Below are 53,406 nucleotides of genomic sequence, written 5' to 3'. Positions count from 1 at the left end.
TATCACCTACAGCAGTAGTCGCAAAAGGGTTATTGCATTTCTACGGCCTATTGTGATTGGCTCATGTTCCACCCACTGCTGCCCCGTCGAATTTTATGACAGCTTCAGTAGCCTGCCACTCTTATCACCCTGCCCGTTGATTGGCTCGGTTGCTGTCACGCGCCATGTGTTTCCATAGGGACGCTTGGGGCGGGTATGTAGGCGGGTGGGGCCGTCCTATTCCCCTGATTGGTTGGGCACCTGAGCCCGAATCCCTGTGATTCGCCGTCCTGATCCTCGTGCCGCGCCCCTTTCAATGATGTTGGGGTGTCACGTGAAGAGAAAGGGTGCCAGGCTGTGGAAGCGCCGAGTGCGGAGCTATGAAGTACTATGAGGTGAGGGGGACGAGCGGAGGCCGGGAAGAGCGGCCGGGAGTGGGAAGCGGTTGCACTCCGGTGGCCGCCCTCTTGTCCCGTGGGAAATTCTGCCCCTTGCGCTCTGACCTGAGGGGAGGTTGGTGGGTACGACGCACGCGTGGGACTGTGGCTCGCGGGGGGCGCATGCGCGGGGATTTGTGCCCAGGGGCGCGCGAGTGAAGGCACGCATGTGCGTACAGCGAATGGGTGCACAGTAGGATGGGCGCGCGTTACCTATAAGGGGGGGGGGCGAGATAAGCTTTCTCATTTAATCGGCTCCAGGGTAGGGCAGCCCTTTTTTACTTTGGTGGCACGTACTTTGCACCATTTCTATGTAGGACGTGCAGCCTTAAGCCTTTCAAACTGCTGCCGTGCCTAAGGGGGAGTTCTGTGACACCTGAAAGTTTGCATAGGACGCCCGCCTCAGTTGGTCCAGTTAAAGTATATAAAGTACTGCCATTATTATTTATTATTTAGATGGTCTTTTTCGTGGGTGTTTCCTTGCATAGTGTGCTCTTGATGCTGATTGCAGTACAGTACTTAATTCTTTCACACTTTGACATAATGGCTTCCTGTCTAATTTTTCTTGTTCTCTTAAAATATGAAGTGGCTAACTGCTGCTGTTGAGATATATTCTAATCTAAGCCATTGTTTCTCTTAGGTGAGATGTGTTTCAATAACTATACTGCCATTAGAATTTTAGAAAAGTGGTGCTTTTCTGCACATATACTCTTACCATCTCAGGTGTAAAAAACAAAAACAAAAACCTGATACTGCTACTTTATTTTGCTGTTCTCTGGCACACAACGTATTTTTGATTGCTCAAGAGAACCTGATTCAATCCTATCTTATTCTCATTGTGCAAGTCTGTCTTGATGTGATAATGTTCTGGCTTGTCTACCAGTATTATGGGTTGCTAAACTTCTTCACTTTCACAAGTTTTCATTTAAATGGGTCTGGTGTACTGATGCAAGCATGGAATACTGTATAATAACTGTAACTTAATAGAAGTCTCTTGAAAATGTGAACAGTGTAATTTGGTTTGCTAAGTGAGTGAATGTGCAAAGCACTTTTCTCTACCCATCAGTATGAATGTGGATCCTCCTGGCTAGCTTTTTTCTTTTTAGACAGGTGTCTATGTGGGATTTACGAATAAGTCTGGCTTCTTTGTACTGCAGCTGTGTGATTTCTAATAATCCTATAGAGAGTGGAATGTGTATGGTGCAGTTTATGAGTTACTGTAGTCCATTGAACATCTCAGTTCAGGATTGGTCAAAGGCTTTCATGTTTCATCCTGAAAGTGGGAAGTACGGTATGTGCACCTGCAAGGTGCCTGAATAACTTGCTGCTTTTATATGTTAGGACTTACCCACACTTCCTCTTGTTCCACTGCTTTCCCCCAGGGAAAACCACTCTTTAGTGTTCAATCGAAGCAAACAGTAATTCATTTTTTTCTGGATTGATGTTTGCTTCATTTTAGAGCTAAAGAGAAGATTTTCTCTGGGAAAGGAGCATGGCAAGGGCAGAGATGCTCAGACCTGTGCAGACTGGTCAAGAGGAAAACTGCTCAGACCTATGCTTTCTAGGCACAGGACAATTGGAAGTGTGAACGAGCCCCTTAATCAACAAGTCTCTAATTTTGAAAGATAAATTGGAATATTCAGAAAGCTGTTCAAACAGAACTGGCACTTGGTAGTTAAAAATTTGTCTCAGAAAGTCCTATTTCTAACTATGCTTGATGCATGAATTTGAGGTTTCTTCCATGGTGCCAATTGTTGTCTCTTCTTGGAGATTGGCTGTTGAGCAAGTGAGACCATAGGTCTGTTTACAGCCTGGAAATTACTGTAGTTGTCAGTTTCCCAACATCCTTATCAGGAACACCTACAATTCATGCTTCAGGCACAGTGTGTGGGATACAATGAAGTTCTGCCCTTTGATCCTACATGCATCTGCACAGTGGTGTGATGTATTGAGACACCAGAAAAAAATAGTAAACTAACTTAGTTGAACTAAGAGCAGGGTTATGTTTTTTCTTTACTGCACTTAGTACTAATGGCTGAAAAGTTCTGTAGGTTCTGTTAGGAGGCCAACTAACTGTCCAGCATATAAACATATAATAATCACTTTGTGTGTCTTCACTGTTCAACAGTGTAAGCCCTCCTTGGGCATGAAATGTCCAGCCTGGAGTTGGGTAGAAAAAAACTGGCTTTGATTAGTTTTCTGTTATTCAGAGATACATCAGGCCAATCATCTATGTACTTTAATTTTGTATTAGCTAATGGTGTTATGAGTGGAGTTGAGCCAGTTCATGGAGGTAGAGGAGGGGAATCGCCAGCAGGGCTTTCTACTTGGTTTGAGGTCCCTTATTAATCTGACCTGACCTGGAAGACATTTAGTCCCATGTACTTCATTTTTTTGACTGCTAGCAATCCAGTAACTGTGTCCTAGTGGTTTTCAAATTGCGTTCTGGGAAATTCTGAGTTTCCTTGGAATCTTATGAGGTTATCAGTGAAAAGATCCATAGGCAAGATTTCCTGAAAGACAGTAACCAACCACTACTATTCTTCCCATACATCATGTAAACATGAAATAATACTGTGTTTGTAGGTTGTGCTTGTTTTGTGGTAATGGCAACACCCAACCAGCTTAGTTAGTGACCAAATGAACCAAGTGTATACCAAGTAGAACCCAAGAACGCACCTCAGAGTCCTTTGTAGTATATTGGAGTTCCATGGCCAATATGCAGGGGTCCCTTGGCAGACATATCTGTATAGAAAGGCTTCGCTGAAGGTAGAATAATTGAATACGATTAATCTAAGAGAATTAAAGTCTTGTCTGTAGAATAAGTTTGAAGTGGAGCATTTGTCATTTCGTGTTTATTGTTCTGAGACCATGATAACACATCTCAGTTCCTGCCTATGAGATATTTAGGTGCTTTCAGAATTAAAAAAACCCAAACATGATATAGAGACTTACATGATTTCTTTTTTAACCATTCTGAGGATTTGTAACTTGTAAGTAGCTGAAGCTTGTAAGGCAAGAGAGCAAATGTTCTGCTGCAATCTGGAGAATGACCTGAGCAGCTAAGTCTGTCTCTTCACCATGAGGTCAGAGCAGCCTTTGCACCTGTTCTGTAAATGGATATATGCCTAGCAGTGCAGTACTTACTAAGATTGGCTATATGTACTGCCTGCCCAACCAGCTCAGCAGTTTCTCAGATAGACTGTATGGTGAATGGTCTTGTCTGGGAAGTGAGCAGGAGAATGTTTAATCTCTTTCTAATATATTGCTGTGGAATGGAAGAACACCCCTCCCCAGAACAAACTTGGGATATGTTCCCCCCCCTCCTAAATAGTGTAGACAAATGGGCTCAGTTAGCAACATGAACAGATGTAGTTACATCAGGCAGGGGAGATAAGTTCAGCATTTGTCTCTACATTATGATTCTATTCCTGCTGTCAGTTTCAAGTTGAGCCTTTCATAATTAAAATATAAATCTGATTCAACCTGCTTTATCAAAAGGGAAGGCTTGCCTAGGGTGTTACACACCTCATTGAATAAGATATTATGTATGTTGCACATGATACCCGTTTGTTATCTTTTAAGAAAGTGGGATGGGGAAAGGATTCAAGGTCTGTTTCAGGCTGGAATATGTAGGAAGCTGTATGCTTGTCTCCTTAGACTTTGGGTCTAGGCAGTGTACTTGCGTATGCCAGGTATTAAATACATTGTCCAGTTAACAACTGCTTGCATTTCTTCTAAGCCATCTTAACTACCACTGCTTAGTCTTCAGTTACAGCTCCTTAATATTTATACAAAGCTTTTTAAAAGCTGTCAATTCAGAGACTGGAATCTTGATAAAGGATCTTTGGTGCACATGCAAAATAAATTCTGCCTACAATATTAAGGTAAAGGAGACCAAGAGCTGTTTGCATTGGAGGCAGCTTGGGACCGCCATACACAAGGTCCAGCCAAGGGCCTATCTCTTGCTTTTTTATTAGCACAGGTTGGGTGGGACATTATGAGATTTGCAGGCAAACAGAGCTGGATTATTAGGATGATGAGTGGGGATTAAGTGTCTCAGCTAACTGGAGCTACCCACATTACATGTACACTGCATAGGTCAGGATGGGGAAGCTGCCGCTCTCCAGATGTTGGATCTAACTTCCTTCAGTTGCAGGCAACTTGGCCAATGGCCAGGAATGATCAGTTATAGTGCTACAGCATCTAGAGAGTCACATGTTCCAAGTCCCTGAAACAGGATGTTTTAAGTTAGGCTGTGACTAGCATACAAATAGACCTGCTTCTCCATGATCTGCTCTTTTAAAAAGATGACAACTAACCAGCCAAACACAAATCACTAGAATTCCTATGTTAACAATTACTGTACAGCATATAACTAATCTGTGCTAAGCGATGCTGGGTATGTACTCTGGCTTAAGTCCCTTGCTGGATCATATCATTTCCTAGTACAACATTATTTACAAGATTTCCAGCAACCAGAAAGCTTTAAGTAGTTCACCAGAAATGCGTAAGCAGATCATGGTGTAACTACTGCCCATCCCTGGCCCACTGGATTTCTGTTTCTGATCCATTAGCTACCTTCCTTCCTTCCTTTCAGGATGGTCCCTTCCAACTCTATGATTCTATGTTCTTTACCAAGGACAACACATCTTTTGGATATGTCTGACCAGCTTTGAAAACTTGGGAGAGGAGTTTCTGCAAGTAACCTGTGCAACTTTTCCTTCCTTGGAGGTGGAAGGATAAGTTCTCTGAGTGGGTTGGTGAAGTTAGGAGCATACTTCGTTTGCATTTGAAAGATAACAATCCTACATCTTGCAGCAATCTGCAGATTCTTAGGATAGTGTTGGCAGCAATAATGGCATGTTAATTCTGCATTTCACTGGGCAGGTTAGCTTTTCCTCAGATTTCTGATAGTTGAGGCACACTCTTTTTCTGAACTGAAATGGGTGGAAAACATAACTCCCGCATCTGACAAGATTGGATAGAATGGGGTCAGCCCAGAATAGTGACTTGTACAGAGTTGCCACAGCTGATCTCCTTTGAAGGCAGGTAATTCTAACACACATCCCTGTATCAGGTATGATGACATAATTTAATCACTTCTGGCCCAATCAGCAGAGAGCTGCCATTGTAGGAGGCACACTGAAAAAGTGGTCAGGGCCTCATGAGAGCTTTGAATGAATTAAATTAATTGATTTCATTAGTATTTCTTTCATCTGTGATGCAACATATGGTTTGATAATGACTAGTGTAAAGATCAAACTTTTAATGTATCACACTGGTTGGAGGTACAATTTGATCCTGTACAGATCAGGGCAGAGATGTATTGTGCTTTTTCAGTGTTTAGCAGACAGCAGGAGTGGGGAACTTTCGGCCCTCCAGATGTTGGTGAACAACAACTCCCATCAGCCCCAGCAAGCATAGTCAATTGCCATGGATGATGGGAGTTGTGGTTTATCAACATCTGGAGGGCCAAAGGTTCCTCACCCCTGTCATGTAGGAAGGCTGGGAGATTTACACGCCACTTCAAATTAACAGTTTGAACTCTATTTATCAGGGCATAGCTCCCTCCCCACCATACCCGCTGCTGCTGCCACCAGCCCTGCCCACTCTGCCACTATCATGAGCCCTTCTGGGCGGCAATGATTTCAGGGAAGATTGTGCCAATTTTGGGTAAGAACTCACCAAAATGGATGCAATCTTGCCCCAAATCAGTGCTCCAGGCAGAGGTGGCAGGGCAAGTTTATTCTGCTTCTTTAAAATGTGGGCATAGGGAACTCTTTAAGACTGAAGTGTAAAGTGAACCTTCATCAAAACTTTTGGATGCTTTTGGAAGTGCCACCTGGGGGCTTCCGTGGCTGTGCTGTGCTGTTGAGCCTCAATCAATTTAGTGTGGCTTTGTTTTCTGAGCCTGAAAACAGCAACTGTTAGACATTTGAGCAGGAGTGCCCTCCTCTCAGGTGTTTGTGCAAGAGGTTTTAAGATTAATGAGCCTGGCTTTCCCTGAGTGAGATCAAGAGCTTATGGAAGCATTGTCATTTGGGAATCTGAATATGATAGTTTTGATTAAGGTTCACTTTACACTTCAGTCTTAAGAGTTCCCTATGCCTACATTTTAAAGAAGCAGAATATAATTCAGTATGCTTTGTTCCAGGTACATTGAATGGGTGTGAATCTCTGGGTCCTCGAAGGTGTGGAAGCTGGTATTGTACTTTGGAAATGGTTGGCTTGCACAAGCTGCCATTTGTGTGTATTTTGCAACCTGTTGAGTTTGTTTAGGCATGTTGCAATACACTCAGTTTAAAAGAAAATCCAGGCTTCCAATGCCTGAAGCAGTAGGATTAAATCTGGGAGGTCAGAATTGCCTCTTACCAAAGAGCTTACTGGTTAGCACACATTTACTTTCTTCATCTTCTTCTCCACTCTTCATATTTTGAGTATTTAATGCTGTTTTATTCAGTACCTCTGATGGGTTTTGAGTTTTTAGCTGAAATATTTTGTATATGATATGCTCTGCAAGGGGTGTTCTTAGTGTGATGGTAACTTAACACTAAGCCCAAGCAAGGGTGGCTTTTTACATCCACTTGAGGTCATTCCTTAGTCTATTTTAGCTGTTCAGGTTTTATGTGTACACCAGAGGGCACTCTAAGCTTAGAGTTTTGAGTAAAGTAGAGGTAAAGGGACCCCTGACCATTAGGTCCAGTCGTGTCTGACTCTGGGGTTGCAGTGCTCATCTCGTGTTACTGGCTGAGGGAGCCAGCGTACAGCTTCCAGGTCATGTGGCCAGCATGATAAAGCCGCTTCTGGCGAACCAGAGCAGTGCACAGAAATGCCGTTTACCTTCCCCCCAGAGCGGTACCTATTTATCTACTTGCACTTGGACGTGCTTTCGAACTGCTAGGTGGGCAGGAGCTGGGACAGAGCAACGGGAGCTCACCCCGTCGCGGGGATTCAAACCGCCGACCTTCTGATCAGCAAGCCCTAGGCTCTGTGGTTTAACCCACAGTGCCACCCGCGTCCCTTAGTGTTTTGAGTAGATGTGTGTTAATTTTGATCTCTTTCCAGGGTTCTCCTTTTTTTCTTCTTCAGTTGCTTAGCCTGGTATTCAGCAGCAGCAGCAGCCCCACTGCAGATGAATGCATTTACGTAAACTAAAGAGACAAGAGTCTTTAGGCTGTGGTCACTATGCATTTAAAATGTTTGTCCCACTCTGGTTAATGTAGTTGGGACCTTTGCCAAGTCAGTCAGTGCAACTTTGTTCGTTTTTTGTGTCGTCAGAAATGAAATTGTGCCAGTTTTCTGCATCTGATGACAAAGCTACAAACTGTCCGGTCTAAATGACAGCACTCAGGCCTATGAGGATGTAGAGGTCACATCCATATCATACATGAATAGCCCAGTTAGTAGAACATGAGACTTTTAATCTCAGGGTTGTGGGTTTGAGCCCCACATTGGGTGAAAGATTCCTGAATTGTAGAAGGTTGGACCAGCTAACTCTCATGGTCCCTTCCAACTCTGCAAGTCTCTGATTCTGCGATTTAAAGCATATTTAAAGCATGTGCCTTCACCAAAAAAAAAAAAAAATCCTGGGGACTGAATTTTGTTAAGTGGGCTGGGAATTGTAGCTCTGTGAGGAGTAAACTACAGTTCCCAGGATTATTTGGGGGGTGCCATGTGCTTTACATTTATGGAGCAGGTGTCAGCCTAGATGCTGTGTGAGTATCTGCTGCTTCACTATAGGAGCCGCTGCTACTTTTATTATTGTCCAAGTCTGTCCTTTTGAAATGCATGCAGAAATCTAAAACTTCACCATGAATGGGCTAGTTGGGCTGTGGCAATGCGAAAGCAGGATGCTGGACTATGGATGGTCCTTTAGTCTGATCCAATAGGGCTCTTTGTATTCTTAGGCTCTTTTCAACTTGCAGCTACTCCTGTATATTCAACTCCTACATCTGCTTCTGTAGTAATTCTAAAGCCAGAATTGTGTTGCAAATACCATCACCAGTTAAAAGTTCGATCCTCATATGAACCATACTTCTTACTTCGTCTTTGTAAATCTTTAATCATAACTCATTCTAACCAGTGTGTCAAGAGTGGCTAACCACTATATTACTAGAAGCACAGAGGGTACTGATTTCTATTTTACTTAACATACTCATAAAGCAAGTACTGTATTTTACATTAAGTCTCAAGCATTAGTTTCTCCCCTCCCTCCCATTTTCTCTCTCCTTTCCTATTTGACTTCTGTCCCAGGCCATCCTGCTGTGACTATGATACCTAAATGAATGGCAGGCACCATCTCACTGCATCTCAATGGTGCACCCATCTGAAAGCTGTTAAATATTTCCTAGATCTTCTTGGCTGTTTGCCCTGCAGCTTACAAGTCTTGAAACTGGGAGGCCACCACTAACTTATTTCCACATCTATGTCATTAGTACTTGTCTGTATTGTCACATGTTGATTGCGATGTTAAGGGAATTCCATACTTCTCCAGATCACCTTTTCCTTAAAGGTAAAGAGACCCCTGACTGTTAGGTCCAGTTGCGCGACTCTGGGGTTGCGGCGCTCATCTCGCTTTACTGGCCGAGGGAGCCAGCGTACAGTTTCCAGGTCATGTGGCCAGCATGACTAAGCCGCTTCGGAGCGGTACCTATTTATTTACTTGCACTTTGACATGCTTTTGAACTGCTAGGTTGGCAGGAGCAGGGACCGAGCAACGGGAGCTCATCCCGTCGCGGGGATTCGAACCGCTGACCTTCTGATCAGCAAGCCCTAGGCTCAGTGGTTTAACCCACAGCGGCTCCATTAATAGCAGAATTGTAGCAGTTTGGAATGCTTTCATTGTAAACTTGCCAAGCTGTCAAGACACTTAAATAGATAACTGCATAGGGGTTATTTTTGTAACTGGGTGTATTATAGGAGTAACACAATACAGTACTGACATGCCACTCAGGTGTGAAATGTGCATGTGTTGTCTTTTCATGGTGATCAGGAATTTTATGGCTGTATTTCCAGGATAAACTACCTGGGAGATCTTGTAATGAGCCTGAAATAGTATCTGCTATATATTTTGGAAAGAGGTTTGCTGTTTGTTTGTTCTCTGTATATTCAGACACCTCTTGAGAGATTATTCTCAAACATGGCACAAGGGTTTCCGAGTTTGGGGTGGCAGTCTTTGTCAGTGTTTGGATGCCAGCTGCCATTTTGAATCAATCTGCCAGACCAAAACATGCATTGACTTCACCCAGTTTTTGGTGTGACAGATCCAAACTCACAAATTACACTATCAATTTAAAAATCACAAACTATTTTGGTTCCTAAAATACCCTCTGCTAGCAACAAATAAAACAATGAAATATAACAATTCTGGGCTGTAATTTTGTGTCCTTTGGAACTGAAGTAGACCATGTGGCAAAACTGTATCAAACATTCACCTTCTCTTGCATAAATACAGTGGTACCTCGGTTTAAGAACAGCCCTGTTTACAAACTATTCGGTTTACGAACTCTGCAAAAGCGGAAGTAGTGTCCCAGTTTGCGAACTTTACCTCGGTTTAAGAACAGAAGCTGAATGGTGGAAGGGCACCGGTGGCAGCAGGCCTCATTAGGGAAAGCGCGCCTCGGGTTAAGAACGGTTTTGGTTTAAGAACAGACTTCCGGAACGGACTAAGTTCGTAAACCGATGTACCACTGTACACCCATTTCTTGTGCCTTAGGAGTCATTAGAAGGGACCAAAACAGCAAGCAAGCAAGCAGTGTGACACACATTGGAGTTGTTAATATTTTCAATCAGTGGGGATTAAGGGATGCAATTACCACATTTTTGCACTGTCTTCAGTTACACTTGAGGGTGGGAAGGGGAAAACACCTTGATTTCTCTGCTCTGATTCTCTTCTTGCTCAACTTGGGCAGCTGCGAATGCACATGTATAAGTATGACAGAGATTTCATAGTAGATAAGCTATGAGTTGACTGACTGCCAGTTGCTCAACTTCATATTGCACCACAGCAAAGTCATTGTTGCCATGTGTCCAATGAAATGCAGAGCTGGAGGTAGCTGCTGACCTTTCTGGGGTGATTTCATTTGCCATGGTGTCTCTACGCCCCTTGCCAGTGAATGTGGCAAGTAGGCTATTTTGCCATACATAGGTTCAATCCATTCCAGAGAGGGAGGTGGTAGACAATGAATGCATTAAATAGCTTTCAAGTTCCCTGTTACCTTGGGCAAACAGTGCTGCTATGTAGCCTCCAAAAGCCATCTTTTAAACCTCTCTCCCTCCTGAAACTTGAAAGTCTATTACATGGTTGTAACTATTTGGGCTCAGAGATTAAGTTTGGTGAGAGCTGTTAATATCTCAACCAGTTAATTCCTGGTGATTTTTCAGACCACCATATGCCTTTTTCTTGTGAGAATTACCCCCCCCCCGAAATACACTTTTCCTTATGCCGAACTAGAGAACTCTTTAGCCCCAAACAGCCTCCATGGACACATTTCACATAAGCTTGACAAGTTTGCACATTCAACCCGTCCATTGAAGGGATGCTTTAAATATTGTCTTACGTTTTCTGAGATACACACTGATAGGGATTAAGTACCAGCCTCTGAGCCACACACTGGGGGAATGCCCTCCCTTACATGTGTTAAACGCCTGTTCATACATTCATCTTGCTTTCCACTGCATTCTTAATCTCAAGCAATTTATAAAGAATGATCTGAGAGGAGATTTCAGCAAACTCAGTCCTTGTTTGCAAAGGCTCTTGCATAAAGCAGTAGTCTGTGGCATAAGCCAACCTGGTTTATATTAGCTGTTCTGATATTGCTTTCCATTGCCCCACCCCATCCCACCCACTCCTTAGTTACTTACCAGGGCTTATTCATGTTGGTGGGGCTGTTCTTCCTTCTTCCCTGGATTGATGGCAGCGCATACTGTCCTGGCAATCTGTTTGCTTCTCCATCGTTGGTATCTGGGGAGGTCTGCAGTCCTGCATTTGAAGTCTGCAGTGTGTTGCTTTGAAACTTTTCACCATTTCTTTGACATCCTGATTCTTCTCTGGAGCACTGCTCCTTCTGTGAATAGTCCTTCACGACAGCATGCATCCTCCCTGCGCAACTGATTGTCATTCACAACAGCTTAATATGGTCAGTGTGATCTGTGTGCTGCTTCCCCTGGAAGAAATTCTTTGTTCTAGAAGCTCTGGGGCATGAGAGTGACCATTCCAGGCTCTGATGCACAGTTCTATTAATACCTCTGTTTGGAACTGGCCCTTACTATCTGTTGAAAGTGCTGAACAGACTCCAAATTCTTGTTGTCCCACTTGAGACAGCTTCTAACTTCACAGAGGCCATGAACTTCTAAACTGAGTAGGAGACTGGAGGGGACGGCACTTTTGAATCTATCTGTGGAGAATGTAACATATGGAAAAGTCTACTGTGTTAGGTTTGTAGTCTATCTAGTCCAGAATCCGGCCACCATCAATGACCTGTTCTGGAAGTATAGAATACTACAAGGCACTACTCGTGTATTCTGGCCCCTGGTTATCACCACTTCTAGCTAGTGTTAGAAATTCCCCAGACGCCAGGCACATTTTGGATTTGGTATGGTTCCAGTTGCAGCCATGTGGAGATCTCTGGATGCCAGGTTGGCAACTGACATCTCCACCCAGCTGGCCCCTCCAGCTCTCTTAAGCAGGTAAGCAGAACAGCTTATTTATTTCATAGATATCCCACCTTTTCCTCCAAGGAGTACATGGCTCATCCCCTCCTCAGTTAATCCCTACAATGACCCTGTGAGGTAGGTTAAGAGGTTGTGACTGGCCCAAGATCACTTCATGACTGAGTGGAAATTTGAACCCTGATCTCCCAGGTCCTAGTCGGACACTAATTACTGCACCACACTGTCTTCCAATAGTACTTCTGCTATGGGGTAGTTATAGAAATTAAGTTGGTAAATAAATATGGGGGAAACAAAATTTCCCTTAGAGAAGGATCTGAAATATTTTCATTGAAGCATGGATTTGTTTTATTCTGGTTTGTTTTATTTGACGTTTTAATGATTTGTAAACCACTTTGAGATTTTTTTCTTTAAAATATAAAGCAGTATTGCAATGAAATGGAAAATAGTAATAATAGCAACAAATCTCACCAGGGAAAAATGGCGCCTAGACAATCCATTGTGGCAACCGCAACCTAGGTTTAAGGTGCCATTTGGCAATTAACTTATATCTGAGTTTCTAACACTGCTTCTAGTCTGATGAGAAGCAAGATTTTCATAACTAATTTACAAAGGGACCTGTCATGCCAGTGGGCCACAAATGTGCTTGAACCCACATAATGATACATTGGACACCAGCACACACAGGCTTTTGTGTGCCCAGTGTCTCTAGATGCTATTGCTTTGGTAGCACAAAGGCTGGTTTAACTTGACCCAGACACTTGAATCATTGGGGGGGGGGGAGGTGAAACTGCATCCTAAGGCTCAGGAGCATTTTCATCAGCTTTCAAATGATACCTTGTTGATGCAGATCAGATGAGCACTTTTAATATTTTTGTGTAAAATATAATATCTGCAGCCTGGTAACCTCCCTAAATTTTGCATGCAAGAGCAAAGTGGTGAAAACAATATGGAAAGAAATTCTTGCTGTAAGATGGGGTAGCCAATATGGTATGCTCCAGAAGTGGGGATCCAGCAACAACCCCCATCAACTCAGCCAGCATAGCCAGTGGTCAGAGACGTTGGGAGTTGTAGCTCTCCTTAAGATCTGGAGAGCATTATGTTGGCTATCCCTGCTATAAGAAAACAGTCTGTTTAATGCAAACATACAGATTAAGCCAGTTGTATTCCTGGCTCAATTTAAGGATAGACTGAAATATGTCTTCATGCAATCTGATATGGCAATTGAAGGAAACCAAAGCCTCTTAATTCACTCCTGGTTATGAAATGTATTATGACAATTCTTCCCAGAATTTAAACTAGGAGAGGATTTGCACTTATTCAATAGATACTCTCTGTGTTCTCTGATTATTGTTATGATATAACTCTGCACAGGGGCGTTCTTAGCCCCTTGGCTGCCCGGGGCGGGAAGCCAAGGGGCACCCCTGGGGGGCGGGGCATCGCGGCGCGCGCGTGCGTCATGACGTCATGACGCACACACGCGCGGCGACGGCCCGGCATCCCCGGGGGTGGGGCATCGCTGCGTGTGCGTCATGGCGCGCGCAGCGACGGCCCCGCCCCTGGGGTATGCCGGGCGGGGGCTTGGGGGCACCGGCGGACTACAAAGAGCCCCGAAGCCGCTGCCATAGCGCAAAGGGCTGCCAGGCTGCGGCTTCGGAGCTCTTTGCAGCCCACTGAAGCTCCGGAAGCGGCGGCCCGGCATCCCAGGGGGCGGGGCATCGCTGCGTGTGCATCATGACGCACGTGCGCGCAGCGACGCCCCCGCCCCTGGGGTATGCCGGGCGGGGGCTTGGGGGCACCGGCGGACTACAAAGAGCCCCGAAGCCGCTGCCATAGCGCAAAGGGCTGCCAGGCTGCGGCTTCGGAGCTCTTTGCAGCCCACTGAAGCTCCGGAAGCGGCGGCCCGGCATCCCAGGGGGCGGGGCATCGCTGCGTGTGCGTCATGACGCGCGCGCAGCGACGCCCCCACCCCTGGGGTATGCCGGGCGGGGGCTTGGGGGCATCGGCGGGCTACAAAGAGCCCCGAAGCCGCTGCCATAGCGCAAAGGGCTGCCAGGCTGCGGCTTCGGAGCTCTTTGCAGCCCACCGAAGCTCCGGAAGCGGCGGCCCGGCATCCCAGGGGGCGGGGCATTGCTGCGTGTGCGTCATGACGCGCGCGCGCGCAGCGACGCCCCCGCCCCTGGGGTATGCCGGGCCGCCACTTTGGGAGCCTCGTCCGTGCAGCGCTGCTGCTCCCGGGGTGACGGAGGGAGCGGCGGCGCATGGGAGTGGTGGGACGCGCCGCCGCTCACTCCGTCACCCCGGGAGCAGCAGCACCGCACACACCCGCCTAGGGGCGGCACGAGGGGCGGCCCGCCCCCACCGCCCCCACCCTACGACGCCCCTGACTCTGCATCCTCTTGGGCATTGCGTGCCTGACAAAGGAATCACAGAGGGCCTGCCTTGCTATCTGCTGTACTGCCATTTGTCCAAGGAGATCTGAGCATCATGGATAATATGAACCTATCACTTTTTAAAAGCCACCTAGATTAGTGTCACTCACACCCCATGGCAGGAAATTTTATAACTTAACTATGCATGTTGTAAAATGCTACTCTCTTTTGTCTGTGCCTATCAGATTTGTTGAGTGAGGCTGAATGTTTGTAATTTGACAGGAAGAAAACCCTTTCTAGCCATAGCATTTATTTCATCACAGCCATACTTCGCTGCCCATTCTCCAAACTTGAAAAATGCTCAAAACAATTTAGCCTTCATGGAAAATTTCAGAATAATGTTGTTGGAGAGGGAGCTGAAAAAGTTGAATAGTGTTGTAAACATACATGCTTTCAGACCCAGGAACCACTTACCCAAACATGCATTTGGGGACCAGTTTCTTGATATATTTGCATGATGGTAGTGCTCTTGTTGCACCCACCTTGGATCAGACCACAATCCACCAGTAGGTCTTGACCCACCGGTTGAAGACAAATGCTTCAGAGTTTTTTGTGCAATTCTATCTCCTTCCTTGGAAGTTTCTAAGCAAAACCTGGACGGCCATTTGTCATGTAAGATCTAGTTGAGATTCCTACATTGCAGGGAGTTGGAGTAGATGACCTTTGAAGTCCCTTCCAGCTCTACTATTCTATAATTCTAACAGGTGCATATGTAATAATAATTTGGGTAAACTTATTTAAAACAGGAATTGAATGATGGTTTTTTTTGGGGGGGGACCTCAGGAAATCATGCCTACTTGTATTGTATTTAGTTAGTTAGTTATTTCAATTCATGAGTCTCCTAGTAAAAAAATATTCTCTAGGTAACAGGTTTATATGCAGTCTCTTTGAAAAAAGATCTCACAAGGTGGCTTACAGGTAGTTATGGCAATTAACACAATGAACAGTGAATAATGTCAAAACTGTGAAAACTAATGAGAACAACACAGTTTAAAACAGAAGCAACAAGTCAGCATACACATAAATCAGTTGTAAAAAAAAGTCTTTTGGATTAAAAATAAGTTTTTTTAAGTCATGCTTCAAAGAATACAACCAACTTGTCCTGTTAGCACAAGGACTTCCACCTGTGCAGTGGGACTTCCTTTCCTCTCCCTGTGTGCCCTCCTAATCTCTCTTGGGGATCCCTCCAAAGCTCCGGAGCAGATTTGGAGTTGGGAGAGGAAGACTCATTGTACAGGTGGATGTCCTTGCAGAAACAGGATGACTTCGTTGGATACAACCCTTAGAATCCCAGTACTCACACCCTTTACAATACAGGGGGCCAGAATGCTTGTTATGCATTTATAGAACACGAAACGTCACAAATTCCCAAAGATGACAACTCCTGCTAATTATTCTGAGGGGCAGGGCTTATATATAAGTCTTTAAAGTCAACTTGGACATGGATCATCTCTTCATAATTATTAGTGCTATAGTGGACTCCCTGTATAAATGAGATGAACTGAGTGGTACAGTCTTTTTTGTGGGGGGGGGGAGAGAAAGAGATGTTTTCAAAAACTTCCTGGTATAAGTTGACTGGTCAGAAGGTTGCTTGTGAGGAGTTATATGCTGGACTCAGTTTTATATTTAGCTGGGAATGGTAGCAGTTCAACTCCCAACACTATCGGTTTACGCCTTGGAACGCATCCTGCTGAACAGACTAGGGAACCCATTCTAGTGTGTGCTGAGCTGGATCTTACTTGAAGGACTGAGTCTGGAACTTTAGTCTTGGCTTTTTTTAAAAAATAAAAAAATACTGGGCAATTAGCTCCTTTTGAGAAACAATTTTGTGCTGACCAGGAGAAGGTCTACATGTAGCCAGGAGAAAAACCTGTGGTGGTGATTCCAGCTCTTGATTGTCCACGCCCCTGAGGATTTCCTGCTGTGTGAAGAGGCATGGAAGGGACTTTGATTTTTGTCGAGGGGTGTCCACCCCTTCAAAGAAGTTTCAATGATAAAGGAGCCAAGCCACATAAGAAATCTAAAAAGGGTGTTCTTTTTTTTGAGGTGGAGATTCTGGATGCCAAGACCCGGGAAAAGCTGTGCTTCCTGGACAAGGTAAGGACTCTCTAATCTGCTGTCACTGAAATTTATAACTTGATAAATAACTTTTAAATGGGGAAGGCACTGGGATCTCAAATAGAGGGTAAAGCAGGAGTTGCCCACTTGTTTAATACTAAAATTTACCAAAGACCTGTATTGCCAGCTAGAGTGTAAAATATATATTAAGACAGGAAAACTAACTGGCTGTCCTGTCTTTTGGATTACTTCTGATAACTGTGAGAGAGGCAGTAGTTAGCATTGATTGGAGATGATGATCCATTGGAAGAGGCTTCATCTTTAGATATTTCTCAGAATTGATTGATTAAAATGTTTCCTCTCAACTACATATGCATTCAAAAAAGAGATAAAAGACTGCTGGCATTTCTTTCATTTGTCCACATTTCCCAGTGCATTGAAAAGTAGATGTCCTCTCTTTTCTGCTAGAAAGGATGACTAGAAGCCCCCATTTCTACCTCCCAATTTTAATATTTTACTAGCAGCAGCTAGACTGGTGACTGGGAGTAGCCGCCGAGACCATATAACACCAGTCCTGAGATATCTGCATTGGCTCCCAGTACGTTTCCGAGCACAATTCAAAATGTTGGTGCTGACTTTAAAGCCCTAAATGGCCTCGGTCCTGTATACCTCAAGGAGCCTCTCCATCCCCATCGTTCAGCCCAGACACTGAGGTCCAGCACCGAGGGCCTTCTGGCGGTTCCCTCGCTGTGAGAAGTGAGGTTACAGGGAACCAAGCAGAGGGCCTTGGTAGTGGCACCTGCCCTGTGGAATGCCCTCCCAGCAATAAGCAACCATCTTACTTTTAAAAGACATCTGAAGACATCTGAAGTTTAGGGAAGTTTCTAATGTTTGATGCTGTATTGTGTTTTTAATATTCAGTTGGAAGCTGCCCAGAGTGGCTGGGGAAACCCAGCCAGATAGGCAGGGTATAAATTTATTATTATTATTATTATTATTATTATTATTATTATTATTATTATTGTGGTATTTATCATTATTATAAATATGTGGTACTTTTGCATGACTTGTGGTCCTTTGGAGCATCCTTCCTCACCTTGAGCCCCCAGATGTTGTTGTGCTACAGCCTCCACCAAGCATGGCTAATAGTCAGGGATGATGGCAGCTGGAGCCCAGCCACTTCTTAGGACCCAAGGTTGGGGAGCACATGGAGGCCTTCAGTGTGACACTCATGGGTGCCCGCCCCATCCCCAAATGAATTTTGTTCTCCCTGCTCTGGGAGGCATGTGAGTTATGCTCTTCCCAGCTCACCCAAAAATGTGTGGTGGGGCTGGGAAGAATGCAGTGTATGTGTGGGCAGGGGATGCTGGAAGAATGGTTTCTGCAAGCCATCCTTCTATGTAAATTGCTTTCCCCTGTGCCTGCCAAACAGCTACCTGGCAGTCAGGCTGGAGGGGAGCATCATTGTTATAGGAGGACGTGAGTGAGAGGCCCAGCCACCGCCAGATCACACCTCTCCTGGCTCTGGTCACACCCACTGGCAAGTGGCCAAATTGCCCATCCATCCTTACATTTGGCCTGCTAGACAAACGGTTGCCCACATTTGCTGCAAAGCACAAGATTCTTACTCTTAGATTCATAAGAATTCCACCCTGCCCATCTGGATGAGCTGCCCCAGCCGATCTGAGCGACTTCCAACACATATAAAAACAATATTTAACAAGCTGGCTCCCAGTTTTCTCTGCAGTTGTGCGGTATAGCTAGAAAGGCTTGAGCTGGATGTGTTAAGGATCCCTTAAGCTTGATCTGTTGTCAGAGGTTTCTGTAGAGGGGTCTTAAAGAGTATTGCTAGCTGCCTGTTGCTAAATGAGCTAGAGTTTCTCAGGAGGCCAGCAAGTGTGACACACACCACTGTGCAAACGTTCACGCCTTAAAATCCTCACTGACAGCAGCTGCAGGGAGGTGGATATTCGCTGTAGCTGGGAGAGGAGGGCCTTAAGCCTTCTCTTCATATCAGGCTGTTTATTTAAATAAGTTTTCATTCTTACTGTTGACAGTTGATATGTCACTGACTTGAGTTGCTAATGTCACAGGAAGAAAGAACTTCACTAGCTTGAACAGCTTTTGTCACTGCAGCTAAATCCTCCCACTCTCACATGGGGTCAAAAACACTGAATGAGTTGGTGAAGTTAATTTATGAGATAACAGGATCAAATATGTAAGTGGGTGTACACACCCGTGCCATGTGCTAAATAAGGTGGCTGGCTAGGATGAACAAAAGTCAATGAGCTTTCTTCTATTAAAATATAACATCATAATGAAAATCATTTTCAACCAGATTAGTTTTACAAACATGTTTTGGAAAGCTGGCAGAATCAACTGTTCTTTAGCATGCATATGCATACGTTTGTCAATAAGGCAAGATCTCTCTCACATGTGGTTGCTACTCATAGATGCCTTCACTTTGCTGATAAAATCAGTTTATAGATTTGCCCCACATAAACCACAGTAGAGAGACTACGATGTGACCCCACCAATATTTCCCTCTAACTCTGCTCACTGCATGAGCCCCTGGCAGCTCACCCATGAGGGAATGTAACCCCGGGCAGGAAACAGGTTGCCCATCCGTGGTTAATGTGGCACCTAGCAGCAGCCATGAGTACCACCCTAAGTATTGCCTCATTTCCCAAACTAAGAAGTGGGGCACAACAACATGCTGTTCGGGTTGCTGGAGTTTGGGCTGCTGTTCAGGATGAAGCAGTTTGGGCTGCTTCTTGCTTTGATTGCTGAACAATAGGACTCCAGTGTTGGGTCTCCAGAAATCTCTCTGCTGCAGGATGCCTGCACCCATCTATTTGGGCCACATAATGTTCTGTAAGAATCGACAGCAGAGCGGCCTGTTATGGCCATAAAGGTAAAGGTAAAGGAACCCCTGACCATTAGGTCCAGTCGTGTCTGACTCTAGGGTTGCGGCGCTCATCTCGCATTACTGGCCGAGGGAGCCGGCGTACAGCTTCTGGGTCATGTGGCCAGCACGACAAAGCTGCTTCTGGCGAACCAAAGCAGCACACGGAAACGCCGCTTACCTTCCTGCCAGAGCGGTACCTTTTTATCTACTTGGACTTTTGAAGTGCTTTTGAATGTCATTTTATGGCCATAGAGGCCTATAAAATGACCACTGACGTGCTAAGTGTCTGTCATCTGAGAAGGATCATACTGTATTTACGATGTGGTTGCATTGCTGACTTGTAAATTTCATTAGACTGGCTCCAATTAATCCCATCCAAGCTCTTGGGTTGACTGGCTTGTAGTCAGCCACACTGGCTGTAGCCTCCTGTCCTGCCATGCTCCAAGCCAGTCTAAACAGCTACTGCTGTTAACCTTACTGGTGCTTTAACAGGTCAGTTTTCATAGCCCCTAGGGCATTTGTTAAGTTCTTGTATAGTTGCGCTGGATATGAGAATCGGCCTTGTAAGGCAGAAGAGAACCACACCTCCCCACTGGGAGTTGGACTTCAGCTGCCTTAGACACTCTACACCAGCACCTGCTTGGATTGGCTATGATGGTGGGGGGCACACCCTTCTGAAATGTCAGCATCTCCTCCTTCACCTCTCTCAATTCCTTCCATGCTAGGAGGCCTTCTGCACAAGGAAGGGAAGAGGAACACTGTGTTTGTTTTGAGCTGAGTGTGAGATTCCTCCTGGGACAGAGGGAAAGAACACAAGGAAATTGCAGGGGTCTCTGTACTGCCAACTGTAAGCTTACATGCACTTTGTTGCACACATGGGCTGGAATTTTGGGCTTATTATAAGAGCCATTCCTCGTTCATGTGTTCGGTGAATTTCAGCAACATAATTCTTACTGTGACACCTGGAGCTTTTGCATTTGGAAATACTCCCAGGACTAGGGCACTCGCTGAATCCTTGTGTCCCCTTTTGTAAAGACACAAAGTGGTAGGTTTAGGGAGCTGTAAGGCGGGAAGAAGTTTCATTCCCTGGTTTGATGCAAGCTCCACTTCTAGGTTCTGAGCCGTTGCAGAAATTCTCAATGTGATTACATCCCTCTAGCTGAAGCAGTCTCATATCAGAAATGATGTCACAGGTGCTAGCCAATAAGCTGCTATGAAAGCTGCGTAACAAAGCTAAAGAAAAGGAGGCCTGAAAGTGGCTGGAAAATGCTTACCTTCTGTGCTTCACAGAAAGATGCAAAACAAGTGACAACACAAAGAGAGAAACACGTACACTCCTGTATACATTTTATTAGACAGGATTGGCTTAGTCTCCCAGTTGGGGAGCCCCCTCCTACATCTCTCTATGTGGCCACTTCTGTTACAGTGCTATCTTCTACTGCTCTCCTCTCTGGACCTTCCTCACAAGGCAAGTGGCAGGCCACCTTACAAGTCTCTGTAGATAATTAATATTGTTGGGGCAAAAGCAAGAGGAGACGGCTCCCTAAGAAGTGACAGCCAGCAGTGAGAGCAACCTGCCACAAAGAGAGTTCAGACCGTCTGAGTCACAGCTCATGCTGCTTACTTAGACGTAACCCAAGACCTGAGCTTTGCTTCCCAAGTTGTGTTGCTTTTTGAAGCTTCTGGAGGTGCTGATCCATGCTTGGCACCTGCTCTGGAATCCTCATACATTTCTCTCGCTTTAATTTGAAAGCTGAGTTGGGTGCTCTCAAGCTCACACATCAGCTGTCTGAGGGACAGTCCAATGGCTTGCAACATCTCCATTGCTGGAAGAGAAAAGTATGTGTGTGTGTGTGCGTACACGCGCATGTAGGACAGAGACAGCTCACTTTTACTTCCATTGTCAAGGTGGATGTAAGACTTCCAGTGGCTAGAAATATCATGTGGGAAAGCAGATTTGCTGGCAAAGAGAATGCAGACCTAGTCTTTTATGGCCAGAAATGGCTGTATAATGACCAGGTTGCTGCTGTTGCTGCTTCTGTGAAGTGAGGGACTGAGATTCTGTTGAAACGGTTTTTTGAATTAAGGGTCTGGTGCTGCACGCAACACTTCTCTTGATTGACTCAGGTGTCCCTAGATGGAAAGCTTCTCTCTTTCCTAGTGTGAGGTTCAGGGTTTGAAATTGCCAGGGTGCTCCATTTGCAAGCAATTTTTTTATGCCTGGTTGACACTTGAGGATTACTGAAATGTATGTGTTTTGAAGCCTTGAAGTACTGTATTTGTATAAGACTAGGTTTCCCCCCCCTAAAAAACAGTGTCAAAAATTTGGGGGCATCTTATACACGGATAGTAAAATACATGATTTTTTCTTGAATTGGAGTCCCCCCCCCCCAAATAGGGGGCGTCTTATAGACAGAAAAATACGGTGTATGTTAAGGATAGACAATATGTTAAGGAGTTTAAAAATAAAGAGTAGCGTGTTTTGAAAACTGAAGTTTGGTACCAGTATTTTTATTGAAAACAGCAAATAAACATGTATTCACAATTTCTGTTAAAAATGTGATATTAACAATGTGTCAATTATGTGAATTGCATATTAGTTCATGCTTATCAAAATAATAACTAAAAAGTGTTGCTGACACACCCCTGGTGACTAGACATGTTTTTGGCATCCACAACTCAGGTCCCAGGAGCCACTTGGCTCCTAGCTTTTCTATCCCAGTTTCTAACTGGTGAGGTTGTACCCTGGAATCAAACCAGTGTCCTCAAGCATGTAAAACATAAGCTGTTCCACCCACTTAAGATGCAAGTATAGGACTGCTCTGCCTGAGGCTGTCTTCTCCTGGCCTTTTTCCCCGAGTAGAAGGTGCTTAGATAGATTGGCTTTGTTGTTGTTCAGTCGTGTCCGACTCTTCGTGACCTCATGGACCAGAGCACGCCAGGCACGCCTATCTTTCACTGCCTCCCGCTGTTTGGCCAAACTCATGCTAGTCGCTTCGAGAACACTGTCCAACCATCTCATCCTCTGTCGTCCCCTTCTCCTTGTGCCCTCCATCTTTCCCAACATCAGGGTCTTTTCTAGGGAGTCTTCTCTTCTCATGAGGTGGCCAAAGTACTGGAGCCTCAACTTCAGGATCTGTCCTTCCAGTGAGCACTCAGGGCTGATTTCTTTAAGGATGGATAAGTTTGATCTTTTTGCAGTCCATGGGACTCTCAAGAGTCTCCTCCAGCACCATAATTCAAAAGCATCAATTCTTCAGCAATCAGTCGAATCATATATGATGTTGTGCTCGGGTTCTCTGATTTCCTTCCTCTGCTTTCTTTTCAGGTTGAGCCCAATGCCACCGTAATAGAGATAAAGAACCTCTTCACTAAGTCCCGTATGTATGGCGCATGTATCCTTGTGTGACTCCTTCCTGAACACACGTATCAAAGCAGACCTTTTATTGGTTTTGCCCCTTGTCATTTCCTCACTCCTACAGTGGGACTGGCCCTTGGAGGGAGGGAGTGTTGAAACTGCTGAGCTGCTTGCTTCACGAGTAAAGCTTGCCTCCTGACACCCTCGTCATGCCATTTTAATTATATATCCCTAAAAAACCGGTGCTATTGTCATGCGGTTTCCCTGTAATTGAAAACAACTTCTGAAGGTTCCGATTCTGAACTTCCATTTTTATCTCTGTGGACTTTGGAGAAAAGAAGCTTTTTGCTTTTACCCATGTTGGCTTGTTTCTTGATTTGTTGTATTTCCAATGGTGCTGTAAGGTAGCTAAGCAACAGCAGCGTACAAAATACAACAAAGTAGCAGTAAAAAAATAGACTATTTTATTTTACCTGCTGCTGAAATTGGAGGAACTTTGTCCAGTCAGAAATGGGATGGTCTCCTTTCTGAAGCCCTGGGGAGGCAGGGCCAGTCAATGCACACACACAGCGCTGAGCCAGATGAAGTGCAGCTGAGTGCAGCTTTCTTCCCCCTTTTTCTCTTTGCAGATCCTCAATGGTATCCAGCCCGGCAGTCACTGCGACTGGATCCCAGTAAGTTGGTATATTACAAAGCCTTCTGATATTTTCCATGCCTCACTTTTGCAGGTAGATTGTCTTAGCTATGAAGTTATGGGGGAAAGAATTGGGGCTAGTAGACTATACTGATAGAGTTACTGAGTCTTTAACCAGAGGATGCAACAGACACGGGAATTTCTGGCCTTGGGAATTCTTATGAGGGGCATACATGAAAGGCTATATAATCCTGCAAGAAGCTGTCATTTCTTGGACATTCAGATTCACGGGTTTGGTGAGGGCATAATTAAAGCATCCATCGTCTCCCTTGGAGCCTCCCTGCCCCTCCCCAGTTATGGCTTCCTCTCTCTGAATATTAGGCAGCCAGAGCTTCTCAGACATGTGACCAATAAAGTAGCCACTGCAGTTTGGTATCCCAGCCAAGGTGCCCATGGCAGCTGCATTGTGATTTCTTCTTTCTTCCAGAGGGGAAGTCCCTAAAGGATGAAGACATCCTTCAGAACTTGCCGGTGGGCACCACAGCAACGCTGTATTTTCGAGACCTGGGAGCACAAATCAGCTGGGTGACTGTAAGTGCGCATCTTCCTTCCCCACAACAACCACACGGCCTTCCCATGCCCTTGGTTTTTCTCCCCTTCCCTCATCCTGCCTTCTTCCTTTTAGGTCTTCCTCACGGAGTATGCTGGGCCCCTGCTCATTTACTTGCTCTTCTATTTCCGGGTGCCCTTCATCTACGGCCATAAGTATGACTTCACCTCCAGCAAGTATTCTGTTGTACAGTAAGTACCTACAGGCCAAGGTAGCCATTTTGCTGTGTGTTTAGCTTGTACTGGAATACTACGCACTATTTTTGCTGGGATCCGAGCCCACACCAGGTCAGGGGGTAGAATATGTGTCCCATCCCTCCCTCCCCCACCCACCCACCCATCCGCCTCCCCCTTGCCCTGTCTCAAGAACAGGTTACATGAAGGAACTCTTGTTCCTTAAAATCTCCTAGATTCCCTGCACTATTGTCAGCATTTCTGGAAACAGGGTTTGAACTGGCAGGAAATAAAAGGATTATCTGTGGCTGTTGGGTGTTGATGAAACATTAGTGTTCCAAAGCTTCCTTATGTATTGGTTCTTCTGGCAGGATTTTAGGTTAATGTTTTTTTTTAGATCAAAGTTTTTTAGGTCAGTTGACCCAGCTCCATTAGTTTAAACCATTTGCTGCAGCAAATTTAAGGAAGACTTCCACAAAGGTCTCCAAGTAATCCTTCTGATCAAGGAAGCCCAGAATGTGGAAGCTCAAAGCAGAATGCCAGGAGGGCTTGCGAAGAACTGGTTATAACTGTGTTCACTGGTTTTGCTGTTGAAATGGAGCAGAAGGGTCTTTTGCATTTCTCTACTAGATTTCACTGCTACAATAGCCTCTTATTCTGCCTGCTCTGTTTCTCCTTTCCAGCCTGGCCTGCATCTGCCACTCTTTCCACTACGTCAAGCGCCTCATGGAGACCCTCTTTGTCCACAGGTTCTCCCATGGGACAATGCCCTTACGTAACATCTTTAAGGTGAGCAGTGCTGGGGATGAGGCTAAGGGATGAGGATCAGGAAGGGGCAAGCAATAGGACAGCTGTGGAGGGAAACCCTCGAAATTCCTTACTGTGGTTTTCAAGAAGTAAATGGTATTAGACATCTTCCTAGGAATGAGGGGATGGGGTCTGGCTTCCTCCTCTGCTTGAGCCTTTCCCAGGCTGTGAAGTTGGCATATTCAGCACATCTCCATTTTGCTACAACTTCACTGGATAACTGTTTATTAATGTGTTTATTTCTTTCTCTCCAGAACTGTACTTATTATTGGGGTTTTGCTGCCTGGATGGCATACTACATCAATCACCCGTTGTATACTCCACCAGGTGAGCCAAAAAATGAAAGGGAAGCTGGGGAGGAGATTTTGGTGGTTAGTGCTGGACAAGGATCCCTAATGGCTTTTAAAACAGATGGATATTAATGGGGTTGGTCTTTCTTGCCTTGTAATTTAGCAGAAGAATGTCTGGGAGGAAGTCTCAGGCTGTGCTCACACAAGTCACTGTCAACTCTTGGCATGGGAGATAATGTCCTGCAGACTCAGTTAGGTGCTAATTGGCCAACTTGACATATTAATAGGTGTATGATCATGACTGTATGTGACTCTTGTGTCCAGGAAATGCAAAAAGACTGGGGTGGTCCAGGTTCAAATTCCCCCCATAGCTGTTAAATTCACCAGATGACCTTGAGCCAGTCACACTCTCTGCCCTAACATTTTCTGTTTTGTCATCCCTTCAGCGTATGGACATGAACAAGTGAAACTGGCACTTATCATTTTTCTGGTAAGAACTTAAGGATGGAGTGTAATAGCCCCATGTGGAATTGAAGTAGATAAATATATATGTGTTAGAAAATGGGGCAGGAGCCATGGGGCAGGAGGCTGGAGGTGAACTTGGGGTGAAAGCTCAGTCACACAGAGGCAAGCATGTAAAGCAGAGGAGTTAATTTCTACAGAAACACAGCCGTGAAACAGTCAGGGCTTCCTATTTACGTTGTGAGACCAGGCCCTATACAGTGGGGATTTTCAGTGCTGAATAAGTGCTGGATTTTGCACAAACTGCAGTGGTTCCCCCCATGTAACAGAAAGCTTGTGTTGCATTGTGGAGCCAGGGAGGTAAAAATAGCTTTGAGGGGTGTGGGGGATCAGTAACTAGGTCAGAACTCTGCTGTATGGGCTGAGGACTAAGATTGCCAGTGGTAACTGGAAAAAATGAGGTCTTGATAACTAGTGCCTGGGCTGATGAAGATAGAGACTAGTTCCTCATTTTCCTATGGGTGCTACTGTGTTTAAAACCAAGCTACCACCTTCTGGTTGTTGATGTTAGCACCATCTACTCACGTGGCACTTACCAGAGAATGAGAGGGCAGGTTGCTTCCCCATGGGGCTTACAATCTAAAAATATCCACAAGGGGGAACAAAAAGAGGAAGGGAATGGAAATGGCGCCAGGATAAATGGGGAAGAGTTACTTCAGTTGCCCATGCTTTGGCTTAGTTACAGTAGGACAGCCTTTACCATTTGCCAACCTGGTGCCCTCCAGTTATTTTGAACTACATCCCTGGGGCTGATGGGAGGTGTAGACCAAACACCTGGAGGGCATCAGGCTAGCAGAGGCTGCAGTAGGAAATGGGTCTAGGGGGTTGTGCATCATAATCCCGACTTCCTTGATTTGAGCACTTGCTTACTGGTGCACAATTTTGGGGCTCAGCTCTGGAAAAGATGAAATGGTGGTACAAAAAAAAAAAAGGCTGTGGAGGGAGAGGATATCCTGCGCTGAGGGAGCAGGATCCCTCCAAGCCGATTCCTAAGATTTTTGCAAAAATGTGTCTGCACAGGCTTTTCATGGCATTCTTTCCATGCAGAAATGTCATTTGTGATTGGGGGGGGGGCTGTGAGAGGTCAGTGCTTGGTCTCTTCACGTGCCTATGTTGAAACTGACTCTGTTTCCTCTTGTAGTTCTGCCAGCTGGGAAACTTCTCAATTCATATTGCTCTACGGAACCTGCGCCCTGCTGGTGAGTACAGGGGAACCTTGTGGAGTGCCTCCCTAGCTAGAATAGGTGCATGGCAAGGGCCCTCTCTGGGTCTATCTTAAGGCTGTTCAACTGAAGGGACACGTACCATAAGGTACTGGCAGCCCAGAGCTGGTGAAACCCTGTGCAACTGCTCTTCAACAAAGGGAAAGTATTGCTGAGATTTGAACAGTCCTGAAAACCCTATGAACAGAGAACTTAGGGCCTGTGTGATTCATTTGTCCAACATTGGTGGGTTTTGCAGAGTCTACGCTGTGTTCTGAATAACCTTAGAGAAAAAAGAGTTGAGCAGGAAAGCAGAAGGACATTGAGTTAAAGAGGTTAGGATAGATGCAGATGGGGTGGAGGAGAGACAAAAGAAAATACTACTTCGCACAGTGCATAAGCTATGGAATTGGCTCCCACAAGAGGCAGTGGTGGCTGCCGACTTAGGTGCCTTTAGAAGAGGATGAGGCAAATTCATGGAGGATAAGGTTATCGGCGGCTGCTAACCCTGTAGGAACAGGATGCTGGACTAGATGGGCCACTGACTTGATCCTGCAGGGCTTTCCTTATGTTCCTATGCGGAACAACCAAGAGGGACAAGGAGTTATGTTGGTTAGAGCCTTGCTTCTGGGCCTTTTATTAAAGTACAGTGGTACCTCTGGTTACAAACTTAATTCGTTTTGGAGGTCCGTTCTTAACCTGAAACCGTTCCTAACCTGAGGTACCACTTTAGCTAATGGGGCCTCCCACTGCTGCACAATTTCTGTTCTCATCCTGAGGTAAAGTTCTTAACCCGAGGTACTACTTCTGTGTTAGTGGAGTCTGTAACCCGAAGTGTTTGAAACCTGAGGTACCACTGTACTCTCCTCCTCCTTTCAATCTCATTCATGCATACACTTACATACGTGCTCGCTCTCTCTTTTGCTGGGGTTGTGGAGGCCACATATGTCTTTATGTAGCATTGATACTTTTGGGTATTCTGGATTCTATGTGTCTAGGCATATACACGTAGTCCAACTGGGTTTTTGCTGCAGATCTTAGAACAGAAACACCTTGACAGATCTTGTTAAGTGACCATATTTTTGTAAGCTTATTCTGTGGGCTTCAGACAGAACATGTCTGAGAGAGGCGCCAAATGAGGTTTATTTACATGCCACTTGCCATAGGTGGGCTGTGCCAAAGCTGCTCTCAATTGAGTTGTAGTAGCTTGGTGTCCCTGGCTCAATTCTCTCTCTGGTGAAATGCATAGTTGGACGAGCAGGACCCCATGCAGGGGTTTCTGCAGATGCCGCAAGCTATGATGGAGCTGAGGATGCAGAATAATCTTGCTGTGCAAGTTGGTTCCACCAAAAAGCTCCCTGCTATACTAGAGACGAAGTGCCTTTAAGTACAGAAAACAGTACCATTTAAAAGTGTGTGTGTGTGTGTGTATTGCTATCTTTATGAAATGAAATCAAAACTCTTAATTCTCCCCCTAGGTTCTAAAGCCAGGAAGATCCCATTTCCTACCAAGAACCCCTTCACATGGCTTTTCTTGCTTGTCTCCTGCCCTAATTACACCTACGAGGTGAGAACAGGATAGAACTCTAAAGCAAATTAGAGGGTCTTGAATCTGGAAGGTGCCTCATGTGTCTTGTTCTGAACATGTTTTCACATGTATGGGCCTTTTCTGAAGTGTCTCCCCATTTGTGGAATGCTCTCCCCAGTGAGATTCGGCTAGTGCCTTCATTATACACCTTTAGGCGCCAGGCGGAAACATTCTTCATCCAGGCCGTTGGCTGATTAACATTCTATACCAGTGCTTTTTTCTGGGGGGGAAAGTGGGGGAACTCAACACAAAATTTGTTTTGTTTATTGTGGAACCAGTCGCAGGGCCACCCCCCCCAAGCCGAAAGGCTACTGGGTTGGTTTTTTAAAAATTTAGGTTGTTGTGAAGGGTCAGTTGCGCTGAAGGGTCTTCCCCGCCTTGCCTGCCACAATCCTGAGCTGGTGTTCTTCTCTTCCAGGTGGGATCCTGGATTGGCTTTGCCATTATGACTCAGTGCCTTCCAGGTAAGTCCTAGCCTGCTCTGAACAAAGCTGTCAGGTCTTAAATAACGATGTGCATGGGATAACAGTAGGGTTATGAATCAGGGTTGGTTGGTTGCCTGCAAGCCTCCCTCCAGTTCTTGATCAGGGATGTGGAAATGTTTTTGGACTCCCATCAGCCCCAGCAGTCTTGGATGATGCATGCTGTGACCCTCCAGATGTTGCAGGCCTGCATGGTCCCACATCTGTTCTAGATAATGTAGCCCAAGACAGGTATTGCTGTCTCAAAAATCCTATATTGTTGTAGAGTGGCTTGAAAGTCCAGCTTGAATGTACCTATGGGGCATGTTTTTTGCCTGTAGTTTCCCATCAGCTTGAGCAGTTACTTACACCAATGTGTGTTTACAGGTGTTTTGGGCATGGAAATTATAGAGATCTGTGTAGATTCCTAATGACATGCAACTTTCTCTTCCCTTGTCAATAGTGGCTCTGTTTTCCTTGGTTGGATTCATCCAAATGACAATCTGGGCAAAGGGGAAACACCGAAGTTACCTGAAGGAGTTCCGGGATTACCCGCCACTGCGTTCCCCCATTGTCCCTTTCCTGCTTTGAGCTGGAAGCCACTGCCTTCTTTTGTCTGGGCCGATAGTTCTGTTTTTGTTTTTTACCTTGTGAGCAGGTGTTATTGGAGTCTAAAATAAGATTTTCTCTTTCTGTGTACACTGTAATCTGAGGGAAGCTGTAGGGATTTCCTTCCTTTTGTAAGTAACTGTCCCTCCCTACATAATCTTTGACCATATCCCATTCCAAAGCCTTTCTGAGGCTGGGAGCAGCCTTCCCTACAAAGCACCCATTAAGTCAAAAGCTACAGCGAAGGGAACGATCCAGTGTTAAAGAGAACAAAGCAATGACTGAGCCCGAAGTCTACAGGAGCAGGTGCCGAAAGCTAAATCTAGGCAGCTGGAGCCTGGCCTAAACGGAATACTTTTTGCTCCACATAATGCTTAGGAGAGCACGTCTCTTCAGCTCTATGGTTCATCAATATAATTTAGGAGTTAAGTCTCCTAGCTCAGCTTTGTGCATTCTCCTTGACTAAGTGAGCCCTCAAGTGCCAAATACTGGCATAGCATAAATCTTCTGTGCTCTTTCTGGGATGCTTCCCCATTCTAAAAGCTAGTAGTACCTTTCTGAAGGGCATGGGACCGATGCAGGTGCGGCTGTCTTCATCTCTTAACACACCCTCAGGCCCTTGCTCAAAAAATAAGTGCCAGTTCCTGGAGGCTGATAAGTATGCTCTGAACAGCCAAATTAAGTGTACTCTTATTTTCCAATGCAGAGAGGATTATGTTAATTCTAGACACACAGGGCAGGTAGCAAGGTGCTATAGGGAAGTGTTTGCAGAAACTGCTGCTATAGAAGCCAAGAGGGCAGATAAGGTGTGACTGGGGAGCAGCTGTAGCACTTCAATACCATCTACAGTGCAAGCCAGCACCTCCTTCCTCACCCAGTATGCTAAGCATGAACTGTTTGGGATGGTAGGTTTCACCTTGAATAGCTGGCAGAGCCTTGAAGTGAGGGTATGAAAAACAAGGCTGCTACTTGTTTTGTTCAGTCATGCTACAATTTTTTTCTCGACTTTAGGCCCACTCCTGTTTGTTTTGTGTAAGTGGTATCAGAGCTGCTTTTGGAACCTTCAGCTGCACTGAAGTTATTTGGTGATGGGAAATACTTTTGATAGCTTGTAGCTATTTGTAGTCCCTAAAGAAGGAAGGAAAGGCTTGTAATCTTACTTTGGGGAAAATTCAACGTTAGAAATTTTGACAGCCTCCCTGAGAGGAACTTACTTCTCCTTTCCTGTTTAGTCTTAATGTCACTAAGGTTGCAATTCTACGTACACTTATTTGGAAGTGCGCCCCATTTAACTCAGTGGAACTTACTTCCAAGTAAACATGCCTAGGATCAGGTTGAAAGTTTGCAATAGTCTTAGTTTATGCTGCATGTGAGCAGTGAGATACTGGAAACCTGCTAGGTTCCATGGCAGCTGTTAAAAAAGAGCCACTGACTTGTTATGGTCTGTTTCATATGGAACTATCTTCCTTCTTGGATTTACACAAATAAAACTAATAAATCCCCTGGACTGTAGTAGGTTTTTCTTACTAGGGTGCCATGGAATTAAATGCAGAAGGAATGGAACCTTGAGTCACCCACAGGAGGGTTGTGTGCAAGGCAGCCTAGGAAAAAGGAAGAACAGAGCTTCAAATCATATTGGATTATCCTACCCCCAAAGGAGACAAGATGTTTAAAATCAGAAGCTAACCTTGAAATGGCAAATGCACTCCTACAACTTGATAAAATTCAATATAGGTTGAAGGGCTGGAATTATAAATTAACCAGTGGAATTTCTAGAAAGTGTATTCACCACTTGATCATCACAATAGTCACAGTTGGCTTGCTGGGTCAGAAAAAAAATCAGCAATGTGATTTTGGAAGCTCACAAGCTTATTGACCATCCCTGCTTTCTTGCCTCTAGCATCTGTGGCCAGCCAGTGTTCCTGGATCTTCCATGAACATATCTAATCCTATATACACACAAACAGTATATAGTTTTATTTAGTATTACTTTACTAAACATTAAACACTATTTGAGATTAAGGTGAAAATATGCAAGTATTTTCTCAAATTAGGGCAAAGTGCATTTTGTCTAGTGACACAAGGACACTAGAAACATAGGATTTTGTGGGAGAAACAACTTTTTACTCTTTAAATTCCGAGCCACTTAGAAAAGAGTGGTATTTTGAAAGCTTATTACAATTTAGAACTCCCAAAGTGTTGTTTCAGCAGCAACAACAAAAAAGTTGAGAACTTGTTCACAATTCTGTTTGCTAGATCTACACTAAGATACCAGAGGGCAAACACTTCCTACTGTAGATTCCTACACTAAGCAGGTGGCATTGGAAGTGTGGCTTTTGGGGCAGTCATCTTTCTCACTTCCCCAGCCAGGGTGAGGGTCATAAACTGCAGTTATAGAATGCCTGTGGTCCTACAGAAGTTTGTTGGACAACAGGTAGGAATTACTGGAGTCTAGTCACATTTGGAGGATTACAGATTTCCCACCTGTACTTCAGCTGAGCCAGAGGAAACACTATCCACATTTCAACCAGAACCTAATATAGCCTAAACCCTAACTTGGTGTCTTCCAGTTGCCCTGGACTACAACTCCCAGCAGACAGCATGGCAAATGACTGGGAATAGTTGTACGTAGTTCAAAACATTTGGAGTGCAGCAGCTGGCTGGGGAAGGTTGACCTAACAGAAAGTTTGATACAGTGTTGGTGCCACAAAGTCTGACTTCTCCAGGTTTGCCTGGGACCTACCAGCTCCTCCCAGGTATAGGTAAATTCACACCCTGCCCCACAGATACTGGCTCCCTTTGATCCCTGCCTACCTCCTGTCAAACTGGAGGAGCAGTAGCTCCTTATGACTGTATGTAGAACAAGACACCTAAAATAAGTCATCATTGCCAGGCAAAAATGAACAAGGTTTATGCAGTGGAGACCTACCCCCCCACAACTGCATTCAGGAAAAGAGTGACAAGTGAAAACAGCTGTGTGCACAGTCAAGACTGGCAGCTAAAACACATAACGGTTGGTATTTTGTCTGTGTTTGTCTCTCTGCGCTTTAATACAGTACTAGTTAATACTTCCAGCAACCCACAAAAGGGACACCACGACCTCTTCCTTTAAAATAGCAACTACAGAAGAGACTTAAGGGGAAGGGGTGGGGATTTTTGACCATAAGAGAGGCTTCTTGAAGGCTAAGAAGCCTTCATTAGCTCTATGTTCAACTGCTATCCATTTCATCTCAGGAACTGCACAGTGATTGTTTCAGACAGAACCACAGGATAATGTCTTTATTGTTTTCAACATAACAGACCTAGTGGATTCTGCAAGCCTCTTGTTGAAGGAGCCAGGAGGCACACCAAAGCCAGTTAGGATGCTGCCGCCGCTGCCGCTTTTGCCTTTTGTTCAATGCGCTTCTTCCGAGCCAGCAAGCGCCTCTCCCGTTCAAATTCTTTCATACGCATGACATAGCTACAGGAAAGCACACAAGTGCAAGTTAGGTCAGAGCAACCGACACTTCTCCCCAGGCCAAAGGATACTATCTGGCTTGAAACCCTCATAAAAGTTCTCTCCCTCCCCACTTGAACATTCTTATATTCTGCAGAGACATCTGTAGCGTGTATATGGATATCTACCTAGTGCACCCTTCCCCAAGTCGTCATCTGCTGATATGGGATCAGTGAGATATCCTACATTCTGCTTACCTTTCCTATCGGGAGAGAATACTGTCAAAAATATTTGCCAGTTTAGAAGTCTCTTGAACCTGGAAGGACTTGTATAAAGACTGGTGAGATGCTTTGAGTGAAGCAACTCAAAAAGCCAACTCAAAGCTCACTCAGCATTAAGGAAGAATAGTTAACAGATCAGTATATAAGATTTCACCCTACCCACACCACCAAAGGGGTTGTGACACCCCTGCCCATATGCTACCTGTTAGTCTTGCTAAATTATTATGGTAGACAGAGAAAAAGTGATACAGGAGTGTTAGCAAGAAGCTAACTTGGAAGGCTGATTTACAGGAAGAAGGGAGGCATAGCTCTGACTTACTCCAGGTGTTCACAGTAATCCCATTCATGACGCTCATGTTTGCACCCAAAGATATTTGGAAATTTGTCACGTTTGCACTTCGCAAACTTAAGGAAGTAGTGTGCACAATAGTCTCGCATGTCAAGAGGAAGCTGAGCCTCATTCATCTGCTGCTGTGTTGCTATCATCACTGCATGGGAAAATGGAAGGGGATAAAATGAACAGAAGTGAGGTCAGGATCCAGGCAGGGTCAACCTGATCAACTGTCATCAACCCGTTTGAAACCTCTGTAGTGGCTTATGGCCTTTGGAAACCTGATCTGCAAATTAGATTAGCTATTAAAGTTGATAGACCATTCCAGTATAAATCCAAGTGTTACATCCTCACAGTAATCATAACTAGTCAACACCAGTGAAAGAATTCAGAGTTCCTGCCCTGCAGTTAGAGCTGTGCCTTAAATCTTATTTAAGCATATTTTAAACAAATGCATGACCTTTCTATAGAGACAACACAGTCACTCTCAAATCAGACATCTCAAGGAGCGGGTGCAGCTCGCACACTAGCTTGAACTGTACAAATGCACTCCTGGCCATTGCAGAAACCTGGACATCCATGCTCGGGGCTGAGCCCAGGCAAAGTCCAAATTGCAAAGTTGTGACTTCAGGAGAAGTGTTACCTCGTCCAACAAAGGCTGAATCCCTATTGCCTGGTCTGCCTTCTAACTGACCAAGAGCACCTCTGCCTTGTTGGGATTAAGTTTCAATTTGTTCACTTTCATCCAATCCATTACTAATGACAGATGGTGGTTTTGAACCGAAGAAGCTTCCCTGGATTTAGCTGAAAGGAGAAATAGAGCTGAGTGTCATCAGCATGCTGCAGACACTAAACCCTGAAACTCCAGACAACCTCTCCCAGCAGTTTCATATAATTGTTAAATAGCATGGGAGACAGAACAGAACCCAAGGGGCACCACAGGCCTGCAGCTAATGCGTGGAACTGAAGTCCCCCAGCATCAACTTCTGGGTTCACCCCTCCAGGAAGGAACAGTCCCATTCCAACAAAGCGGCCCAGAAGGGTATCAGGGATCTAGCACACGTGGTAGCTCTCACATTTCTCGTGTCCACATCCTCAGGAGGCTGCACAAAATGAAAAGCATCCATTAACAGTGAAGAAGCAGGGGCCAAAGTGACACCCACCGGGCCTGTTATCAACTATAGCATCCCAAGTCAGAACGGATCTAAGCAATTTTGCAAGCAAAGCGCAGAGCAAACCTATTTTTTATTCTGGGAGGCGAAGACGCCCCCTCACTTTCATCCTCACAAACACCCTGGGATCATCCGACAAGCTTCACAGCCACCTCCGTATTATTATTATATTTTACAGTTATGCAACACCTTTCATCCCAAAGCATTTTAAAAGGTGCATGATGCCCTGTAATGGATTCCTCTGTGAAAGTGTTCTCATGCAAGAGTGAGAAAAAGAAGGATTTAAACACGGCAATGCGACAAACACCTGTTCTTAAATAACACTGCCTCCAACATGGCTCTCCGGCGATGCTGGCAGATAAGCAGAGCGAGCCCAGGGCGGGAGCACTTTCCAGCTCGGGAAGGGGGGTCTCTGTCCAGCGTCACTCAGGATCTTCTGTCGCCTCCCCTTGTCTCATGGGCCGGCCCTCGCACACCCACCCACCTCCGGGAGAGAGAACCTACCGGTACCTCGCAAGTTGGTGGCGAAGCCTGCCTGGCGGGTCAGGCTGGGCTTGAGGGCTGAGCCAGGCGAAGGCTCCGGGAAGAGGCGGAGCCAAGCGGTGGGTGACCTTCGCCTTCCCCTTCTCCTTCCCTCCCTCCCCGCTCAGCTCAGCTCGGCTCACCCCGTTCCTTGCGCTCCTCGGGGAAGCCGAAGTGGGGGTCGAAGGTGGGCATCTTGAGCGGGTCCGGCTCCACCTCCTTGTCCCATAAATACCGGCGAGCCAGATGAGCCCCCATCTTGGCCGCCTCCAACCCGCTTCCTAAGGTTGCTGTTGCTATTTCCCGCCCCGCCTTTCCACCATTCCGGAAGCGGAAGTAAACCCCCTTTAAAAAAAAGTCTTCCGGTAACAAATGCATGCCGCTGTCGCAGAGCTACGAAACGGTTAGAGAGATGCATCGTCTCTGATATGCCGTTTCCTGTTTCCGTGTGAGGCGCCATTTTAAAATATTCCTGGGCAGCTGACCTGAAAATTAAATGGAGAAAAACCACACTTTTAAAACGTGGCTGTTGCTGGGCACCAGCGTGCTGTCCCGTGAACGAATGAAATACCACGAAAGAGGGTGGTTTTATTGCTCTTTTAAACTTATTCCTTGCTAGTGTGTGGAACTTAAAAAAATTTGGTTTTCCAACATCCGCCTCGCTATTGCAAATCCCAATGCAGAAAACGCCGCATTGCAGGAATTGCAGGCTGTGGCTTGGAGAGAGTAGCCCTCCAAGTGACTATTGTAAACTGAGGGTTATGTGAAAGTCGTTTGCAACAACCGCATAATGGAGTCCTATGGTTACACTTCTACTGTAGATTGGGAATTGGGCTGAAACTAGAATTTCAAGGCATGTGGTGCTGAGGTTTTTTCTTTTTTAATATTTGTGGCAGACATAGTATGCCCCTCCCCCGTGTAAAATGGCGACCCCAAATTAAAAAAACCTGATGACTTATATATACACATGTCTATAATTTTTCTAGCTCTACAGCCATTACGATCTACATTGCAGTGGGAAGAGTGGCCAAAACGGATGCCTCTGCTTTTAACATTTTCAGCTGGGAATATGTTGTGCTGCAAAATGTGGAACTTAACACCTTAGATTTCAAAAAGTAGTTTTGGAATTGTAGTCATTTTAACATGTATCATAATTAACTCAGTGCAACTCAGCAAACACCGCAGCAATGCCATCTATTACTTTTGTCCTCACACTGCAGTAGGGCTGGGAAAGTAGTAACCAACCTTGCAAGTGTAGTTCACTGTTATATTCCCAACACAAGTTGAAGGATTTTGCTGATTAAGATTGCAGTAGCGTATAGCAGCTCTGTAATGCAGTCCAATGTTAACATTGTAGGACACAGGTGAGGTTGGAATCTAGTTTGTTTTGTAAGAGATTATTCCCTCATGGGGTACACAAGAGCCCTTGCAAAGTCCTTTGCAGGTTCTCCATTGGTAGGAGTAAAAAACAGGCCAACCAGAGAAAACTGAGAAGCAAATCCGCTAGTAAGCTTAATCTTTATTGAAGCTGTTGCAACAGCGGTGAATTTCAGGGAAAAAGACCCAGAACCAAGCAAGCATGCTCTTATAAAGACATTTCAAAATCCCCCTTGGAGTCTAGCCCACCCCCAGAAACATCAATCACGGAAGAGGTGTAACCCAAGCTCATCACCCAGATGCATCACACCTACACCACACAAAAAGGCGTTTTCTGATGCCTCTTCTCAGTAGCCTGGCCATTCCTTTGAGATGGTAATCTTCTTTAATTCCTGGAACAATTAAATCCCTCACCCCTCCTTCCTTGCAGAGACCCATTTGGTAAACATATGGTCATTTTGAGAGTCAAAATGGTGTGAGACCTGTCTGCCTCAGACATGTGGCCTGTTTGCTTGGAAAATTAATAACAATTATTATAATATATATATATATATATATATATAAGAATTGTAAATTCTTATAACATTTGGATTTGGAAGGGGGGATCCCCTGTGCCTCTCAGTTTGCAGCAAAAGTATTTTTACTTTTAACGGGGTGGGGGGGCAGACCTCCTCCCAGCAGGTCAATCACTCCATTGCATACTGATGCCTTGTGCTCCATTGACTTGCATGCAGGCTGCCTGCATTTTTAAATGTTCAAAACTTTTTTTTTTAATGCATGAAGTAAGGCCCAAGTTAGAGTAGGGGCTTATGTCTTTGATGCTAACTTTTCTTTAACCTCTCTCAGCCCCAAGCTCTGTATGCAGAAGCCCTGCTTGTATACTCTTAGTGCTACACTAGGAGTTGCCAACACAGTACCTGTATGCTCAGTGTCTACTGAGACATTTCGTGATACTCACAGGGTCCCCTCCCCCAGCTGAAACTTGACTTGAATGAATAGATTGAATCAGTAGGCTGAAGAGCTGAAAATTGATTTGAAGGAATCTGTTAGAATAGATTGTTGAGTGTGCTTGGGTGTCTTGTGTACGCATCAGTCCAAATAGGTTGGTGAGCCCTGTAAGCAGTTCTAAAAAAGACTCCAAAAACTCAGATTTTCTCCATTGTGATTTTAAATTTTGACATCAAACTCTGAACATAACGCTCCAAAGAAGTGAGAATCACTTCTAGATACAGGCTATATAGGACATAAAAGACTAAGAAAGAGTTGATACATCGCATTAGCATCACAGCTGCTTCAGACATGGTTATAATGCTGCCAGTTTATATATATCTATGCACTAGATTAAAAGGACCACTTTTACTTACATGTCCTTTGGATGACCTATTCTAAAGTGGGCTAGAACAAATTCCTGGGACTATCTCCAGGTAGGTGCTTACTTGAGTGATCAATTGGGAGGAGTGCTTCAGCGAGGCTTTGTGGGTGGTTTTGCTGTTTTTAGGAATAAGAATTTTGAGTGGAAAGTATCCCACAAATTTGCAGATTAACACAAATTGGATGGGATTTGTGGGGTACAAATTGGAAGATAAGGTTAGAGCCCAAGGGCCCAGGAATAAAGTGGGAAAGCACTCACTTAGAAAATGTACTGTTGAAAAGGTCCTGAGGATTATAAACAATGATAAGGAATTCTACATACAATGTCACTTTAACACCATGGCTTCCCCCAAAGAATCCTGGGAACTGTAGTTTGTTAAGGGTGCAGAGATTAATTAAGAGTTTCCAGCAAGTTTAACAAACTGCAGCTCCCATAATTCTCTGGGGAGTGGTAAATGAGTGCCATGGCGTGGATGTGACCACAAGAACTACAACTGCTATTATACATTTAGTAAGTCTATCCCTGGTGCTTTTACCCATATGCTAGCAAGGTAGCAGGTAGGACCCTGAAAAGAGCAATAGCTAGAACAGGGAAAGCTATCTTCTAAGGAGGGGGTGATACCAAGCAGACTGCAGTTTGTTTGTGAAAGACATAACTGCAGACTAAGCCTGTGTTCACACTCCCGTTTACGGTGCATTCACTGCATTTCCAGTGCTAAGTTATTTGTGTTCATATAACATTATCCAAGTGCTTATGTTTCCTGTACTTTCTTACTAGAGGAGGAATTCACCTAAGGGTCTTGTCAGTGGAAGCCCTGTGCAAGGACTTCCATGTGTGCAATGGGGTTTTCCCTCCTCCCCTCATGTGCCCCTCTGATATTGGCTCTGGGAGTTGGGCGAACCCTCAGAACAGCACTCCAATCACTGTGAAGCTGGTTTAGGAAACAATGCTTCAAATTGTAACAAAGTACAAGATACATATGCATTTTGGATAACATTGTGTTAAAATGGATTTAAAACCCAGCACTGGAAATGAAGTGAGTGCCGCAGAAAATGGGATGGCGAACACATCCTAATGTCAAAACAAAATAAAAAATTCCTTCCAGTAGCACCTTAGAGACCAACTACCACCACCCTTCTGAGTAATACCCCTCCCCACTCTCTCACTATATATGAGGGTCTGGTGACTTCTGTTTCAGTGTATCTGAAGAAGTGTGCATGAACACGAAAGCTCATACCAAGAACAAACTTAGTTGGTCTCTAAGGTGCTACTGGAAGGAATTTTTTTGTTTTGTTTTTTGTTTTGTTTTGACTATGGCAGACCAACACAGCTACCTACCTGTAACATCTGAATGTGTTGTTTCTTAAATCAGCTTCATCCCAGTTGGATGCTTTTAGTCACTCCTAATTCATCTGCAGCCAAGGTGGGAACACCTTTGCATAGTGTTAAGACAACCCTGCTGTGCTGATATGAAACCCACCCACTGTGAAACACACCAACTTCACTATGCTTTAATGTGGAAATGTGAGAACACCCTGAGGGCTTGCAACCACTTTCATTCAATGGGTTAGCTAAGAGTTCCATGTATTTGGACAATGGCTGGAGGTGGCTGTTGCCCAAAGACATCTAGACAACACATGCCACACTAATGATGGTCTCAAACACCCACACAGCTTTGGTCATTTAGGGAATATCCAGAGAGAGAACTCCTTGAAGTTTGTGTCAAGGATCCCATATAGGAAGATCTCCTTCGGGGTTTGTTTGTTTGTTTTAGCAATTGCAACCTGTTGGCTTCTCACAGACAAAGTGGACTTTTAAATTACAGGCAATGTCATTCCAATTACCCTCCTTATAAAGGACAGCACAATCTTCCACATTATTTTTATTGTTGGGCTCTCCTGGCCTCCAGAACCTGTAACAGAGAAGCACAGTTAGTACAGATTTGTGAAATCGCTGCAGAAGAGGCTTGCTGAATTCTGTGGGTGCCTTCTACATTTGTAGGGAACCAAAGTTGGGGACCACCTGATCACAAATCAGACCTCATTGTGCTCCAGAGAGCAAATATACTATACAAAGCTGGTCAAAAAAGGAGGTATGACATGGGACAGTGAAAAAACAGGAGGAGGAGAGGTAATGCTTCAAAGTGGCAGTGAAAGATAACCATGTACTGATTCTTACTGATTTCATTAATAGAGATATTTAGGGACAAATACCGTATTTTTCGCTCCATAGGGCGCACCGGACCATAGGGCACACCTCGTTTTTAGAGGAGGAAACAAGAAATTTTTTTCCCCTGGTTTTCCTCCTCTAAAAGCCCTGTTTTTTTGAGGATCAGCTAAAAGTTTTGCAGCTTTTTTGCAAAGGGAAAAGCCCTGGTTTTTTGAGGATCAGCTAAAGGTATTGCACCTTTTTTAGCAAAGGGGGAAAAGCAAAGAGGAAAAGTCCCATTTTTATGGGGTTCAACTCACATTTCTGCAGCTTCTAAAGGAAAGGGAGCCTTTTCTACAGTTTCCAGACAGATAATATAATCAGCCAGTCACATGTCGCTGGGGAAACAAACAACCTCCCTCTGCAGCACATTCAACAATGGAGGGCGGGGCTGAAAGGGAGCCGGGGACTCTTATCTCTCTCCCGATCTCTTGCTGTTCAGCTGCTGAGCAGGGTCCTTTCAACACCCCTTTTCTCTTTGTAAAATAAAAAGCATGATCCTCTTTTGGCCCCTGGGCAATTCAGCTCCAGGGACCACCATTCACTCCATAAGATGCACAGATATTTCCCCTTACTTTTTAGGAGGAAATAAGTGCGTCTTATGGAGTGAAAAATACGGTAATATGTCTTGCAGCTCATTCAGACTTCCTTTTGTGCCATATTTCAGCCTCACACTTGAAAGCTCTGTGTCTGAACAGGGGGGTGGGGGGTGGGGGAGGGGTGTTGGTTCCTGCAGCAACCCACGTTTTACCTCTGAAATGGGGCAAACGGCAATCTGATGAAACCCGCTTGCCGTTTGCTCCAATTCAGCGGTAAAACGTGGGTTTCCTCAGGGAAAGCGCCAGGACAAAGAACAAAGCTTGAGCAGCTCCACTAGGTCAAGCCAAGGGACTGGATCCTATAGAAGGAGCTTAACAGAAAGGAAGTTTCTGTCCCCTCTGTCCTTCCGCCTCCCAGAAAAGCTTCTCCAGAGTAATAAACAATGTGGGATGTTGCTCTGGCCAGTTTTATGCAATCCTCTTTTCCCACAACAGTCCCCTGAGCTGCATTCCACATTGTTATCCCCCCGCCCCACACCACATGACCCCCTTGAGAAGCTTTCAGGGACACAGGAGGCTGCAGGGTAAAAGAGGAATGGCTATGTGGCTCCTGGGAATTCCTGACACCGTTCTGCCCCCTGCCTTTTCCCTGTAAGGGGTCCAGAAAGAAGAGCTAGGCACCATCCACATACCTTTCCGTTGGTTTTGATCCATCAACCCACTGCCACGCTCCCTCTTTCACTGCATCACTTAAGCCAATCCAGACCGAGGTGAGCTTTATTTTTGTAACCACAAAATCCTAGGAAGAAAAACATGTAGCACCTTCATAAATGCTGTGGCACATGAAATCCATAGTTTGCCTAACTACAATATGTTGCTGTAATAACAATGCATTCAGGGGATCGGCCTGAATGATTGCTCAAGAATTCCGCCACCCCAATCCTGTGACTCGGTCATGGGTTCGAGCCCCTCGTTGGGCAAAAAGATTCCTGTATTGCAGGGGGTTGGACTTGATGATCCTCATGGTCCATTTCAATTCTATGATTCTATGCCTATACTTGCGTATTCCTGTTGTAAGGATTGTCACTGATGGCCCGAGGGTCTCCTCCACATGACCAGTTTACTGAGCATTCATCATGATTTGCTTGCACACAGCTTACAGGGAGATTAGGTTATGTCTAGTCTTTATTCAGCATTTATTCTGGTTTGTAGGGCCTACACATTCTCTTTGAGAACTACAAAAGCCTGATTTTTCTTTCACTAGGGTGGATTTGTTGCACTAGGGTGACAAAGGACTTCAATCAACCTTAACGGTGCACACCTAAATTTCTGGTGTGCACTTGAATTTCTCCCACAAAATAGGGACCATCTGGAAGCACCCTGAATGGCTGGCCTTTTGCCTCCATTTCTGCTCCCTGCAGAGGATGATGCTATCAATTTGTGCGTGGGCAGGGGAGAGAAACATCTATGTGGCCTTAGGCTACTTGGAGGGAAGGTGGAATATAAATGCAGTAAACAGACAGAATAAGTGCAAGACCTGTAAAACTTGCCCACTCAGAACTGATATATGTGTGACAATCCATTAGCTGATTTTAAAAATTAAAAATGGATTACCAGAGTGGTGATGTATTTGCTTAGGTTTCCCTATACTCTTCTCTACCCAGATATTGCCTAGGTGGAGGAAAGCAACAGCTAGGAACTGGAAGCTGCTTGAATTCTTAGGAAAATCTGGTTTGGATAGAGTTTAACTACAGGGCCAAACAAAATACAGTTTTATGAATGAACAGAGCAAATGTGCCTTATGACCAAAGGTGCTGCTCAGACCTGCTCACGCTTGCTGTTAATAATGACCAGGTGGGAACTGATAGTAATGCAGAATTTTCTGGCATCTTCCCATTGTTTTTCGTCTGCTGAGTAGTAGTAGCAGCTTCCTAGAAACGCATGCCAGGATAGAGGGTCAGTCCTCCTGGAGATTTCTGAAAGAGGGAAAAGTTTTATATGGAAACTATCAATAATAATAGTGGCAGTAAAGGAAAGATTGATTAACTGGAGTGCAAGCTGAACTGTAGCAGAACAGAAACAATTCTGATTGCAACAAACATAGGATGCCTCCCAGGGCCGTCTTAAGCACATCTCGTGCCGTGGCGCAAAAATCCCTCCGGCGCCCCCCCCTCAGTATTTAGAACTTGGGGCCATCTCGTAGCCCCAGAAGCCTCCGCCCATAGAAGCCGCCGCCAATGTGGTGGCCGCGGTGCGGCCGGCCAGACCGCCGGAACCCCATGCTCGCTTGCACCTCCTCCACTGCCTGACAGTCCGCTGCCGGTTCCCGCGCAGGCGCTGGAGGCGGAATTTTCGTCCAAAAGGAGCAGCATAAGTTGGAGCAGCACTATAAGAGCGAACGGATGTTGTGGCGGCGAGTAACACCGAGAGGGAAATTAAGAGAAAGGAAGGCTTGCAATTCCTTATTGCCTCCCCCACCCCCACATTCTCCGAGGCTAACAGCCAGGGGGTTGGCGTTGGCCCACTGAGAAGAGAAGTTAAGATTTTTGGCTGCCCCCTAGATCCGAGCCAATGTTGCTGACGGGAAAGGCACGGGAGTGATGGGGCTGAGGAGAAGGCAAAGTAGCATGCCACCTCTCCGCCCGCCTCTCTCCCGCGCTGGCCACCCCTCTCCCGCGCTGGCCACCCCTCGTCATAGGGGCTGGGTGGCGCGGTGCGCCACCCAGCCCCTATGATGAGACGGCCCTGATGCTTCCTTATACATTGCTATCTGGGATTAGAACCACTAAGATGGCAAGACACATCTCAGGGTTAGGAATTGTTATAGTGTGGTCTAAAACATGGAGGTTGGGCGTTCCCCCTCTACTATCCCTGCATGGAGCCCCAGTTTGTGAAATAGATTTGACCAGAGGTTTCCATGGATAAATTCTGTTCAGTGATACTTTTTGCTTTTCTATCAGTTGCTTACATCTTGTTCCTCTCGCACGTACCTCTTATAGTTTCCAATGCACTCATTTTTCCATCCAATTTAGATATATGTTCCTCCACTTTTCTATCAGTTGCTTCGCTCCTCTTGTCAATACGTTCTTCTAAAACTTTAAGTTCTTTCAGAAAAGTGGTCTTTAATTTGTCAGCTGTTAGAGGGACGATTGAAACATCACAGCTTTCCTGTGGGCAGCTGGTATTCAGCTTCCCGAGCTCAGAGAAGATGGCGGCATCTAGAAGGGCAAGAGATGGGCATCATTGCATGAGCACCCTAGAGCCCCACACCATTGTTGCTGCTCCTCCAGAGGCATGTCTGCAGTCAGACATTTTATGGGGAGGGAACCTAAGCAGACAGGGAAGGGATCATTACAGAACAACAGGAATGCAAAGCCAATACAGTGGTGCCCCGCTAGACGAATGCCTTGCTAGATGAAAAACTCGCTAGACGAAGGCATTCGTCTAGTGGAAGGCTGCCCCGCAAGATGAAATTGTCTATGGGGCTGCCCCGCAAGATGAATTTTTTTTCCGTCTAGCGAAAACCGCGGTTTGCATTGCCACTTCGCTAGGCGAAAAAACCGCTAGACGAAAAGATTTGCAGAATGAATTATTTTCGTCTAGCGGGGCACCACTGTATGTGCAAAGTTATTTAACATTACAGTGGTACCTCGGGTTACAAACTGAATTCGTTCCAGAGGTCCGTTCTTAACCTAAAACTGTTCTTAACCTGAGGTCCCACTTTAGCTAATGGGGCCTCCCACTGCCGCCGCGCCGCCACGCCGCCGCTGCACGATTTCTGTTCTCATCCTGGGGCAAAGTTCTTAACCCGAGGTACTACTTCCGGGTTAGCAGAGTTTGTAACCCGAAGTGTTTGTAATCTGAGGTGTTTGTAACCCAAGGTACCACTGTATTAAATAAATAAAATGAAATGAAATGTAATTTCATATTTTAGAGAGAGAGAAATATGGGTCAATTATCCCAGTGCCTTTGCACTCACAGACCAGTTTACATCTTCCCACTTCACTTCTTCCTGAACATTTAAGTACGGTAGCATACTGCATGCACGGCCTTCCTTTTAACTTTTGTAGTAAAAATACTAAATGCTTATTTTCAAATGAAAGCTAAATATTCAAAGTGGGGAGCTAGAATATATGTGAAGACCCCAGCCCTGCCTGTGCAGCTCTCCCTGACAGAATACGGGGGATTCAATCAGGAATTCCCCATTTCCATCCATTGGTAACACTCTCTGACTTGGGAGAGGGACTGTTGGGTTCTGTGAGGCACAGAGCCCCTCCAATGGTACCGTGACTGGCCTTGTGCTTTCCAAGGCTCAGCCAAAGGGATTGACCTACCCGCCCACCGCCCAACTTTCCAATGTAATTACTGAGATCTGAAACTTGCAAAGATGACAGTCTTGGGAGATGCCAGCCAAACCACAGAGAGATATCAAGCTCATTTGTTTGTACACAGCCCTTCCTATCCTTCTTTGCTCCAACACCACATTGGTTCACCATATATGTGTACATATAAATCTTCTCTCCCTTTTGAGTCTCAGTCCCTCATTGATTTTATCTCTTGAAGCTGAGGCGCTCCACAGTGTGTCTTGACACACATGGACACCTCTCCTACTGCTTGCACTCACGCTGTACGAGGAGAATGATGCCGATCAGGAGATCAACAAGAGCCAGGAGCAGAACCAGGCAGTTTCTCCAACAGCCTTTCCATTGGGCCGGAGTTAAGGTGCATTGAGCTGTGGCTGTGTGGAGAGAGAGAAAGGGGGGGGGGAGATTTGAAACAGCTCAGAATGGCAACTCCAAGAAAAAGGAGAAACCAATAGCAAGCAGGCTGCAGCTACTGCCATGGTGAGGCATTGCCAGTGCAAGGGTGCCACAAAGGCATTCAGCATAGCATGCTGGAACTGTGGAGAAGCTGGGGCAATTGTAAGGGTGATATAAGCAGGGGAGGAGGAAGGGGGGCGATGGGAGCGCACCGCCCCGGGCAGCGCGATCCCAGTGGGGTTCCATCGCAGCTGCCCCCCCACGCTGTGTGCCACGCCCCCAGAACGCATGCCCCGCCCCTTTGGGCAGCGCATCCCACCCCCGGGGCATGTGCCAGCCCTGCCCCCACCTGCTCCCCGCCTCCAGTGCCGGAGCATGAAGCTCCGCCACTGGATATAAGCTATGCTGTGGATACAAAAAGCCATGTTCTGAGTGATTGTCTGCAATATGTTAACCAGCAGGGTTGCCATACGTCCGGAATTTCCCAGACATATCTGGAATACTGCAGCCGGGAGCAGTGTCCGGGCGGAAATCGGCAAAATGTCTAGGAAAATCCGGACGTATGGCAACCCATGTCAGCAGTGTTGTCTTTTCTTTTTCTTTTGCAATTTAGAAAAATGAAGAAGAAGCTTGTGTCTGGATTTTCACTTTTTGAAATATGGCAACCCTTTTAACCATGGCTTATAAACTATGGTTAGCTATAATTAACAAGGCCACCATTACAAGGCCACAGTGTGGCAAGTCTAATGTATGCATAGCTGCCCTCCCAGTCTTCCCTTGTGCACAATAGCCAGCAGAGGGCAGCAACACCGAAGCAAGCAAGGGTCCGTTCTTCTCATACCTGGTGGTTCAGGCAGTGCCTTTGGCTCCTCCATTTCACGAGGCACCGAGATGCTGTCATAGTCGCTCTCTTTGTCAAAGTCTTCATATTCCTCTAGACAGAGGGGTGGACAGAGTTAACTTTGGGAATGTACCATTGTGGATATCAACGGGAGCTGGTACACTCCTCTTCCAAGTTGTAGCGGGTGAGCTCTGCTTCCCACCATCTTTTTGTTGTTGCTGCGCTTGAATTTGAGTCAATGGCTATTTCTTTTTCGCCCCTCCACCCATGCTTCAGAAGGTGGGCTGTCACTTCCCCCCACCCCAAAACACATTCCAAGTTTATCTAATTAACTTTTGTCTGGCCCCTTATGTTTTAAAGCAAACCTCAATTGACCATTTGCTAAGCTTGAGAAACTTCTATCTCAGAAGGCATGGGTGTGGGTGGAAGGAGTGGCTTCATAATACATAGCACCTCCCTCGCTCACCTGCTGACCACATTTTAGCAAAAAAAATAAATATACCTTCTACAATTCCAGTTTTCCTTATGGGTTGTCGGGGTAGGGGGCGGCAAGTCCCATACAGCTGGAGATCTTCTCCTCTGCTTGATACTCCTGTGTCATCATACATGGTCTACACTGAAGAAAGTGAGATGCTCACTTGAAATACAAATCTTCCTCCTGCTCTCAGGTTTCATTTCATCTATTTTCTTTGGTTTCTCTTCCTTTTAAAATGGTTTGTGGCAGATTCAATATCCTGTTATATAATGGAACATCAGCTGTGTTTGGGTTACACCTGAGCAAAATAAGTGTGAGTTAATTTTCTATTTTTATTAATAAACTTATAATTCTAGTAATATATAAATATAGAAACATAGAACATATAGACTAAGATAAGCAATAGCATTCCATAAACATTTATTTTGTTTATTTATTATAATTTTATAATATGATAAAAAAAACAACAGTGACTAAACAATGCATAGCAAAAAAAAAAAAAAATTCCTTCCAGTAGCACCTTAGAGACCAACTAAGTTTGTTCTTGGTATGAGCATTCGTGTGCATGCACACTTCTTCAGATACGAAAGCTCATACCACGAAAACTCATACCAAAGCACACGAAAGCACACGAAAGCTCATACCAAGAACAAACTTAGTTGGTCTCTAAGGTGCTACTGGAAGGAATTTTTTATTTTATTTTGTTTTGACTATGGCAGACCAACACGGCTACCTACCTGTAACTAAACAATACATAGTTCTCCATGAAGTGTAGGAGTAGAAAGCAATCTAGGCCACATTCACACCACACATTTAAAGTACTTTTATGCCACTTTAAACAGTCATTGCTCCTTTCCCCAAAGAGTTCTGGGAGTTGTTGTTTGTTAAAGGTGCTAAGGGTTGTTAGTAAATCTCTATTTGCCTTCCAGAGCTACAGTTCCCGGAGTTCCCGGCAAAGAGGCATTGGTTGTTAAGCCACTGTGAGAACTGTAGCCCTAGGAGAGGAACAGGGGTCTTTTAACAAACCAGAGCTCTCAAGAGTCTTTGGGAGAAGCCATGACTGGTTTTACTTCACCCTTGAAGGTACACTTTTCCATGGTGTCCCTAGACAGATGGGTGCCAACCAACCAAATATGTTTTAAATGTATGGTGTGAATGTCACTCAAGAGTCACATTTCATCCTGTCGCCTCCTGAACAGGAAGTTGCATAGCCAGCTTTTCAGTTCATCAAGTTCTTCCCAAACTACTTCTGAGTTCCTTGTGGTTTAAAAAAGTACAGGCCTTTATTAATAAACATGAAAAAGGGAAACCACTCTTCTACAAACATGCCATGCCTAATTATCCCCCATGATATTCTTGCAGAGAAGCTGGTAAAATGTGGACTGGACAAGGTAACTGTTAGGTGGATTTATTACTAGTTGACTGAATGAATCCAAAAAGTGCTCATTAATGGTTCCTTGTCATCATGGTAAAAAGTGAAAGGTAAGGTTCTGTAGGGTTCTGTCTTGGGCCCATTGTTGTTCAGTGTATTTATAAATGACCTGGATGAAGGAATTGAAGGGATGCTCATCAAATCTGCAGATGACATCAAACTGGGAGGACAAAATTGGGATTCAAGATGACTTTAACAGATTGGAGAACTGGTCCCATACAAGATGAATTTCAATAGGAACAAATGTAAGGTTCTGCACTTAGGCGGGAGGAACCAGCTGCACAAATATAAGATGTGGGACACCTGTGAAAAGGATCTAGGGGTCTTAGTAGACCACAGGCTTAACATGAGTCAACAGTGTGGTGCAGCAGTAAAAAAAAAGCTAATGCTGTTCCAGGCTGCATCAACAAAAGTATAGTGTCCAGATCAAGGGAAGCAATAGTACTGCTTTATTCAGCTCTGTTCAGACCACACCTGGAATACTGTGTCCAGGTCTGCCTCTGCAGCTTTGACCTTCTCTCCTGCTCCCATTGTTGCCTAAAAATTTTGGTTCATCTTGATCAGAGTTTACAAAGCTGCTCATCTTCAGGGATGGGCAGGGTTGTGCACAGGCCTCGCACTTCCCGCCCTCAGCTGGGGGCGTGTCTAGGCCCCCGCGTCACAGGGGAGTCCTGGCATGCGTCATGTCTGCAGCCGACCAATACAGCCAGCTGGGGACATGGCTTGCCACAAATAATAATAATAATAATAATAATAATAATAATAATAATAATAATAATAATAATAAATACACCGCCCATCTGGCTGGGTTTCCCCAGCCACTCTGGGCGGCTTCCAAAGGAATATTAAATGCAATAATATATTAAACAGTAAAAGCTTCCTTAAACAGGGCTGCCTTCAGATGTCTTCTAAAAGTCTGGTAGTTGTTTTTCTCTTTGACATCTGGTGGGAGGGCGTTCCACAGGGTGGGTGCCACTACCGAGAAGGCCCTCTGCCTGGTTCCCTGTAACTTGGCTTCTCGTAGCGAGGGAACCACCAGAAGGACCTTGGCACTGGACCTCAGTGTCCGGGCAGAACGATGGGGGTGGAGACGCTCCTTCAGGTATACTGGACCGAGGCCATTTAGGACTTTAAAGGTCAGCACCAACACTTTGAATTGTGCTCAGCCGGCTGGGAGCTGCTTCTTGTGCTATGGACCTTGGTTGAGCACCATTGAGGGACCTGGTAGGAATTTTTCCACTTGGCAAACTGGCACCAGCCACTTGATTTTCACCTACCTCATAGCAAATCATCACAACTTTGTAAGATTTGGTGGTTAGGCACTGGAAAAGTTTGGTTTATGAGAGGGGAGGTTGTGGCCATCACCTGCCCCTGCCCTTTAATGGTATTCCGTTAAAGGAATCCAGGGGTCGTGGTTCCTGTCTGAAGCCCTGGTGGTGGCTAGGGCTGTGGCACGACCCTTCTGGTGACCCCGGGGGAGCTCCGAGGTGATGTACATCAACAGGGCTCCCCCTACAGGTCGTTAGCCCTTGTGAGACTTCCTGCATGGCAGATATAGTCGTTTCGGGTCCAATGCCTAAAGCCAATATAAGTTGTGGCCTTTTCCGCCTATTAAACTAAAATACTGGTGTCCATGTGTTTTTATTAATCAAAGGAGGGGGTGCGGGGCTAACTTCATAGCTTCCTTCTTTCCACTCCAGGAAATCTTTACCTCAGCTATCCAGATCTCAACTGGACCTTCCATAAGCACCTTCTAGGTTTGTTGTTTGGAAGGGATCATCTCTGAGAATAGTATATCTAGTGTGGTCCAATACATGCTGCTCATTAAAAGCTCCTCACTTAATTCAGAGTCAAGGGTTTCAACTTTCTCAAACCTCACTTTACAGAGTTTAATCTTTTGTGAGAGTCCTGAGGAGGCTTCTGCAGTTGTCATTGAGGCTTCAGCACAAACATACTGGAGATGACCTAGATTTCCACACTTGCCCTCATTCATCTAATATATTTACCCACACATCTAACACCATACATACTATCATATGCTTACTCCCATTTTTACACAATATCGTTTGCATATTCATCAGCACACCACAGGTGTGAGCGTGTTATCTTGCACACCAGATCTGATGTGCTTGCACTGATGGAACAATCAGAAGATTCCAGCACTGAATTACACTAGTGGATGGGCTTTGATGGGACTTCACAACCTCCATGACAGCCATGCAGCTGTCTCAGTACATCAGCAGTTCAACACATGTAACCAGGCATACCTTTTCCTAGTCTTCACGTCAGAGTGGACTGGTAATACTCCATTGATAGGTGGATTCACTGTGAGTTCGTTCTCACAGATGAACCATTCCCTGATGAGGTTTGGGCTGGATATAGGTACTCCCCTCTGCAAGAGTAAGGAACCCTTGAGTTGGTGTGTCTTTGGAGACTGATGGAATCTGATGCTCTGGAAAATTTATCTGCTGACACAGAGTCACTGACATGATTGTCCTTGAATGTCCTTGCTGCCATTACAGAGCACACATATTGCTTTGGTATTCCAGTGCCCTGTGTGTGATAAAGGTCTCACCTCATCTTTTAAAACAGTATCTTTAAAAACAATGGCAAAAATAGGGTTGCCATAAGTCCGGAATTTCCCGGACATATAAAGAATCCAGCTGTCTCTAGCAGTGTCTGAGCAGAAATCTGGAAAAATGTCTGAGAAAATCCGGACGTATGGAAGCCCATGTCGGCAGTGGCGTTTTATTTTTATTATTGTTTATTATTTATTGAATTTATATACCGCCCTATACCCAGAGCTCTCAGGCTGGTTCACAAAACAAAATCAAAATATAAAAACCACAAGATATATAATCAAAATAAAAAAATTACCCAATAACCTCCCCCAAAGCCACAATTTAAAAGGGCATAGGAGGATGTCAATCAAGTCAACCAAAGGCCTGATTAAAAAGGAACATTTTCCCCTGGCGCCTAAAGGTGTATAATGAAGGTGTCAGACAAACTTCCCTGGGGGCATTTCTTCATAAAAATAGCTCAAAAAGGGCATATATTTTTGTGATTTTGCCCAAATAAGCTCAACAACTTCTCTCTCTGGATTTTCACTGTTTGAAATATGGCAACCCGCAAAAAGAACCATCACAAAAGGTGTGTGCATAGAGGGGATCTATGTCTCTGTTTAATTTAAGCACAAATGTTACTGCTCTGTTATTTTTAAAGTGAGCTAAATTTGCATGTGCACCAGTGAAATGGAAGGTCTCTCCCAACCCTCTTAAAAACGTTGTCTATCTCCAGCCCAGGAAACGGAGTGCTGACATGAACAGAAGAGCAAAAAGAGAAGTTGTGGTGTCGTGATTCGGGATATCACAGATGGAGTCCTGCTGTGTCATCTCCTCAGGGCTAACTAACTAAAACTAATGCTGCTTTTCTTTTGCTTTAAATAAAGCTTCCACCCTGCCCTTCCGTATCAAAAATCCTAGAGCAGCTACTAATGAAAGAATACAAACAATAAAATCAATAAAATGTACTTTGAAATAACAAGTATATGAAGAACAGAACAATGAAAATCCATACCACAGATTTAAATCACAATTTAAAAGGCCTAGACATGATCAACTGGTTGACCGTGATCAACAGGCAGATCGCTGGGGTACTCCAGGTCAATCACAGGATTAAAAAAAAAGTGATTGCCTGTGTGCTCCTAATCAATTGCGCCGTGCCGCACCCCCAGCGCTATGTCCCATTGCTGCCGCCACTGTGAAAGCTTGTATTCCCTGCCTTGGTGGAATAGTTTTGGAAGGAGGGAGAACGGCATACTTTTGTGTGAGTGTTTTTATGCAACCCCCCCCCAAAAAAGCTTAGCAACTTTGGGCTCTCCCCCCCCCCCAAGAAAAGCTCATCATGTCTTACCAACTATTCCCAGAAACAGCTCAACAACTCTTGGCAATGACAATGGGTGGAACACTGCCAGTTTTATTATACTGGGAGTAGATTGCAGTCTCCACAGAGTTGGACGTGGCTGGCCTAGAGGAATTAAAAGATCTTCACATTTACTGAAACAGTTTGTTTTCTTCCATTTTGTAGCTCACCTTTCTTCTATCACAGAGCTTAAGGCACCTTACAAGTTGTTTGCAGGCAGTTATGCATCCTGGAACTGACCAGATCCAGACCTGCTTGGCTTTAGCAAAGTGTGGTCTCATGTCCCTTCAGACTATGCCACCCTGGGGCATTGGCTTCTTTGTGCAACCCCCTAGGGAGACCTTTGGAAAGGTTCGACACCATGACTGAAGAGAAGCCTATATCGTAGGACTACCTGTCTCACAAGAAGTAAGTTAGATGCGTTCAGAGGAAAGTCTCTAAAGAAAACTTAGACAGATCATTAAGTCATTTGTCATGGAGAAACAGTAGAGGGTGCTTACCCTTTCCTCGTCAGCCATTGGCTGTTCCAATTCCAGTGGCTTTCATTCATGTGGTTTCCAAATGGAGCCCACATTTTGAAAGCTGCAGGAGGAACAGCCACTGGTGAGGTGATCTGAAAAGCAGCAGGAGGAAAAGATTTTCGCATCCTTGGTGCTTCTTCATTCTGAATTCCCTTCTTCCAAAGTTGTTTTTCTTTAAATGAAACAAACCAAGAAATGAACACAAATATACATTTGTGTGTAATGTGTAGGTGAGGCTTCAAAGTTGTTCAGATCCATGCTTTTCTGTCCAGAGGCAGGAAACGAAGAAAGTATCAGACTCAAGTCTGTGTCAGAGTTTTCTAAAGAATTAAAATTCCTTTTATTAAGAAATCTGAGAGGCGCATACATTTTTGGCAAACAGCCTGCCCACATTCATTTCACAACCTCTTTTCCTCCAAATCCTTCTTTGACAACAGTGACTCACACGACACAGTGGATATTTGAGGAAAAAATGTG

The 53,406-nt window shown here is 45.1% G+C and overlaps 3 protein-coding genes across 4 annotated transcripts; 1 reads left to right on the top strand and 2 right to left on the bottom strand.

Annotated features, from left to right (window-relative positions):
- The first annotated feature begins 260 nt into the window (after nucleotides 1–260).
- TECR (trans-2,3-enoyl-CoA reductase) lies at nucleotides 261–31,248 on the top strand. Of its 2 annotated transcripts, XM_033139673.1 has the most exons (13): nucleotides 261–374; nucleotides 16,568–16,618; nucleotides 22,816–22,867; nucleotides 23,475–23,519; nucleotides 23,967–24,070; nucleotides 24,165–24,280; nucleotides 24,946–25,051; nucleotides 25,324–25,396; nucleotides 25,806–25,849; nucleotides 27,023–27,080; nucleotides 28,562–28,650; nucleotides 29,090–29,135; nucleotides 29,596–31,248. In XM_033139673.1, exons 1-13 carry the CDS (start codon nucleotides 360–362, stop codon nucleotides 29,721–29,723), a joined length of 927 nt encoding a protein of 308 aa, XP_032995564.1. In that variant the 5' UTR covers nucleotides 261–359; the 3' UTR covers nucleotides 29,724–31,248. The 2 variants fall into 2 exon arrangements, with proteins under 2 accessions (XP_032995564.1, XP_032995562.1); XM_033139671.1 differs by lacking the exon at nucleotides 261–374 and having other exon boundaries at nucleotides 16,361–16,618.
- A 1,741-nt stretch (nucleotides 31,249–32,989) lies between these two features.
- Nucleotides 32,990–35,785, bottom strand: NDUFB7 (NADH:ubiquinone oxidoreductase subunit B7). Its single transcript, XM_033139670.1, has 3 exons — nucleotides 35,627–35,785; nucleotides 33,778–33,946; nucleotides 32,990–33,201 (listed from the first exon to the last, which is right to left on the bottom strand). The coding sequence occupies exons 1-3, from the start codon at nucleotides 35,739–35,741 to the stop codon at nucleotides 33,099–33,101; spliced, it is 387 nt and encodes a 128-aa protein (XP_032995561.1). The 5' UTR covers nucleotides 35,742–35,785; the 3' UTR covers nucleotides 32,990–33,098.
- Nucleotides 35,786–40,002: 4,217 nt separating this feature from the next.
- On the bottom strand, nucleotides 40,003–46,209 carry LOC117039275 (CD209 antigen-like protein C). The gene is made up of 6 exons (XM_033136372.1): nucleotides 46,155–46,209; nucleotides 45,604–45,759; nucleotides 43,970–44,197; nucleotides 42,804–42,955; nucleotides 41,672–41,778; nucleotides 40,003–40,144 (listed from the first exon to the last, which is right to left on the bottom strand). The coding sequence occupies exons 1-6, from the start codon at nucleotides 46,207–46,209 to the stop codon at nucleotides 40,003–40,005; spliced, it is 840 nt and encodes a 279-aa protein (XP_032992263.1).
- Between the last annotated feature and the right edge of the window lie 7,197 nt (nucleotides 46,210–53,406).

Source organism: Lacerta agilis, chromosome 2 (genome assembly GCF_009819535.1).
Source record: "Lacerta agilis isolate rLacAgi1 chromosome 2, rLacAgi1.pri, whole genome shotgun sequence".
Classification (NCBI taxonomy): Eukaryota; Metazoa; Chordata; class Lepidosauria; order Squamata; family Lacertidae; genus Lacerta; species Lacerta agilis.
The sequence above is the reverse complement of the archived record's forward strand: the minus strand, read 5'-3'. Positions and strand labels throughout refer to the sequence as shown.

Bases quoted from the DNA above. Each gene is read 5' to 3' on its own strand.
- TECR (XM_033139671.1), top strand. From the start codon at position 16,457: ATGGAAGGGACTTTGATTTTTGTCGAGGGGTGTCCACCCCTTCAAAGA. The intron at 25,052-25,323 runs GTGAGCAGTGCT...CTTTCTCTCCAG, and splicing joins CCTTACGTAACATCTTTAAG to AACTGTACTTATTATTGGGG. The intron at 27,081-28,561 runs GTGAGTACAGGG...TTCTCCCCCTAG, and splicing joins ACGGAACCTGCGCCCTGCTG to GTTCTAAAGCCAGGAAGATC.
- NDUFB7 (XM_033139670.1), bottom strand. From the start codon at position 35,741: ATGGGGGCTCATCTGGCTCGCCGGTATTTATGGGACAAGGAGGTGGAG. The intron at 33,947-35,626 runs GTGAGCCGAGCT...TTTCCCATGCAG, and splicing joins CGAGGAGCGCAAGGAACGGG to TGATGATAGCAACACAGCAG. The intron at 33,202-33,777 runs GTAAGTCAGAGC...GCTTTCCTGTAG, and splicing joins GATTACTGTGAACACCTGGA to CTATGTCATGCGTATGAAAG.
- LOC117039275 (XM_033136372.1), bottom strand. From the start codon at position 46,209: ATGGCAACCCTGCTGGTTAACATATTGCAGACAATCACTCAGAACATG. The intron at 45,760-46,154 runs GTATCCACAGCA...TGCCATTCTGAG, and splicing joins CACTCAGAACATGGCTTTTT to CTGTTTCAAATCTCCCCCCC. The intron at 44,198-45,603 runs GTGAGTGCAAGC...TTGCCCTTCTAG, and splicing joins CATCATTCTCCTCGTACAGC to ATGCCGCCATCTTCTCTGAG.